Source organism: Nuphar pumila, chromosome 14 (assembly GCF_984573655.1).
Source record: "Nuphar pumila chromosome 14, dmNupPumi1.hap1.1, whole genome shotgun sequence".
Taxonomy (NCBI): Eukaryota; Viridiplantae; Streptophyta; class Magnoliopsida; order Nymphaeales; family Nymphaeaceae; genus Nuphar; species Nuphar pumila.
In genome coordinates, this window is record NC_143262.1 from 47,599,507 (window position 1) to 47,671,595 (window position 72,089).

Sequence of the window (72,089 nt, forward strand, 5' to 3'; positions counted from 1 at the left end):
TGCCCATTGGTCGCGTTATTCGATCTCTTAGGTGCAGTCTTCACGATGACCTTTCATCAGAATTCAAGTTCAATATTAATTATGTCAATTTCGACCTTCGAGTCATCCAATTTCTATCCCCGTTCAGGATAAGGGGATAATCCTGAAACCGTTCATAGAAGCAATCCAAGTCTATATAATAGTCCTCGTTCTTCATTGAACTGATAGTGTTCCAAGTGAACTGATAGTCGTTCTTCATCGAACTGATAGTGTTCCAAGCGAACTGATAGTCGTTCTTCATTGAACTGATAGTGTTCCAAATGAACCAATGTCGTTCGTAGGCTGAATACCTATCGAACCCATGTCGTTCCTAGTGAACCAATGTCGTTCTCAATTGAACCAATGTTGTTCGTAGGCTGAATACCTATCGAACCCATGTTGTTCCTAGTGAACCAATGTCGTTCTCAATTGAACCAATGTCGTTCGTAGGCTGAATACCTATCGAACCCATGTCGTTCCTAGTGAACCAATGTCGTTCTCAATTGAACCAATGTTGTTCGTAGGCTGAATACCTATCGAACCCATGTCGTTCCTAGTGAACCAATGTCGTTCTTAATTGAACCAATGTCGTTCGTAGGCTGAATACCTATCGAACGCATGCTGTTCCTAGTGAACCAATGTCGTTCTTAATTGAACCAATGTCGTTCTTAGGCTGAATCCCTATCGAACCCATGTCGTTCCTAGTGAACCAATGTCGTTCTCAATGGAACCAATGTCGTTCTTAGGCTGAATCCCTATTGAACCCAGGTCGAACCCCTGCGAAACCAATGCCGTTCTCAATAGAACCAATGTCGTTCTTAGGAGAAATCCCTATAGAACCCATGTCATTCTCAGTAAACCAATTCACAATTTTGACCTTTTTAGCCAATCAATTTCCAATTTCCAATTTCCAATTTCCAATTATCAATTTCCAATTTCCAATTTTCAATTTCAAATATCAAATTTCAAAATTCCAATTTCCAAAATTTGACCCTTTTGGTCATCCAATACCAATTCCAATAAATTTCTCTTGCAAGAGACCCTTTTTATAGGGAGAGTTCGAGGGAGCTCGTTCTTTTCGCATGCTATCCAATTCGTTCACTTAGCCCCTTTTCAGGGAGAGTTTGAAGGGACTCGTGTCTTTGTGAACCGTTTGCAAAACAAAATTCCAATTTCATACAAGGAACCCTTAGTTCAGGGAGAGCTTCGACGGAAGTTCGCTTTCCTTGTGACCATAATTTCGTACTAGGCCATTTCATCATGAAGGACCCTCTTTTCAAGGAGAGTGTGATGGACTCGTTCCTTCATGACCAATTCACTGACCTCATCATTACCGGCCCCCTTTCCATAAGAGAAGCCTAATGTTAGGAAGTTTTGACGAAAGCTTAATTTCTCTTTGAAAATTCGTTTTGCAAACACCTCCTCTTCAGGGAAGAGAGGAGTAATTCCTATTTCCAATTTCTGAATCTTCTCCTTTGGGGAAAGGAGAAGAAAATTTCTGTCATGGATGTGTTGCGTTGTGCTTCAGATGCTCGCTCTCACCAAGGATTTCAAGAAAATTTTGCCGATTTGTCATTAAATATTTGCTGATTTCAAAATCTTTATTGCACAAAAACATTACCTCAGAATACCTTCAGTATTACTTCCGAAAGGACAAAGCTTTCGCGAAAAAGGATTTAAAATTCAGAATCTTTCTATTGGCTGACCAAAAGGATGAAGAATAAATCCTCGATATGGCCAGCAAAAGGAAATTCAATGTTGTTGCAAAGCCATAAGTGATCGGTATTGATCGCAGTCAATGACACATTTTTAAAGATCACTCTTGGAAAATAAAGCAGTCGAAATATCCTGGGTGATACAGAAAAATCCATTCAATCCCTATATCTCCTCAATCACCTAAAGCTACAATTAAATATCTGCAAAAGGGATCTCTCAACTGTCGTCAAGATGAAGGCGAATTAGGCGAGCAGACCCTCGGGGCCAAAGAAGATTTGGATCATCTCCAAGATGAAGGAGTTTGTGACGGATCCTTCCAGGGAAAGTTCAGAGCACCGTCAAGATGAAGGCGACTGCGATGAGCCTCCCGACAAACCCTAAAGGATATTTAATTTCCGCTATCATCAAGAGATTTCCAACCAATGAACCAATAACTGTCGATATAATCCCTGAGAGAAAAAGAAGGATCAGAACATCTCCAAGATGAAGGAGTTTGTGACGTACCCTTCCAAAAAAAAAAGAGAGAGAAAAGTCAGGACATCTCCAAAATGAAGGATGATGTAATAAAATCCCCAAAAGCCCAAGAGAGCTCTAATTCTGCCAATAAAGAAAAAAAGTGGGCAGAAAGATCATCATGAGAAAAGAATCCCAGGATATCAGACTGCCAAATTTGCCAAAGAATCTTCTTTAATTTTGTGAAATTCTATTATCAATATTCTTTCACCAATTGCTCTCACAATATCAAGAATACTCTCTTTTCTGCTCATATCAAGGAAATTGATAGCTTCCTTGAAAGAAAGCCAATTGCAAGCAATTTGAATTCGAATCTTGATTCTACGGAGTTAAGCCCAGTCGGAGGTAATACTTCAGGTAGAAAAGAGGATAGATTTTCATACCAATATACATCAATTTCAAGCATTTTGAATCAACAAACAATTTTTAACATTTTGGCAATATTTTCTTACTATCTTGACATGAAGTGAAGAGCTCGATGTCCATCTTGACACATCCTGATATCACCTTTTACCTCCTTGAGAAAGTAACCTTTATCATCTTTCGCGTTGTCGAAAGAATTCATCTTTTGCGTTGTCAAAAGAGTCGCCTTACTCCTTTGGATCGCCTTGTCATCTTTCGCGTTGTTGAAAGAATCGCCTTGTTCCTTTGGATCGCCTTTCCCATCTTTCGCGTTGTCGAAAGAATCCATCTTTCGCGTTGTCGAAAGAATTCATCTTTTGCGTTGTCAAAAGAGTCGCCTTGCTCCTTAGGATTGCCTTGTCATCTTTCGCGTTGTTGAAAGAATCGCCTTGTTCCTTTGGATCGCCTTTACCATCTTTCGCGTTGTCGAAAGAATTCATCTTTTGCGTTGTCAAAAGAATCGCCTTACTCCTTTGGATCGCCTTGTTCCTTTGGATCGCCTTTACCATCTTTCGCGTTGTCGAAAGAATTCATCTTTTGCGTTGACAAAAGAATCGCCTTGCTCCTTTGGATCGCCTTGTCATCTTTCGCGTTGTCGAGAGAATTCATCTTTCGTGTTGTTGAAAGAGTCACCTTATTCCTCTTCTAGAAAATTGTCTTATTCACCATCCAACTTACCATTTTCATTTACCGGTCAGGTTAAGGGTTAAACCTGAGCCTCATTTTGATGAGGTATTTTATTTCCCGATCAGGATAAGGGTACAAACCTGAGCCTCCTTTGATGAGGTATTTCAGTTTTCGCCCAATCAGGATAAGGGTACAAACCTGAGCCTCATTTTGATGAGGTATTTTATTTCCCGATCAGGATAAGGGTACAAACCTAAGCCTCCTTTGATGAGGTATTTCATTTTCTGCCCAATCAGGATAAGGGTACAAACCTGAGCCTCCTTTGATGAGGTATTTCATTTTTCCTCCCAATCAGGATAAGGGTACAAACCTGAGCCTCCTTTGATGAGGTATTTCATTCCCTGATCAGGTTGAGGGTTAAACCTGAGCTTCGTTTCTACACGAGGTATTTCCTGTCCCATCCAGGTTAAGGGCAAAACCTGAATATCACTTCTTTTGAAGTAAATTCTTTCCTCTTCATTCTCCATTTCATATCTACCATTTTCATCAGGGCTAAATCTCTTCATATCCAGTCAGATCCTTCTAACTGGGGCATTTTTATAGCCAAAATTTGGTGTGTTTTTCTTTGCCACTAAGCTCGTCTTCAAGCCGGCTTAGTAGCAAAGAGGGGCATCTGTAAACACCCCAAATTTTCCACATCCATTCTCAAACAACCCTCCTCGTGTAGTGCCAACCCTGTTAGGTCAGTGTAGGAGTCAAACCCCGAGTCAGTTTTAGAAAATCACCATTTTACCCATTTTTATTAGGAAAATTACCATTTTACCCTTAGGTCATCCCGAACCCTAGTCAGTCGGAGTCAACCAAGCTCATTGGTCAGTTCAAGACATTTAGAATATCAGTCATCTCAAGCTCATCTGAGCTCACAATGAACAAACCATTTTCATTTCTGACCATTCCTGCCAAAATGGGATCATTTCTTCAGAAATGAATTCATTTCTCACTCAAATCCAAACCAATTGTCTCTGAGTCTGTCATTCCCAGTCAGTCATGTTTCCCAGAGTCTAACTTGAGCTCACCAGAAGTTCAAACACTCCAGTTTCAGTACAAAACCATTTCCAAGTGTCTAGGAGCCCATTTTAGTCCATTTTAGCTCTTTCAGCTGAAATTGAACTGAGTTCAGTCAATTGAGCTAGTGTTCAAGCTTTGATTTTAGTTCATGTAAGTATTACTGACCCTTGTTTTAGCTCAAACCCAGCTCAGGTTCGTAATTCACTTCGCTCCAGTGATCATTCCGTACCATTTCTCTAAAATTGGCCACTTTTCTTGAAAATTCAGTCGGAAAGGTCAGTTGAGTCAGTGCATGGTGAGTTCATTTGAGTTCTAAAACTCTAAAACTCATCTCAATCTAGCTCATTTCAGTTCAATCCAGCTCGAACCTCAATTTTCAGTGTCACTCTGACCCAATAGAGTCTCGAAAACCATTTCTTGAGCTATTTTGCAAATTTTATCAATTTTAATGCTTTTTAAACTGGTACAAGTGTCAATCGGGGTCTGACATCGAAAATTCTTTATTAAGGGTCTGCATTTCGCATGTCATTTCATGTCATTTCTCATCATTTCATATCATTTCTCAGCATTTCATAACATTTCATCACATTTCCTTTCATTTTTGAAGTCCAGAACTCCAGTTTTATAAATTTCAATCCAGATCGAGTTTTAAAAGCTTTCATAAATTAACTTCAGAACCTCGGGTTTCCAAAATTAACATTTTTACCACCGGGAGTCTAAATTTGGAAGTATTTTCTCGAGAAAAACAATATGGATTTCTCCCAAAATAAAATTTTCAAATTCTATACTGGATTTGCTTCGCAACGAGCTATTAAACTTCAAAATCGGAGCTCATTTCAAAAACTGCCAAAAATAGCTCGTTTCGTTTTGAAAATATTTTCTCAAGAAAAACAATCTGGATTTCTTTCAAAATCAAATTTTCAAATTCTACACTGGATTTGCTTCGCAATGAGGTATTGAACTTCAAAATCCGAGCTCGTTTCAAAAACTGCCAAAAATAGCTCGTTTCGTTTGGAAACTTTTTGAAAAGACTATTTTACCCCTCTAATCATCAAAATGAATTTCAAATGTGGAATTTGGACCCGCTCTGAGATGGCCCATTCATTTACTTTTCTATTTTATATAAAAAAAAATGCTTCTTTTTATTTGTTTATTTTTTTTTTATTGATTTTTATTTATTTATTATTATTATTATTAGTATTATTTTTTTTAGAGAGGTGGGACCCACAAGGTGGTTGCCCAAACCTCCAGCCCCACTTTCCGTTTTCTCATTTTTTTCTTTCCCTTTTCCTTTTTCCCTCCTTTTCTTTCTTTCCTTTCTTTTTCCCTTTTCTTTCTTTTCTTCTTCCCTTCCCTTCCTTCCTTTCCCTTCTCCAGCCCATTCACGTACACTCTTTCCCTCTCTTTTCATTAACCCCTAAAAACCCTAAGTTGAGGCTGAATAAAGACCTAAGTTAAAAGAGACCAAAAAAGAGAAGAAGAAAAAAAAAGCCATACGGCTGCCTCCTAACCCATCTCTCTCTCTCTCTCTCTCATTGCAGCAACACAGCCACCAGCTTTGACAGCCACCATCAACCTTCAACCTTTGTGCTCTCCAAGGCAGCTTCCCCTTTGAAGCCTCCATTCTTTCAAGCTCCAGCCGGCGGCCCTTTGAAGCCTCCATCCCTTCAAGCTCCAGCCCCATCGTTGCAGCCACTTCTTGGTCCAACCAGCAGCTTTGGTGAAGCTTTTCCTTTGGTGACAGTAGCAGCCACCTCCGAATCACCTACTTCAACTCCCCTAGCCATCTCCAAACACTGCAGCTAATCCAAGGTAAGTCTGCATCCCTCCTACTTTATTAATTTTTCTCTAAAAATCCCATTGAATTTCCTTTATAAGCATGTATATTATATATCAATGCTAGGTACGTGAGATGATCCATCCGGAAGATGGATCGGATCTCTCATGTTAGTAGCCAAAATATAGCATAGTTGATATCCCCTGATTATTTTTATTTTGTTAGAGTTTTTTTTTTTTATATATCTTACATTCACTTCATTTATCTAAGTTGGCTTTATCAATTTGTCAATAGTTATTTTGCAAGTTTAGTTCTAAGCATCCTTCACAATTGTTATTTCATGCATGATTTTTAACCTTTAAATTCCGAAATTTTTATGTTAAATAGAGATGCTAGTTACCAATCTTTTGCCAAAATTCTGAGTCAATTCGGGTTTTATAACCCCATAAAAAAAATAAAACACTGGATCGGGTTTTTGAACCCTCCCGAATTTCCAATTTCTGCTTTAGCAGAAAAGAACCTCCGACACCACCCTTGTGGGAGATTCGGATTGCTCTACAAAAATCACAGTGGATTAATGATTGAATCTACTAATGATCTGGAAATTTTGAGCTTTTTCCAATAAGTTTTGACCTCTGTCAAAAATCGGATTTCCCAGACCCCTGGGAAAATTTTGATTTTCCTGTGTCAGGGTACAGACATACCTTAATACATCGAGTCTGTTCAATCTATAGCCTGTCTGCAAAAACTTTCAACATAAAAGTTTTTCCTAACATAATGTTCTGCAATTTCCCTAAATTTGGGAATTTTTGGATTTGTTTCATTATTTTTCCCGGACTTTATTTTTCTGTCTAACAGATTCCAATGTCCAGAAATTCCAGAGATTTAGGTCTCTGATAACAGTGTGGCCTTTTCCAAACCGTAACCCGAATCCCAATGGTGTCAAAATATCAATTCTTTAACTATGTGTCAGGGACATTTTCCCACAATTTCAGCCATTTTCCCATCTGTCTACCATTTTTACCACATTTTCTACCGAAACCTGTCTGTTTCCTTCATTTACTAGAGTCGCCGGATTCCGATCCGACTTGCCGGAGTGGTACAGCTCCGACCATAGGTCAAAAACAGAAAGTGTAAAAGGAAAAAATCCTTTCCTTACTGTCCTCTGTCACTCCATAAAATTTGGGGAATTTTTATGGAAGTTTGATATCCTAAATCCCCTTTAGAATCAATATTTTAGGCAAAAATCATGAAATTTAGGGTTTTTATTTGAATTTCCATATTTAAAAATACAAAAAAATTATATTTTCGAGCTCCACTCTGTTTTTAGGGTTATTTTAGGTGTCCATGCCAAAATTGGTTTAATTCCAAGTTCATTTGCTCCATGTGTTAGTTTATCTTTAAATTCAGAAGCGAAAATCAGGTTAAATTCGATATTTTATGATATTTTCGCCATTTTAGGGTTTTTATCATGTACATAAGCATGTAGAATCATATTATGGTTAATTTTAATCTCCTTTGCATTTCATATTTTTCAATTTTGCAAAATTTATTTCAGAAAACCCTAGTTTCAAGGCCATAGTCTTGTTATTGGGGGTATTTTGGTCATTTTGACCTAAATTTCGAAATTTCAATTTCTAATTCTCCCAAAATTTCATGCATATCATCATATTTCATCATATTATGTTTGATTTATTTCATTTGATTTTCAAATTTCCAAAATTTACAAAAATTCTTTCAGAAAACCCTGATTTCAAGGTCATCAGGGGTATTTTGGTCATTTTGACCCCAATTTCGAATTTTCAAGTTTATTTTCGAAATGTATTCATTATTCATCATGTTTATATCAAAGGGGGTATGATTTTGGGTTTATATCTGAATAATATCCGATAATTTCCCATATTTTCGGATAAATTCAGAAAAACCTACATTTTTGTGCTAACCTTGTTTTCTAGTTTTGCAGGAACATTCAAGAAGAAGACTTAGATTTTATTTTCTTTATTTCAATTCAATGTAATCTCAAATGTAATAATTTGGAATAAGAGTTACTTTTCTGCTTAGAATAGGGCTGCATTGCATGTAGTTTAATTTATGCAAATTTCGATATTTGACGTATGATTCATGTGCATTTATTTCAAATCCACTATGGTTTACACGAATGGCACGTGCACAAGCTCTTATGGAGTTTATAAACTCGGTGGGATTTGTATTTATGGCCATAGTCAGAATACGAAGAAAACCAAGATTTATGATCTTCATATTAGCCACATTCAGCCTACACTCTTAGGTTAACTTCAAAAATGCACTGCATTTTTCAAAGTTTCAAAAGGATTTCCCAATTTCTCAATGAAATTCCCTTTTCAAATTCATACTCATTCATTCATATCATTCAAATTGCATTATTTTCAAACTCATTTTCCAATTTCAATTTCAGAAAATTCAATTTTCTCAAGAATTTCCAAGTCTTTCTCAGGATCTGATTTTCTCAAAATCCTAAGTTTTCAAATGACATTTCAAAGCATTTCCCAAGTTCAAATCAAGATTTTCCTATGTTTTCGAATTCTCAAATTTCAAAATCCCATGTTTTCAGAAATTCATTTTCTCATATTTTCTAGTTTTCTTGAGAATTCATTTTCCATTTCAAAAGTCATTTTCCAATAAATTTCTTAGATTTTCTCAAGATTCTCAAATCCATTTTCTCAGAAAAGCAATTCCAAATTTCAAAATTGATTTTCTAAAGTTCAAATTTTCCTGAGAAATCACTTTCCAATGCAAATTTCTGATTTCCAATAAAATTCAATGATTTTCCCAGGAATTCCATTTTCAAGCATTTTCCAGACCTTTTCTAAATGCATTTCAATTTTCCAAAGCAAACATCATATTTTCTCAAACTTGCATTATTTTCAAAATTCCATAGCACAAGCCTGATTCTCTGTGCATTCTAGGAAAAATAGAGCATAATTTAGATATTTGAGTCAAGTTAAAGCACATAATTGATCCTTGGTTCAATTACCCCTGGTAAAGGCGCCAGGAACGGTTGAACCTCGTATCGACAGGCGGATCCCATTCCACGGAATTTTCCCGCAAATTTTCAAAACGGAGGCGAGTAATTTTCAAAACCATTTTCAAAACTTTGGTCGAGTTTGACTCGCGAAATTCATTTCTCTCTCGCAAGGGAGGGGAAAAATTTTGCGATGATAACATGGGGCTCGACCTGTCGGTACGAGGTTCGACCGGTCCTGCCGCCTTTAACAGGGGTAATCGAACCAAGGACCAAAATTATGCTTAACTTAGTAAAATCATCGAAATTGTATTCTATCCTAAGTGCACAGAGAATTCAAGCATGTGCTATGGGAATTTTGGAAAATGTAAATTGGAAAATATGATGTATGTTTAGAAAACATTTGCAGTTGAAAAGCGTTTCTCAGGAAAAAGATGGAAATTAATCTCTCAGGAAACTCAGGCGAAGAAGGTTTGAAAATCTCAGGAAAGTTTATAAAGACTTAGAAAATCTTGAAGAGATGAGAATTTCAAGAAAAATCTTGAGAAAGTTAGATGAGAATCTCGGGAAAATCTTGAGAGAATTTATAAAGACTTAGAAAATCTTGAAGAAGTGAGGATCTCGAGAAAGTCTGGAGAAAGTTTATAAGGGCTTGGAAAATCATGAAGAAATGAGAATCTCGAGAAAATCTTGAGAAATTTTATAAAGATCTGGAAAATCATGAAGATATGAGAATCTTAGGAAAATTTTGAGAAAGCTTAGAAAGATTTAGAAAACCATGAGGAAATGAGAATCTCAGGAAAATTTTAAGAATTCTTGAGAAAATATGAACTTTTGAAAAGGAAGGCACTTATTGAGAAAATGCAGACTTTAAGAATTTTCTTAAGAAAATGTTAAGAAATTTATAGGAAGAATTCATTGGAGAAGGAAATTTAGAACTTAGGAAATTGAATTCCTGAGAATCTTGTCTTTTGAAATATCTGAAAATCAACTTGGATTTTTGAGAAAAATGAGAAATTCCTTTTGAAAAGAACCTTAAGAAAATAACATTCCAAGGAAAATCATAGGAAAAACTTTGATTTTGGAAAATCCAACTTCGAATATCATCATAGTTTCTTGAGAAAATCGATTCCATGAAGTGAAAATCTTTTGAGAAAAACAAATGATGCAGATGATATGATTGAATGAATGCACTTTTGAAAAGATTTCTGAAAATTTTATTGGAAAATGTGGATTAAGCCAAAGTAAATCCTTCATATATTCTGACTGTGGCCATGAATATATTCAGGGTTTATTTGAGTTAATTCACAATATTTTGAAAAACATTGGAAATATGAGGTGCATTTTCAAGATAGCCTAAGAGTGTAGGCTCAATGTGACTGGTAGAGAGATGATGGATCTGGGTCTCGTCCATATTCCGACTAGGGCCGTAAATATGAACTCCACCAAGTTCATCAACTCTCTAAGAGTTGGTGCACGTGCCATTCGTGTTCATCCACGGTGAATTTGGAAAATTGAGATAGATGCATCATAAAATCAGGATATTACTGAAATCAAACTATATGAGATGCGGCCTAATCTAAGCAGTAAAAGTAAATCTTATTCCAAGGTTTACATTGGATTATTACATTTCATAACATAAAAAAAAAAATTTGAAATGGAGCCAAAGAATCTGCATCTTCTAGCTTTTCCTGCAAAATGAGAGTTAGTACAAAATAAACAAAGAAATGGACATATATACTATATACAACAAAAATATATAGGTAAATATAGAAATACTCGAACTTATGATGGATGATATATGATAATGAAGATATATTTACAAAAGTAAGAGAAAATGAAAATATATGTAATAACAAGTACACATGAAGGGATATATATATATGTATATAAGTATGTATACATGTATATATATATAGACATATACATATACATATATACGTGTATATATAGGTAGATATACAATAAATATACATATACATAGATATATATATTTATAATGAGAAAATATATATACTAATGGAAATTAATATAATGGGTAAAACCAGAAATTACAGGTATATACAGTTTCTGTAGGCAATTTTACACAGCCGTAATTTCCAAACAATATCATATTTTTCGATAAAATTGGGTATAGAGCTTCTCTATATATCAATAATGAAACGTACAAAAGATGGTCAAGACATCTTGAACGGATATTAAAATATTCATCCATGGACGTGGCCAAATATCAAGACTGCGCTCCTGCAGAAAATTTAGTAGCTAAATGCATGATATCCAAAACGTGTATAACACATGATGCAAAGGTATTGTGGAATGATTTCAAAGGTGCAGGGGATGATTACAAGATGACTAACTACTAAATTTAAGTGAAAGAAGACAAAATATACCTAACTACTTATACTTACCTAAAGAAAATATGTTAGGCCCAATTGTCATTCTCTCATACTTCTTATATTCTCAAGTTATCCTTATAATCACAATCCTGCACTGATTTCAATACTCATACCCTATGTATGGCTATAATTACAGTCTACACAAGGGACTAATGTTGTCTTTTAGATATGTTGGAGATGCCTTGTCCAAAGAAATTATCGAGACATCCGGATCCCTTGAATGAAGGCAACTAAATACAAACATCTTTATAGCTATTCCAAACAGGAATTGTGGATGTTTCTTTATTGAGCATCCCGAATTCAAGAGAACCACGTGACATCAAATAGACAAAGGGAACAACAAATCAAATAGGCAATGGAATGAGACAATATGAAGATGCAAATGTAAAGAAATTATAGGTGCATTATCAAATCAAAACAGAACACAGCCAGTTTAGAGATCCTACAGGAATAGTGAACAACAAATTTACATTATATACCCTGACAGAATAAGCACCACAGTGTATAGAATGGATGAACTAATCTGGACTTTATCTTGTTCGGTCCAATGATCCTTCTGACATTGAATATTCTACATAGCATAACATAAAGAGGGCGACATATGAATACCAACTTGTTAAGCCATGCTTTTACCCTGAGTTCCTCTATGAGGTAATACCTTTCAGAACTGAGAGCCAAACGGATGTTATCCAGCCAAATCGATTGTTCATGCTCTCTTATGAAACAGTTTTCAACGTTATTACTTAGAAAGAAACACAAAAAAAAAAAAAAAAAAAATTTGAAGGTATTTTCCCCACAGAATTACAAAAAACTAAGTTGCAATTTCTTTCCATTTCATCGTCTGAATTTCTTAATAAGAATTAAGCCATAAATGCCATATCTCTGATCATAGCTGTTGTGGGCAAATCTGAACAGACATGAGTCTATTCATGCTGCTATAATCTCAAAGAACGACCTCCATATAAGAGATGTGAGACATAAAAATATAAGAGGCCGGAATCAAATGAAGCATCAGAACTTAAACAGATCCTCCTTACACTCATCAGCCTCAGATCTATGCTAACATTCAGAAATGCACAATGAATCATAAAATGCTCAGCTCTTTGTCATTTTGAGACATACAAACAAAAATTTCTAAAAAAAAAATGTAAAACCATGAAACAGAAGGCTATATGAAAAAAATGGCTGAAGCAGGGGAATATAAGAAATAATATACGAAGCTTAAATGTGGTGCTCTGGTTAAGAGCACCCTTTTTCTGTAGGATGAGCCTTATCGGCTATCACAGTGTCTTTCAATCTACAGATGTCTTCAGCAAAGGAAAAGAAAAAGATATCACATGACATGGAAAAGAGGTTTGTAACCAGATTTTAAGCTAGAAAAACCATAAGAAAAAAAAAATGGTCATAAGTAACACCTAAGTCTTCACACTTTGCAACGGACTGAAGGTAGTAATTTCTGATAAAACGACCCTTTTCAATGATAAAGTACAGGTGTATGAGAGTATGAATCAGATGAACATAAGAACATTATGACTTGAAGTAAAATTATTTGGAATTGTTCATAATGCTGGATCAAATCATATGAAAACTTTAGGGAAAGCACAAAAAAAAAAATGATGAAAGAATGCAGTCATCTGCTGAAAGTTAGGACTGAGTTGAGAACATCATTGAACGATATCCTCAACTCTTGCTACCTTAGACAACCAGAATGCAAAATACATCAATTGCTGAAACGAATTTGCAGGAAAACGTGACATAAATAGGATTTCTACTTTACATAAAACGGGTGTATAAAGTCTTTACCTTGGATTTAGCCGAGTCCACAAGGTCCTTTCCTGTTGAGGGTTCTGCAGAGGATCAATTATCTCGACTAAAGCTTCTGAAGGCCAGCTGATGGGCTGGATTGAACGTAGGGAAAACATCGGTGGCTCTCCTGCGGCTGGGCTGAAGTGGCTGAAGAGGGATCTGGATAGCAAGTGGCTGGGGCTGAATTGGGTTGGCTGGGCTGTGGCTGAAGATCTGCAACTATTGATGATGGTGGAAGACCCTCCGGCTAGGGCTGAAGAAGGTGAAAAACGACCCCTTTTCCAACTTGAGAGCCCCCTGCAAAGACCCAAAACGTCTCCGATTCTTCTAGGCCCCTCCTCACTTGCCAAAACCTTCTAAAACAATTTTCCTCCTCCTTTTCCTCGGCTACCTCCCCCTTTCTTAAAGAATTTTGAATCCCCTCTCCAAAAAGAAAACGCAGCCCCTCTCATTTATGAGGTTCCGTTACCTCATCTTAAAAAAAAATTTGAAATGGCTGTTTCAAGAGAGGCGCATTCCTTTTCTTTTTCAAATTTTGGTTTTTAATTCCCTAAGTTTTAGACAAAATCAAATCTATTGCTTTAGGAAAATTCGGCTGTGCCATTTAAGGCTGCCTCTTTCTAAAAAAAAAAAATTTTATTTAAACAAATAAAAAGAAATAAAAAAAAAAAAAAAAATGAGAGGCTTTTATGGAAATGCCACCTCAACTCACTTTTAAAATCCTTTTGAAAATAAAGTTTTGTTTTGTTTTTGAAAGTCTTTTATTTTCAATTGGGGTGCCACATGTGTGTGGGCCTACTAACTAAAGAAAAATAAAATAAAAAATAAATAAGAAGTGAAAAAGACAATTTTGCAAATTGGTACGAACTCCAGGTGGGTCCCATTTGAGAATAAGATACTTACCTGAGAGTCTGAGTATGATGCTAGTGCAAAGGCGGGTCCCGCTCCATTTATTTGAAAATACGAGATAAAACATTATTTGTTTTTCAAGAATTTGGAAAAATTGGGTTTTCAGGGCGAAAATATGGATAAATGTAGAAACAAAATTTGTAAAGAGATTTAAAATCTTTTGCAAAAAGTTTTGAGATAAAATCTTTAAAATCAATATCCAAACATCCAGATTGTTTTCTTGAGAAATTTTTTTGTAATTCAAAGTCCTGGGGGTAAAATGGGAAAGATTGGCAATTTTGAAATCTTAGGGTTTTAAAAAAAAAAAATCAATTTTGAAAAAGTTTAAAAATCAAATCTGGATGGACAATTTTGAAAATTAGGAGTTCTGGATCTCAAATTGATATGCTATGAAATGAAATGATGCAAAGTGTTCATGCAATGCGATGCAAAGACATGTTTCAGTGAAATGTCACTCTGAACCAGGAAGTGGAAATTCTACTTTCTTCTCCAGAAAAAGGATTTTGAAAATTTTCAATTTGAAGATGTCTCTGAACCTAAATATAGAAATTTTGAGGCTCAAGAATGAAATTTAGGACTTTCTGCAAGGTTCAATCTTGGAAAATGACTATTTTGCCCTTCATTGCTTCTGGAGAACTGAAATGTGCCGATTAAGGGCAATGTCAAGAATGTGAGTGAAAATTTGGGGTGTTTACAGGTCCCTCTTATTTGGGGCGATTTTCCTTTTTCTCTCTCTCTCCTCTCAAGCTTCCTCACTCCAGCCGTGTGCTTCCTCTTGGCGTGAAGAGCTGCAGCACCTTCCTCACTAGCTAAGGTGAAGAATCACCCTTCTTGTTTACGTTGTCGTATGAAAAGGAAGCCGGTGGGGCTTTGCATCATTACATGCAAGTCCATACGGTGAATTAGCTCCAAGATTTGTAGTTGCTATCTTGATTCACCATGGATTTACATTATCATTTTGTAGCATGAATTTACAGTCTTTGTGTTGCTCTTCCTTTTGATTTCATTTCAGTTTTAGCACCTTCTATGCTTGTTGTGGTCTTCCTTCTCAAAAGAAATGAAAAGAGGTTGTTAAGTTTTTTTTGTTGTTTTCCTTCTCGCTGGGTTCACAGCTATAGCATTATCTTCGGTTGTGCGGGACCGAGCTGGGCTTGTCCAGCCCACCCCCGTCCCGGTTGACGTGATTTCGGAATGCTGGAATGCAGGTTGGTGCATTTCGGCCACCAACCTTCTTTTATTCTCTTTTGGATGTTTCTTTCAGTGGTGTTTGGGCTCAATCCAGTCTCCATGCGTTGGGACTGGTATTGCAGCAGTGATCTGGGCTTGGGTCACAACGTGACCAGCCCTGTTTGAGCGTGGAGCCCTGGATCTTTCTTTTAGCAGCAAGGTAATGTTTGCTTGGTTTTATTATTCTTTTTCCTCATTTTCGACATGTTGGCTGCTCGACCACCCCCTTTTTAGCTCTTACTCATGCTGCTGGGAAGAGCATCCGACTTGGTCCAGTGGACCAGACCTCTTGACCATCCAGTTCTCGCCCTAACCGGAGCTGGACGCCATGCGGGTAGTCCGCGCGCCCAGTATAAGCCTCGTTGAGTTATCTTTTTTTTTTTATGTTGGAGGTAAGTGTGGTAGTATCATGTTCTTTTTCTTCCTTTTTGTCTTGGACCGTTGCCGGTCTGAACCATGGGTTTAGACCAGCACTACAGTCCGTCTTGTTTCGGTTGGGTGCAAGTTTGGGCCCAGCCCGAGTTACCCTCTTGGCCGGGGTTGGGTGCGCACCGTTTTGGGTGCTGTGCACCCATGGCTTTCGGTTAGCCCTGGGGGGAGGGGGAGTGCAAGTCTGAACCATGGTTTAGACCTGATGGATTGTCAGCCTGGGCGTGGCACAAGGTGCCAGCTGCCCAACCCCTTTTGTGGGAGCCGGATGGAGCCTAGTGGTGCCGAGCACCCAGGCCCTTTTTATTCGGTCATTTTTGGGTTGCATGTAGGTCCGAACCGAATGGTTCAGACCTGTGCATGTATGGGGAACCAGGCCGGCACCGGGTGCCAGCCATGGTTCTATTTTTGGACAGGTCGAGTGCCATCCGCATGGTGCTGGGCACCCGGGTCCCTCGAGCTGATCCCCTTCGGGTCCGGGTCAGAACCAGAGAGAGCAGGGTTCAGACCCACTGCTGGCCAACCACAGCCCGGTCTCATAGACCAGACCGACTGGGCCCAGTTTTTGGGCTCAACCCGTCGGCTTAGCCACGGTTGTCTTTGTCGGGGCTGGTAACAACCCAATCAAACCCCTTGACAGGTAGGGTCCGGTTCCTGAGTCGGTCCAGACCCCGATGGTAGGTCCGACAGTCTGGTCCGTAGGATCAGACCACCCTTAGCTAGACTTGTTGGCACGAGTGCGGGTGGACTTTCGTTTCACCACACTTGCGGCCCCGCTACACCATCATTTATGGCTGATAGTAGGTTACCCTATTAACACTAGTTCGCACCTACTTCGAGTCGAACCCGATTAGGTTCAAACCAGCCTTCGTATTGCCCTGCACCCTCCTCGCACTTCGGTTAGGTTCGGCATGAGTGCATGCCTTGGGATGCACCGGGTTCGAGTAAGCTTTTTTTTTATATATATATAAGTAAATGAGATTGTATATATATATATGTATATAGGTATACATATGGGTATGTGCCTCGCCAAGTACGTTTGAAAGGGTTGATATATATATGTAAGGGTATTAAAACTTATGACTCTCGTGTTCCGTTCAAGTATTTGCTCAGATGATTCCATACTCCGAGCGCAGTATGAATTCCTTAGCATTGTCCTACGTTCGTTTTTGGACAAACGGTTTGTTTAGGGTCCGCGGGCGCGGCACCCCGAACCGTGGTAATGCCAATGTTATTCCCATTAGATGGGTTAAGTTCAGAAATCATCTTCAACACGTAAGTGTGTCGTACTGCATAAGGAAAATCTTTATACCTTGATTTATGTGCAACTACTTAGTTAAGTATACAGACGAACACTATTGCAAATCCACGTACTTGGAAACTACGTTGAATTACAAGCATTGTTTCATTGTCTTTGTTTCGGGTCCGCGGGTGCGGCACCCCACACCGTGGGAATAACTGATGTTGCTCCCATGAGTCGGGTATATCCCAGATTTTCACCATAAACATGTAAGTGTGTCAACCACGTATGAAAGCATAGTTGAATGCATATTCACACTGAAGTATGCAAGTTAATCATTTCATATTATGCAACTGCCTCTGTTGTTTATGCTTGTGCAAAAGATAGAAACATACACTTCGCACTTGGCACATCCTGACACTGTTACTGAGTAGTGCGTACCTTGCAAAGGTACCTTGCTTGAGGCATTAGTAAGGGCACCATGTGCACTTACTACAAGAAAGAAAAGAATAAAGATAGGGTATGAATAATGAAATGACTTATTATGGGCTCAGTTGGAGTCCTTGGGCAATGACCCTTGCTTAAAGAGATGGACTCTTATGTGATATACCCTAAACAGAAATAAATTAATAAGGTGTTTCGACTGCTTTCACGAGCAGTGTGCTCTGTTGGCCGCGTGAGGCTGAGCACGTGAATGGGCAGGCCAAGTCCTCATTTTGCGTACCCTGCGGGGACCACGAGGCAAATTCCTCGTGAGAGGTGTGTTGAACATGAGCCGTAAGAAAGATAAACCTGCTTTGCCCCATTCACAAAATGGTTCACCTCGGGAGAGGGTGGATGGTACAACCCTGAGTGACTTGTCGTTACTACGACATGTGTTTGACAGGAGCTGTAGCGTCCTTTGGCCTCCAGTCACTCAGAGTCAGGGAGGTCGAGGTTGCCTTTTTAGGACCTCACTACTGCAGTAGTATGGATTGCAATCCTTGCCTATTTGAGTGTTTTCTCCTAGCTGTGTGCTGCTCGCATAAGGTCGACTCGGTCTGTAGCTTCCCCGGTTACCACACTAGAATTTAAATAACAGACATCGGGTGCATGTCTCACAGAATGCGAGGTTCCTTCGCGTACCCGAAGGAGTAATCAGAAGAACTTAAGAACTAACCAAACAGCTGACTTAAAGTAGTTGTTGCTTTACTTGTGTTGTAGATTTACTTTAGTTGCTACAGTCATTTCAGTTTGTTACCTTAGTTACTTGTTGCTCAGTTCGCTTATACTTCAGTTCGTTGCTTCAGCTACTTGTTTTCCTGTTGACTAGTACTTGTCACTTCACACTTACCAGACACAGGCACTTACACTTGTTAGCTTGTTTCTTGCTTTCATGTGTACTTGATATATATACACATTGCTTGTGGCTGTTTCTTCACCACCTTGAAAAATGATTGACCCCGTTTTATGGGGATGTAGGTAACGAACAGGCTTAGTGCGGATGCAATGATACACGATGGAGGCTCTGAGGACCCACACACTTGACTTGCAGATCTTGTACCTGGTGGTTTTGGGGTTTTGGTTGTTGTTGGGATGTATTCCCTATTTTGTATCTTTTGTACTTATAAGTTGTAAACTCTTTAAAACTGTTGGGGTGTTTCCCCTTTTTGCTTCATAGTTTCACTTTTGTGGCGGCCGCCCAGACTTGCGACTTGTTGTTTCCCCACGTTTGCTTCAGCTAGTTTCCTACTTAAACCTTTCAAAAAAAAAATTCCATAGAAATCCCAAGTTTTTCAAAGGTCGGAGTTTGGGGCGCCACAGAAAGGGATATATATATACAAGGCATTATGATGACAAGAAAATATATATACATATATATATTGGAGCATATGTGCAATGCACCAGACCACTAAGAAAATGACTGCTACCATATATACATAATATCCTAAATTGATGATGAACTGGGACATCAAAACATATGGATGATATGAAGGCATATTACATCTTGTAGGTAGGTAAAGGTGGAGATTGCAGCAAATGGTATTATAGATGGGCTTAGTAAATGAAGAAGACAGTAAGAGGTTGAGTAAAGGTGCAGCAGCCTAAATTGCTTGTGAAGGAAGTGCAGGGGGTGTGCTGCACCTATAGTAAGATGCTACTGTAGTTTTTGGTATTGGAAATGGTATGCTGCCATGACACATCAAGTGGAAGGAATTTAGGAAATATGTTGGGTAGGCTGATGTAAGAATGACATGGGTGCAGTTATATGGGAGGGCAGGCAAATGGACATAGCAATATTACTACAAATATTATTTCTATGAGTGTTGCTGTAAAAATCACAACTGGTAGAGGTTCTGTGGAGGCTGATGTGTAGTGTCCATAATGAATTTTGACGAAAGATGAGAAATGTTGGGACCTATGAATGGCAAGGTGAGATGAGATGAGATATTACGAGCTACAGGAGATAGGCTGATAGTAAGGGTACTACTTGTTGGAGGATAACAGATGAAGAGGTTATAAGCATGGTATGCAAGGTTACGACAATTGGCTGCTGCTATATAAAGGGGAGGTCAACAATACTATGACAATGTTGTCAGTGCTTGGAAGGAGGATTGCTAGGTTTAATGAAGCTGGAGATAGGTACATAAATGATGTTATTGCTGTAAGGATTACATCCAGTGGATATTGTGAAAGGGATGCAAATAAGTATGATGCACGATGGTGAATAGTGCGGAAATGCTGAAGATGAGCTCGCGATGGAATGTAAGGTGGTTTGGGACACCTATGCAGGCACTGGTGAAGATGTCACAAAAGGCTAATGAAAAGGATGTATTGATGAATCTCCTGTGAAGCTTAGTAACAGAACAAATCCAGGCCATACGGTTACTTGTAATCTACATTAATACAACAATCTTATTGATAGTGATATTCAATTTCTACCACTGACAGGAACTACAATCATATTTCCCAGCACCTCTGTGCCTTTTTCATCTTCTTAGTTTAACAGAAGGTGGTGGTAAATGACATGGTATGGCAAGAGATATACACAGTGGAGTGGATAATACACTGTGATGGAAACCTGTAATAGGTTGTAGGAACAGGATATGGTGAAAGTGGGGTTTTAGATGAGTGAAGGGTGTTGGGCGAGCCATTGTATACGTGAAGTGAGGTTGTCACGCAGGATGTACATATTACATAAACGATGATTGAGGCTAAAAATACAGAAATACAGAAATACAGAAGAAAAATTAATATAAAAGCATCACAAAATAAGAAGAATGTTAAGATGATCGTTTGAAACATAAGTACAAAAGGATAACCTTCATTATACTATATTTAATAAAACTAATTCCTAAGAACAGAAATAAAGCGAAACTCAAGTAAAGGTGAGGAAACTAAAAAAAAAAACAGATGAATCCAATCCATAAAAAAAAAGTACATGGAATGCTTTAGATGAGTTATTAACATGCCAGGATATTATATAATAATGATGAATTTGGTGCACCGACGAGTGCATCGGTAAAAGGATAGTGGGGGTTATCACAGCTGGAAAAGTGCCTCCAAAATTTAGGTCTCGGTTGCCTTCCTATTATCTCCAAGAAGGATTTTCATAAATTTGACAGAGTTGTCACATTCAAGTCTTGCTTCTCAAGCAGTTGTGTGGGGAAAAGAGTTACTAATTATCGCAAGGAGCTAAGCTTATCAGTGGTTGAGTAGATGATGATCCCATCTGTAGGCGCAGATCACAAGGCTCTTCCGCTAATCTCTCCCGAAGGTTACCGAGGGGTAACCAGATTGTTATTTGTTTTGTGGACTAATCACTGCTGCATCTATAAAAACATTGCATCAATCCGAGTCAAGTACATTTCTGAAGAATTCATGCTACTAGATTAACAAAAGAGGTGGTTACCCTGCTAACATCCCCAACCTTATTCATGATAATGATCTACTTCTATTGAATCAAGCTACACAAGTGATTTCTGCTATGAGTCGATCACACAGGGGTTTGGTACCCCAGATTCACATTCAAACTGTGTGAGTAATGCTGATAGGCTGCTTTAACCTTCCTGATTGAGATTTCAGCAAGGCATCTTTCTGCAGGTGATGGGGGATATACTATGACAGGTAATTAGATGGAAATGTAAACAGGCATGTGAAATAAACATGGGATTCCAACCACCTTGCAGATGTTAGAGGCAACAACATGCTTTTATTACCCTATATATTACAATGAAGATCCAATCAGGTATATGCATTTCAATTGTCATTACTAATTTCATCTGGCAAAACACGTATGCATCAAACATTATATCCACAATACATCCTTTTCAAGGTATCTTAGTATTTGTATTATCAGAAGGTATGCAGCTGATCAAAAGAAAAGATGGGGAATTATTAGTACAAAATGAAGTATTGAGGACAGAGTAGGTGTTCAACCCATGGTGAGGTACAAACTCAAATCGTAAAAAAAAAAGCAAACTTACATCATATTTAAATACAAACCGACACCATGGCAGGAGCTTGAGGAACCCAAGAGCTTGGGTTAATGTTATAATGAAACATAAATCTATACTGTAAAAATTTAATGGAAAGCTGAAATAAAAGGAGAAAACATGGATAATTTGAACCAACGCACAATCAGGATAGAACCTCTTTCTTTATCAGACTGGGCATTACACTAACTAGAGGAAATTATCATTCCAGACACTACCGTGAATTGGTCTTTATGATGGCTCTGTTCACATCAGAGATCAATGCCCAACTCTTGAGGTTTCTGTCTAAAAGGATAATGCGATAGAGAGAAACCAAAGAAACATTGGTGCTGACTCGGGGAAAAGAGAAAATAATTAAATAGAGTTACAATGATAATCATGAAAACAAAATAATCTGAGAAAAAAAAGAAAAGTATGGCACACGAACAGGGAACCCAAATTTAAAGGAAAATCGGTATATAAACAAAAGAAAACCATGAATCAAGAGGAAAATAAAATCAAATGGAATATATAAAGGTATTGAATCTGAATCATAAACAGGATTATAAAGCAAAAGGAAGTGGAAAGAAAAGGAAAAAAAAAAGTTGTTGGAATGAGACTCTGTTCCTCTTGATATTGCTTATCTGCAACCCGATTTGCTATATACAAATCGGGATTGCAGGGTATGCGTTAATGGATAAAACAAAACGAAACAAAAGAAAACAGGAAGAAAGAAAAAAATAGAGGGAAAGGGGAATATAATCAGAACAACAAGAAAAGAAACGTAAGGAATTCTGCAGTAAATAAAAACTCAAGAAAGATGAGAGATACACACTTACTTGGGATTCTGCTGATGTTCAATCAATCCTCCACTGGTTGAAGAGGAAGCACCAGAGGGGGTAAAGCACTGATGGATGTTGTTTGTAATGGATGAAAATCGATGTGGGAGAGTGGTGAGGGCCTCTTCTTAAAGGGGAAATAGAATGCTCGAGAAGGGAAATCCGTTGAGGATTGAGGGTGGAGAAGAGAGGGGATTGTTGGAGATTGAAGGTGGAGAACGAGAGAGGGAATGCGTGGGAGAGAAGTCATTGCATATTTCTGAATTTTCCAAAAAAGGATCCCTTTAAAGAAGACTTTTTTGTAAATTGGTTTTTTCAAAATGAGGTTTTTAGCAAAAACAATTTTAAAAAGCTTGAAACCATTCGTTTTCTGCATAGTTTTTTTCTGATTTTTTTTTGGGGGTTTTATGTTATTTTTCCATTTTTTTGTATTTTTAGAATAAAATCCTAAGATTTGCGAGGAAATAAAGATTTAAAACTAATTTTTTATATTTTTGCAAAATATTTACAAAAGAGTGTTCTTCTGAGAATTCAAAGCTATTTCTCTGAAAAATTCTTCAGAAAGCGAATTTGGACCCAGAATTTGAGGTGATATTCAAGGTTTGGACCTTGAATCGAGAAAATATAAAATAGTGGATCCAAATGGGTGTCGAATGAGCTATTTGATCCATTCAGAAAATGTTTTTGGTATTTTATAATTTCGATTTGTAAATTGAGTAATGAGGCTTAAATTTGGACTTTAAACACCGAGTTCAGCACCGAAATCGATTTTGAATGGAATTTGATCCAGAAAATCCGAAGAACAACTGAAAATTAGCTTTGATTTTCTCAGAAAATGGGGTCAGGGGCAAAAATGTCATTTTTACAGAACTTTGAAAAATTTGGGGTGTTCTCAGTACTTATCATTAATATTCCCTGGGATTATATCCCTTGATATTGGCTCATTGATAGCTCCTGTCACAGCCATCACTTTACTTTACCTCACAATCCACCCCCTGCTATCTGATAGCTCCTTCCTGCAAACTGCACTATTCCTCCACCTTCTCCATCACTTTGCTGCAACCATTGCAGCTATGTAATCCACACCACTGCATCATTCCACAGTCCATTACATCACTGCCAACGCACTTAGCAGCCCCTACAACTGCTATACCTACCCTATCCCCCTTCACAAAATACCAGTCCATAACCATTTTGCCTATTGTATGTTGTTATGGCATAGTATCACAACAGCTTTGTTGTTGCTGGGCAGTTTCTTCTTAACTTCTTTTATTTATGTGGGATGAGCACTTTCCTTGGAGTAGTTGTGTTCACAGTTTGAGGGCCTCACAATACCACTGTTTTCAAGGATACCGATGAGCCTCGACAAAGGATACACAGGTGGACAGGTGATCAATACAATGTTTGTCGTTTTGACTGGAGGAATATCCCTTGGCCAGGCTTCTCCCTCTGTGACTGCATTTGCAGCTGAGAAAGCAACAACTGACAAGATGTTTGAGACAATTGAAAGGAAGCCTAAGATAGATGCATATAACAAGAGCGGCATTGTACTAGAAGATATAAAAGGAGATATTGAACTGAAGAACATCCATTTCGGTTACCCAGCAAGGCCTGATGTGGTAATCATTTCTGGTTTTCCTTTATATGTGCCAAGTGGTATAACCACAACTCTGGTTGAAGAGAATGGTAGTGGGAAGTCAACAGTGGTCAGTCTGGTGGAAAGGTTCTATGATCCTCAAATTGGTGAGGTTCTAGTAGATGGAGTTAATTTGAAGAAACTTCAGCTCGGGTGGATCAAAAAAAAAATGGGCTTGCAAATCAAGAGCCTGTTCTGTTTGCGACAAGTATAAAAGAAAATATTGCATATAGAAAATCTGGTGCAACACTAGAAGAAATCAAGATGGCTGCCGAGCTTGCAAATATTTCAAATTTCATAGATAATTTACCTCAGGGTCTTCACACGATGGTTGGTGAACACGGAAGACTACTATCTGGTGGAAAAAAATAGAGGATAGTTATTGCAAGAGCAATCTTAAAGAACCCACAGATTCTTTTACTTGATGAAGCAACAGGTGCATTGGATGCAGAATCTGAACATATAGTACAAGATGCTTTGTCAAAGATCATGGTTAGCAATAATCGAGTGAGTTAGTGATTCCCAGTGCCTTCTTCTCTCATTAATTGTTGTCCTTCTTGGTAAGTGTTTTTTTGTTTCTTAATATTTTCTTAATGTTTTAGTAGTCTCAGCATTTTGTAGCATATACTATCATTGGTTTTAACATGTGTTTTCATTTACCTAGTATGCTTCAGCGCTGTCATATATATCACAACATACACTAGGTCAAATACATCACATACATATTTTAATACCCATTTCCTAACTAGCATTCGGATATCAATCATACATCCCAGTATTTATTTTTCACCATCAGTCTAGATATCTCAGGTGTACTTTGATATTCATTATTCATTAGCATAACACATCATTCTGTTTTGTCATTTGCATTGTATATTCTATAGATTTTCTTCTATATGCACCTTTTACCCTGTACTAACTTGTATTTTGCAGGAATTATGTTATTTTCCTTCTTGATTTAAGAATATAAATCTCAATTTCATTCAAGATTTGTAATAGCTAAATGTTAATAAGAACCTTACATTTCCAGTTTTAGATTAGTGTATGTGCATCTAGATCTCATAATTATCGATTTTATCTCATTTTTTTTTATTATTCCAAAATTTCACAAATGGGAAACACGAATGGCATGTGCACCATTCTCATAAGAGGTAATTAATCCTAAGCAAATGACTCACATTGATGGCCATAGTCAAAATGTGAACAATGCTTAGGATTTTCATCTTTTATGGAACAACATTGGATCCACACTGGATCTTTTTAAAAAATCATCATATTTTTCTAAATATTTTCTTCCTTTATCAGAGTTTAACTTAAAATTAACTCAAAATATATAGCAATGGCCATAGTCAAGATATATTGAGAGTTAATTTCATTTTAAACTCTATAAAGGCACAAAAATGTGTTTTATTCTTCACTTGAATTTAAATATGATTACTATATAATACATTCAATGACCATAGTCAGGGATGTATTCTACCTTTAATCTTATTCTAATTCACTTAAAAAATGAAATATGCTTTTCAAAATTCATTTTTAAAATTCTTTAATTCATTCACCATTTAGGATAGAATCACATCATATTTTCAAAATTCTTTTTCAAAACCCAAGTGATTTTGAGATATATTCATCAAATATATTCTTCACCTCTCAGATCAATCTTCAATTTTCATTTGTAAATTCAAAATCTCCTTTCTATTCTCAAATTCTATCTTTCTGCGAAAAATCAAAATTTTCAAAGTTCAATTTGACTTTGAAATTTCAGATTCATTTTATATTCAAAGTTCAAATTTAAAGTCCCATTTGACTTTGAAAATTCAAATCCACTTCTATATTCTGAATTTAATTTCCAATTTAAAATCCATTTCGAAGTTCAATTCAACTTTGAAATTTCCAGATTCATCTCCTAGTTTCAAAATTCAAGTTTGAAAATCAAGTTTCATTCTCTATCCTTCCTTTTCAAATTTCAAAAGTCGATTTAGGATCTCTCAGATCCAAATCCATATTTCATCTAGATTTCCAAAATCCAAATCCCATCTACATTTCCAAAGCCCAGACTCATCTTCGGATCTCATTTGGACTTCCAAATTTCCAGATCCATCTTCAAATCTCATCTGGATTTCCAAAATCGAGATCCATCTTCTAATTCCATACTGGATTCTAGACTTCGGATTCAACTCCATTTAGGATTCCAGATTCCGGATTCAACCCCATCTTGGATTTTAGACTTCGGATCCAATTCCATTCAGGAAACTAGATTCCAGATTCAACTCCATTTTAGATTCCAGACTTCGGATCCAATTCTATCTAGGATTCCTAATTGGATTCCAGATTTTTTTTCCAATTCTATCTTGGATTCAGATTTTCAGACCCAATTCCATTTTTCCAAATTGATTTCCAATTGCAAATTTGAATTCATTTTCATAATTCATCTATATCTCAAGATTCCAATTTTAATTCCTATTTCCAAAAACCATTTTTTTAAACCTGTTCCTTGAGTTTGAAATCAATTCAGTTCCTGTTTCAGGTTCTAAATTTAAACTCAAGATCAAAAAGATCATTTTTCAAAATCGATTTTTGAGAATCAAATTCAAATTCAAAATTCATTCTTACTTCAAATTCTATCTCAGTTCCAAATTCTCTTCTTTCTCTTCATTTCTTCAAATCCAAGAGCTATTTCCAAATCTTTGACTATTCTAGGGCTTAGAATTTCAAATCTTCCAGATCTATTCCAAGTCTTAAGTTAGATTCAAAAATCTAACTTCTCCAAGTCCATCTTCAACTTTCAAAAACCATTTCTTCACAAATATTTTCAAAATTCATTTTCAAAAACCACTTGGAACATCTCCAAAATTTCTGAATTATTTTCTCAAAAACATACATCCTTGCATTTGCATCACACAAGCATGATTTTTTGTGCATTTTCTAGACTTAGAATAAATTCTTAGATAATATTAAGGCAAAGCAAAAATGCATAAATTCGATCCTTGGTGCGATTACCCCTGGTAAAGGTGCCAGGAACGGTCAAACCTCATACCGACGAGCGAGCCCCGTCTCCCAATTTTCCCGCAAATATTTCAAACGGAGGCGAGTAATTTTCTAAATATTTTCAAAATTAAGGTCAAGTGAGACCTTTGCAAAAGAGATCATCTCTCTCTTTCCTTTCTTTTCTCTTCTTTTCTGTCTTTTATTTTGCCCCTTCAAAAAGGGAAAATAGAGGTTGGAAAGAAAAGGACAAGGAAGAGAGAGATCACAAAGAGAGGAAAAATTTTGCGATAATCACAATGGGTCAACCTATAAGTCCAAGGATCAGTCTGTTAATGACTCTGATCAGCTACAACTCAAAGACGTGGTCAAAATGGTCAAGGATCTGCAAGCTCGTGACATGGGCAAGAAGGTCTTTACAAGTGAAGATTTTTACAGTGGTTTAGATGGGGATGACAGTCTCGATAATCACCCTAAGAAATTCATCAAGTTTGATGGTTCTGGCGACCCTAAGGCACATCTCGAAATGTTCTTTGCAGAGTGTTGTAAGTTCAAAAGGGATAATCAAGCCCTATTTCTTTGTTTCCCTCGCAGTCTGGAGGGGACAGCTGCCAAGTGGTATTCAGAACATATCAATCCCATCAAGTTGAAGGAGTTCGACAAAGTGGTGAATTTGTTTATTGAGCGGTTTTTGTTTAACACTGAAGCCTTACCAACCCTCATTCATTTCTGCAGCCTCAAGCAGAAAGAGGACGAAAAGGCTGGAGACTTCATTCACAGATGGAAATCCACTTGTAATCGAATGAGGGATCTGATATCAGAAGAACATTCATTGTCAGTGATCCAATTCTCAACCTCTAAGGGGCTTGATATCTACCTCCTCGACACGATCCTTTGTCGAATTAATAGAACGAGCTGAATGGCTCGAGATGGGGATGAAAAACGGGGTCTATGAGGGCATTACCATCGGAAGAAGCATCCAAGATGCCAAGAAGAAGGCTCCCTTCACTCTTTCTGCCAACGATAACAAAGGCAACAAGAAAAATTGTGATAACGATTTGGAGGGATCCAAGGGCCAAAAAGGAAAGTTCTTCAACAATGATAAGCCTCTTCAATCTAGTCCTCAACATAAACAGAAAGATCAAGAAAAACCTAAGCGCAAAGATTGAAGTATTGATCAAAAGTTCACCCCTCTGGACCAGACACTCGAGAGTGTTTTGGAATGCATGCTCACAAGAGATATGATCCGTTTTCCTAAATCCGCTGATCCCCCAGCAATCATGGGTAGATTCAAAGAGCAGTTCTGCAAATTTCATCGAGCAGTAGGGCATGACACCAAGCATTGTTTCATTCTGAAGAACATCATCAAAGATTGCATCGACAAAAATCTCCTTGTTGAAGATGAGGAAGACACCAGTCGGCCATCCTGATTGAGTTTTTTCAAGAAATTGACAATGCCAAGGCAATGTCACTTCTTTCATTTTGCTTTTGTCATTTTAAAAACGACAATGTAGTCTCAGTTCTCTTACCAATTTGTTATTCTTATTCTCCATTGCATTAATAAAATTATCAAATTTTCCTCATAACTTGGCACCATATTCTTTATATATTGTTGCTTTGTCTCCTTCTTTGCAACATGTCTTTTTGCGAGGAGTAACCTCTTTTAGAGTGCCTCCCGAATCAATCAAGAAGCTCATTGTCAGTCTTTACCTTGTTACCTTTAGAGAGCGTTCTTTAAATATCAATTATTTATCCTTTCGTCCAACATCTTACTCCCCAGTTACACTAGGGCATTTTTGAAAATTTGTCTTTACTTCAAAACATCTTGTATGCAGGCAAGATCAAACAAAATCTTTCATTAATCATTTGCATCTATTTGCATCCATTTGCATTGAATTTATTTTTCATTCAAGATAAAGGGATATTTCTAAAAGCTGGCCACATACAGTTAACTATGATGGTCTATTGAAATTTAAAATCTTCATCAAGAATTTTTATTTTCCAAAATTCAGCCTGCAAGTTGAATCATTTGCAAAACACAGTCCTCGCACTAGTCACTCCTCAAAATTTTCAATCAAAGATCAAGTTCATTTGCAAAACTCAGTCTTTGCACTCGTTATTTCTCAAAAAATCTTAGATCAAGCCTAGTTCTTGAGGTTAGTCCTCGTACTGATCTCTTTTCTTCAAAATTGTTGTTCTTAGGTTGAACCCCTATTGAACCAATGTTGTTCCCAGTGAACCGATGTTGTTCTTATGTTGAATTCCTATTGAACCAATGTTGTTCCTACTGAACCGATGTTGTTCTTCATTGAACCAATGTTGTTCTTAAGTTGAACCCCAATTGAACCAGTGTTGTTCCTTGTGAACTAACGTTGTTCTTAATTGAACCGATATTGTTCTTAGGTTGAACCCCTATTGAACCAATGTTGTTCCTAGTGAACTGATGTTGTTCTTAATTGAACCGATGTTGTTCTTAGGTTGAATCCCTATTTAACCGATATTGTTCCTAGTGAACTAATGTTGTTCTTAATTGAATCGATGTTCTTAGGTTGAACCCCTATTGAACCAATGTTGTTCCCAGTGAACCAATGTTCTTAATTTAACCAATGTTGTTCTTAGGCTGAATCTCTATTGAACTGATGTTGTTCCTAGTGAACCGATGTTGTTCTTAATTGAACTGATATTTTTTTTAGGTTGAACCCCTATTGAACCAATGTTGTTCCTAGTGAACCAATGTTGTTCTTAGGCTGAATCCCTATGGAACCGATGTTGTTCATAGTGAACTGATGTTGTTCTTAATTGAACCAATGTTGTTCTTAGGTTGAGCCCCTATTGAACCAATGTTGTTCCCAGTGAACCAATATTGTTCTTAATTGAACCTATGTTGTTCTCAAGCAAACCTATGTTTTTCTTAGTCGAACATATGTTGTTCTTAGTCGAACCTATGTTGTTCTTAATTGAACCAATGTTATTCCAAGCGAACCTATGTTGTTCTTAGTCAAACCTATGTTGTTCTCAAGTGAACCTATGTTGTTCTTAATTGAACTGATGTCGTTCTTAATTGAACCTATGTTGTTCATAAGCGAACCGATGTTGTTCTCATTTTAACCGATGTTGTTCTTAGCCGAATTGATGTTGTTCCAAGTGAACCTATGTTGTTCTTAAACGAACTTGTGATTGTTCTTAAGTGAACCTATGTTGTTCTTAAGTGAACCAATGATGTTCTTAGTTGAACCGATTAAAGTTATGACTTGAACTTTCCAGTTCTCCTTTGGAGATCCAAGTTCTGACTCAGATTTTCTTTTCAAAACTCAACTTTTGAGTTGATCTTTTATCAAATACTGAGTCTTTTCAGTGCTCAATCTAGCCACAGATGTGTCAATTAGACCTCAAACTATTTCTTTCACCAAGAATTCCAATAATATTTTGCCAATTTGTTATGAAAAATAGTTGTTGATATCAAAACCTTTATTGCACAAAGAATTACCTCAAATTACTTTCAATATTCCCTAAAAAATGATAAAGTTTTTGCGAAGAAAGAACAAAATTCAAACTCTTTCTGTTGGTCAACCAAAAGAATGAAGAAAAATCCTCGATATGTTCAGCAAAGGAAAAATTCAATGATGTTGAAAAGCTATAAGTGAACTGATATTGATCATAACTATGGTGTATTTTTAAAGACTATTCTTCTAGTAATAAGGCAGTGAAAATATCTTGGGCGATATAAAAGAATTCACTCAATCTCAATTTTAATATCTCTCCAATTAGTCAAGCTACAATCAATTATCTACAAAAGGAACCTCTCAATCATTGTAAAGTTGAAGACTGATGGATGAGTTAGACCCCCAGGGACAAAGGAGACTCGAATCATTTCTAAGTTGAAAGAGTATGTGATGTGTCCTCCCAGAGAAAGTTTAAATCATCACTAAGTTGAAGGCAGATGTGATAAACCTCCCGTTAATCTCTAAATGATATTTGATCGATGTCATCATTAAGGGATTTCAATTAAAGAGATCATATTATAAATTCAATTTTTTGGACTAAAGAAGACTCATATCATCTCTGAGTTGAAAAAGTATGTGACATGTCCTTTCAGGAAATATCGGAACATCGCCAAGATAAAGGCTGATGTAATGAAATTCTAGGCAAATCTCAAGAGAACTTACTTTTCATGTCTCAAAAGAGTGCAAAAAGATCAGCATGGGTAAACCTCAGATATCATACTACCAAGAATCATCTTTGTTCATGCAAAATTCTTTTATCAATATCCTTATATAAATCGCTTTTATGAAATTGAGAGCAAGTTTCCTTTCTTTTCATATCAAGAAAATGGATAGCTTCCTTGAAGAAACTCAACAACAAATAATTTGATTTTGATTCTAGATTCTATGGAGTTAGCCTGATTGGAGGTAATACTCTAGGTAAAAGAAAGAATATATTTCAAACAAATGTGCTTATTTTCAATTATTTTGAATCAACTATAATTTTTATCTTATTGATAATATTTTTATGTTATTCTGACATGAAGTAAGAGCTTGATGTCTATTTTGATATATCCTGACATTGTTATTATCCCTCTTTAGGACTTTATGACAGGAGTTTTTAAGATCCTTCCCTTCTTGTTTTAACCAGAGCGCTTGGGCTCTCAGATTCACACACTTCCTTGTGTTCCCCACAGTCCCACCATAGACAGTTCCCGTTCAGGGTAAGGGTTTGAGAAAACAACCTAGAGTTTTGAGAAAAAATAGATAATTTAGGAAAATCGTTCAGGGTTTTGAGAAAAATGAAATATTTCATAAAAGATGAAAAATGAGGTATTTTAGAAAATTATCCAATATTTTAGAAAAATTGGAGAAAATAAGATAAAAAATTAATACAATACATTCAATCACAAACAATTATGCACATACAACATTTTCTAAGAAGCTGACTCTAAATGCATCAATTTTGAAAGAGTTGTAGGACCCTAATCCTGACTCTAGGCTCAGATCAGCTGTGTCCTACCATGTTATGCCTATATACTCGAGCTGAGGCTCGATGTATATGGCATAAAAATTCATCTCCGGTTCTAGGCTTGTGTTTTCCCAACATCCTTGAGCGTCTGCCGATATACGTTGAACTATGGCCCTTGGTACGTGGCAGGGGGGCGTCAACCCAAATAGGTGGCCCAGTTGTGTGGCTTTGTCCTGAACTATGGTTCTAGAAGAAGGCCCAGCAACGTGAAGACCGGGTAGACATAGGTAGGGTGGTGTTATCATCGCAAAATTTTTACTTTTGCAAGTCAAACTGACCTTTGAAAAGATTTTGAAAATAACTCGCCTCCGTTTTTAAAATGCGGGAAAATTCCGTAGAATGGGACTCGCCTGTCGGTACGAGGTTCAACCGTTCCTGCCACCTTTAACAGGGGTAATTGAACCAAAGATCAATCTTATGCTCTGCTCTATTCAACTTATCTAAATCATATTCTAATTTCTAAATGCACATAGAATCAGGCATGTGCTATGAATTTTCTGAAAATGCATATTTGAAAACATGATGTTTGCTTTGAATAACTGAAACACTTAGAATAGATATCACATGGAAAATCGTGAATTGGGATTTGAAATGTACTTCTGAGAAAAGTAAAAATCGATTTATGAAGAAATGTAAGGATTTTGTGAAAATCGATTTTGAGAAATATGAAATAACTTTGAAAAACTTGATTTCTTTGAATTCAAACTTTGAAATTGAAATTCTAACTTAGAAAATTTGAATTTGGAACTTGGGAAATACTTGAAATATTCTTTGAAATTCAATGCTTTTGGGAAAATCGATTTTGCTATAAGACTTAGGAGATTTTGAGGAATTCAATTTCCTTGACTTAGAATTTGAATTGGAATGGGTAAATGCATGAAATGAATGAATATGAATTTGAGGAATTGATAAATACTTTTTGTATTTTTGAGAAATGCAGTGCATTTTGAAGTTAGCCTAAGAGTGTAGGCTGAATGTGGCTAATGTGAAGATCATAAATCTGAGTATCATTCGTATTCTGACTATGGCCATAAATACAAATTCCACCAAGTTTATAAACTTCATAAAAGCTAGTGCATGTGCCATTCGTGCAGACCATGGTGAGTTTGAATATGCATGAATCATCATCCATCACACATTGACATTATAAAAAAAATAAACTATATGCAATGCAACCTAAGCTAAGCAGGAAATGTAAATTCTTATTCCAAAGTTTAATTACAAATTACATCACTCTTGAAATTTAAATACATGAAATTAAAGAAACTAAAGTCTTCAATGTACCTGCAAAACTAGAAAACTTGTTAGTGAATATATGTTGGCTTTTCTAGATTTATCCAGCAATATCAGGAAATTGTTGGATTTTGCTAGATATAAGCCTTTTTGCCATGATTCCCTTAAATCAAAATTGATAAAATATGAAATAAAATTGAATAAATATGAAAGAAAAAATATGAAATTTCGAAATTGGGGTCAAAATGACCAAAATACCCCTAATAACAAGACTGTGGCCTTGAAATTAGGGTTTTTATAAAGATATTTTGATAAAATGCAAGTTTTGAAATTTGAATGGAATAAACTAAGCTAAATATGATGTGACATGCTTAAATATGTGAAAATTAGGGTTAGGGATTTCGAAATTGAGGTCAAATGACCAAATTACCCCTGTTAGCAAGACTATGGCCTTGAAATCAGGGTTTTCTGAAATAGATTTTGGTAAATATTTGGGTTTTATGACCTAAATGAAATCAAATAACTACAAAATTAAACCTTAAGTATCCTAAGATGCTTATGAACATAATAAAACCCTAAAACTACATGCTTATGCACGAAAATCCAATAATATCACAAAAGATATGATTTTAACAGTGTTTTTGGAATTCTTCGGGTACCCTGTTTTGCAATTTTATTAATTCAGAAATCAAATGGATTCCAAAATTCATCAAATTCGGTACCTGCACTTGTTATAACCCTAATGTCGAATTGGAAATATAAAAATATTTTTTTTGACATTAAATTAATCCGAAAATTGCATTAAACCCTAAAAATATGCTATTTTTGACCTAGTTCACCAACCAGTCTCAGTCCAAGACCCGAACTAGGGGTCAAATCTCCATGAAAATTTATGAAATTTTACAGAGGCTAACTAAGAAGAAAAACAGAGATTTTCCAATTTACAGATTGGAAAAAGCATCTCCGGTTAAGGAGAAACTTTTCCGGCCATCTGAGCTAAAATATATCACTTTTAACAGGGATTAAAACAGTTGTTTCAGATTGAAAATACAAACATAAATTGCAAACATAAACAAAAATCTCTGAAATTTTAATAGTAAATAGTAGATAGAAAAATAATAATACTCACTTTTTACAGATCATGAATCGGATCTGTGGTTTGGGATTTATGACTAACACAAGTCTGATTAGGGTTTTGGTAAACCTTAATGAGTTTTAAATTTAAAAAAACAGATTCTCTAAAAAGAGAAAAATACTAAACAGTGATAAAAAAATCCTAAAATTTCACAGCAGACAGATCTACTCAATGTGAATCCATAGCACTTTGCAGATCTAAAATCGGATATAAGATGAGAGAAATATCATAACAGCAAGTTACCTTCTTGATTTTAACCATGATTTTAAAGCTTTAAAAACCCGTTTTGATGTCTGATTTTTTTGACAGGGTTCTCGAGATCCAAAACCTTTGATTTTTATACAGTAACTCAATAACTCATACATGCATCACATATAAAAAAATCAGAAATAAACAATGAGTACTTCAATCCGAAATAACATTATCTTTACTGTTCTAAACCTAAAACACACAGAAGTTTAAGAAACTTGGAAAACCATGCATTAACTAATGTAAATCAATAAAATAAACCATAAAACAGTAAATAAAAATTATTTTTATGCGATAGAACGTAAAACAAATATGAATAAACCATGAAAATAAAATAAAAACAGGGAATCAATGGCTGAAATTTGATATCACCTTTAAAACATAGATTTAACCCATTAAAAGGGTAAATCATATATTTTATTGGTTAATAATGTAAAGAATCATATTAAAATCAATTCTAATGGATTAAAATCCCTGTAAATCACCCAAAACAGGGTTAGATCACCTTCTTGGATCGTTCTTGCTGATTCTTGATGGTTCTTGAGGTGAAACCATGGTTGAATCCATGAAATAGGAGGTATTAATGGCTAAAATTGATTTAAAACTATTAAAAACATGAAATAAAAGCTAAAAATTAAACAAAATAATTACCTTGAGGTGGCTGCAATGGAGGAAGGGATGGAGAGGAGAGAGAAGCTCCAAGAATCCCAAGGAGAGCAAGTTGGAAAAATCGACCCCCCTATGGAGACTATTTATAGAATTTTTTTTAGGTTTAAAAATTGGGAATTTTGAATTTTTTTGGACTCTAACAAGGGGGGGCGATTTTTGGGTGAAAAGACCTAACTACCCCTAGCCTAAATTATCTAAACTAGTGCCTAATTAACCCTTAGACTTTCCTAAAAAATCCCCAAATGTGATGCCACTTGGCATTTTCTACATTTGGCTTTTTAAAACACCTTTAAAAACCTTTAAAAACACTAGTTTTAAAAACTAACTTTCAAAAAATGAGTTTTTCAAAATGGTTTTGACTCTTCTAAACCTCTAACACTAACCAAGACATCAACTAACCCTAGTCTAGCCCTGACTGACTCGAATATGGCACCACCCCGAGTGGGCCCTACTTGAGTTTTTTTCAAAAAACGATTTTAAAACTTGAAATTGAAGGAGTTTTCAAAAGGATTTTCAAAGACAAACTTCAAAGTTATAATTTTTGAAATGGCATAGGGTCCTAACTAGGTTAGAACTCCTCTAGATATGGTGCCAACTGAGTGGGCCCACATCGAATTTTGAAGAATTTTGAAATAAACACTGAAAATGGCTTTTAAAAAGGGTTAAAATCGACATTTGAAATTCAAGATCTTTGAAAATAGGGTCTCAAGCGAACTGGAACTCCGAGTTAGAGTCCTGAACTCTTAGGACTCTGAGATTTTAGATTTTAAAAGCCAAATGAAAGAATTTTCGAAAGATTTTATCAAGAAATGATGAAATAAGTCAGAAAACACAGTCAGGGTTAGAATCCTAACTCGACCGAACTCTACAATAGAGTTTTGAACTAACTAGACTCTGTAAAATGACCTAAATTTTGACAATAATCGAAAAAGACTGAAAATGGAAGTAAAACAGATTTCAAAACAGACTTCTGACTGGATTAGGACTCTGGGACAGAGTCCTGATCGGACTGAAACTTTCAAAACTTTGAGAAATTTGATGAATAGAGGAATTCATAAGCGACACCACCTCAATGGGTCTCATCTGTGAATTGAAATCGATTAAAATTTGAATTTGAAATGAATCCAGATTGTTTCCTTGAGAAAATATTTCGAAATATAAAATCCTGGGGTTGGAAAATGACAGAGTATTGAATAAAAACCCAGGTTTTAAAATTGATTTTGAAATAAAAGCTTTAAAATTCAAATCTGGATTGAATGTTTTGAAATAGGAGTGCTGGATCTCGAAAATGAGATGCAATGACATGCAATGCTATGCAATGCGATGGAATGATATGCAGAATACATGCAATGATATGCAATGATCTGTAATGACCTATGAAATGGACAAACACTGAATGAGGGTGAAAATTTGGGGTGTTTACAGATGCCCCTCTTTGCTGCTAAGCCGGTTAGAAGCCGAGCTTAGTGGCACAGAAAACACACCAAATTTGGATTATAAAAATGCCCTAGTTAGATGAATCTGACTGGGTATGAAAGAATTAGTTCAAGTGATGATGGTACATATGAAATGGAGAATAAGGAGAAAATTTTATTTTAAAAGAAGTGAGATTCAGGTTTTGCCCTTAACCTGGATGAGACGAAAAATACCTCGTATGGAACGAAGCTCAGGCTTAACCTTTAACTTGATTGGGAAATGAAATACCTCATCACGTGAGGCTCAGGTTTGTACCCTTGACCTGATTGGGCAATGAAATACCTCATCACGTGAGGCTCAGGTTTGTACCCTTGACCTGATTGGGCAATGAAATACATCATCACGTGAGGCTCAGGTTTGTACCCTTGACCTGATTGGGCAGAAAATGGACGGAATCCTCGAAAGAAGAGACCGTGATGGAACCTTCGGATTTCCGCACAATGAATCCGATAGGGTTTTTGCAAAAGGAAGGAAATTGGGGTCCCTAAAGTTTGAAAAGGGATTGATTTTGGGCGTCTCATTGCTGAGACTAATTAACTTTTGAAATTGCCTTTTGCTGGAATTGGTGGCTTAACCTCAAGCCGAAATTGGACTGTCTATGGTGGGACAGTGGGGACATAGGGAAGTGTGCGAATCTGAGAGCCTGTGCGCTCAGATTATACCAAAGAAGGGAAGGAATCTTGAAAACTCTCGTTATCAAGTCCTTAAAAGGGATAACAACTGATGTCAGGATGCACCAAAGATGAACCTCAAGTTCTCGTTTCATGCCAGGATAGCTAGAAAATATTGTCAAAATGTTGAAAATTGTTGTTGATTCAAAATAATTGAAAATGATGCACATTGTTTTGAAAGTATTCCCTCTTTTCTACCTGAAGTATTACCTCCGATTGGGCTTAACTCCGTAGAATCAAGATTCGAATTCAAATTGCTTGCGATTGACTTTCTTTCAAGGAAGCTATCAATTTCCTTGATATGGACAAAAAAGAAGATATTCTTGATATTACGAGAGCAATTGGTGAAAGAATATTGATAAAAGAATTTCACAAAATTAAAGAAGATTCTTGATAGATTTGGCAGTCTGATATCCTGGGATTCTTTTCTCATGATGATCTTTCTGCCCTCTCTTTTTAGCAGATTGGAGCTCTCTTGGATTTTTCAGGAATTACATCATCCTTCATTTTGGAGATGTCCTGACTTTTCTCTTTTTTTTTTCTTGGGAAGGGTATGTCACAAACTCCTTCATCTCAGAGATGTTTCGATCCTTCTTTTCTCTCAGGGATTATCTTGATAGTTATTGGCTCATTGGTAGGAAATCTCTTGATGATAGCTGGAATTAAATATCTTTTAGGGTTTGTCGGTAGGCTCATCACACTCGCCTTCATCTCGACGGTGATCTGAACTTTCCCTAGAAGGATCCGTCACAAACGTCGTCATCTTGGAGTTGATCCAAATCTTCTTTGGCCCCGGGGGTTGACTCGCTTAATTCGCCTTCATCTTGACGACAATTGAGAGATCCCTTTTGCAGATATTTAATTGCAGCTTAGGTGATTGAGGAGATATGGAATTTAAGTGGATTTTTTTCTGTATCACCCAGGATATTTCGACTGCTTTATTTTTCAAGAATGGTCTTTAAAAATGTGCCATTGACTGCGATCAATATCAATCACTCATGGCTTTGCAACAACATTGAATTCTCTTTGCTGGCCATATCGCGGATTTATTCTTCATCCTTTTGGTTGGCCAATAAAAAGATTTTGAATTTGGATTCCTTTTTCGCGAAAGCTTTGTCCTTTCGGAAGTAATAGTGGAGGTATTCTGAAGTAATAATTTTGTGTAATAAAGATTTTTGAAATCAACAAATATTTAATGACAAATTGGCAAAATTTTCTTGAAATCTTTTTGTGAAAGCGAGCATTTGAAGCACAACGCAACATATCCATGACAAAAATTCTCTTCTCCTTTCCCCAAAGGAGAAGATTCAGAAATTGGAATTTGGGAATTACTCCTCTCTTCCCTGAAGAGGAGGTGTTTGCAAAACGAACTTTCGAAGAGAAATTAAGCTTTCGTCAAAAATTCCTAACATTAGGATTCTCTTATGGAAAGGGGGCCGAAATTGGTGAGGTTGGTAAATTGGTCATGAAGGAACGAGTTCATCACACTCTCCCTGAAAAGAGGGTCCTTCATGATGAAATGGCCTAGTCTGAAATTATGGTTACAAGAAAAACGAACTTCCGTCGAAGCTCTCCCTGACCTAAGGGTTCCTTGTATGAAATTGGAATTTTGTTTTGCAAACGGTTCACAAAGGCACGAGTCCCTTCAAACTCTCCCTAAAAAGGGGCTAAGTGAACGAATTGGATAGCATGCGAAAAGAGCGAGCTCCCTCGAACTCTCCCTATAAAAAGGGTCTCTCGCAAGAGAAATTTTTGGAATTGGTATTGAGTGACCAAAAGGTCAAAATTTGGAATTTGGAATTTTGAATTTTTGAAATTGGAATTTTGATATTTGAAATTAGAAATTGGAAGTTTGGAATTTGATATTCGGAAATTGGAAATTATAAATTGGGGATTTTGGAATTTGGAAATTGATATTTGGAAATTGGAAATTAGAAATTGGGAATTTTGGAAATTGATATTTGGAAATTGGAAATTAGAATTTTTGGAATTTGGAAATTGATATTTGGACTTTGGAAATTAGAATTTTGGAATTTTGGAAATTGATATTTGGAAATTGGAAATTAGAATTTTGGAATTTTGGAAATTGGAAATTGATATTTGGAAATTGGAAATTAGAAATTGGGAATTTGATGAGTGATCGGCACGAAGACTGAACTCAAGGGGTCGACTGACATGACCTTTCAGTGGAACACTAACACGAGTGCTCGATTTTGAAAGGATACTGGTATGCATACCGGTTTAAAAATGTACCAGTTTGGATACTGGATTTTGGTTCAGTTCTGGTGATTGTCTTTCAATCTTGAATCTTTAGGAATTGTGATGGGATTGATAGTTGAAATCTCAATACTACCAGATCGTTATTAATGCGATTGTATGCAAATGAATGCAAATTGATGCACATGAATGCACAAGTGCATGAAATGAGAGATTTGTTTATCCTGCCTACATACAGGGTATTTGTAAATAAAAACAAAATTTTAAAATGCCCCAGTGTAACTGGGAAAAAGAATTTTGATCATTATTGAAGAAAATTTGGAAGAATTATAAAGAATAGGAAATTGTTCAAGTATAGAATTTTTTCAAATGTCGAGCATTGATGGGATCTGGTAATTCTATTCCATCAGCATTGATGAGCCGATATGAATTGCGAGGTAGTGCCTCTTTGACAACATAAGGACCTTCCCAATTTGGCGACCATTTGCCACCCGGGCGGTGCCTGAGATAAGCTGTTGATCTGAGCACTAGATCATTGACCCGAAATTTTCTCTCAATGACAGATTTTGCATATTGTCGGGCTATCCTCTAGCGATAGGATTGAGCATGCTCTGCTGCTCTGAGCCTTCTTTCATCGAGCAAATCAAGTTGTACCAGTCGCTGTTGCTGATACTGATCAAGAGGTAATTCTAGAAGTGATGCAAATTTCAGAGAAGGTTTCTGAACATATAGAGGCAGTACTACTTCAGTTCCGTAGACAAGTTCTGACAGAGTAGCATTCGTTGGAGTTCGAATGGTGGTTCTGTATGCCCATAATGCATCATGAATCTTTTCATGTCAGTCACGGCCCGTTTCTAAAGTTCGCTCCAGGATTCGGATCAGAATCTTGTTGGTGGCTTCTGCCTGACCATTCCCTTGAGAATAATAAGGAGTGGAAAAATGATGATGAATTTTGAACTTTGAGCAGAATGTCCTCATTCTCTCATTCTTGAAATGACTGCCATTATCCGACACAATATCATGCGGTATACTGAAACGGCAAAGGATATTCTTATGGATGAAAGAAGCCACGTGTCGACCTTCTACTGTGCGTAGAGTGACTGCTTCTACCCATTTAGTAAAATATTCTGTTGCGGCAAGAAAATATTTATGACCATTGGAGGCTGAAGGAGTGATGGGGCCTACAACATCGAAAGCCCACATGGAAAATGGCCATGGCGAGACGACAGATTGCAAGTATGTCGCCGGCGCATGTATGGAAGGCGCATGCATCTGACATTGAACGCACTTCTTCACAAAACGATAGCAATCTTGTTGCATAGTTCTCCAATAATATCCTGCTCAGATGATTTGTTTGACGAGAGTCTGATAGCCAACATGACCACCGCAAATGCCTTCATGTGCTTCTTGCACAACTTCTTTGGCTTCTTCTTCGTCCAAACATCTGGAATACTCAAAACTGAATCCACGACGATAAAGGACATCGGCAAGAATAAAATATCGAGCAGACATGCGTTGAATTGCTCGCTGCTCTCTCTTTGATAATTCTGGAGGAAATTCGCCAGTTTTAATGAAATTCTTGATATCATGATACCAGGGCTTCTTCTTTTGCTCAGCCTGGTTTATCTGCTCTACTGGGATAAAAGCGGGTTGATCGAGTCTGCCAATTTCAAATGAGCGACAAGATTCTCCACTCCTGAAAGACATGATGGATCCCAGATTAGCTAAACTGTCTGCAACTTGATTCAATCTCTCTTGATATGAAAAAGTTGGAATTCTTCGAATTTGTTGGCAAGAGCTGAGACAATCTTCTGGTAAGGAAGTAATTTCTGATCTTTTACTTGCCATTCGACTAGGACTTGATTGACGACGAGCAAGGAGTCGCCATAAGCATGCACTCTTTTGACATTGAAGTCCTGTAGAATTTTCATACCTTGTATCAAGGCTTCATACTCGGCCATATTGTGAGTGCACTGAAAATCCAGTTTGAGAGAAAAGTGAATCATCTCTTTCTCTGGTGTGATTAGCAGAATTCCGATTCCTATGCCTGCCATATTCTTGGAACCGTCGAAGAATAAATTCCAAATTGGGGATTGTTGAATATTGCAGATCCGCTCATCGGGGAAATCATCCTCAGCTTTAACATCCTCTGCTAGAGGAAAATCTGCTAATTGGTCTGCAATTGCTTGGCCTTTGATAGATTGCTGAGAGACATATTCCAAGTCGTATTGCATTAATAGGACTTGCCATTTGGCGATCCGTCCGCTGAGAAATGGTTGTTCAAGAACGTACTTGAGAGGATTTAATTTAGATAGAATCTTGACTTCAGACGCCAATAGATAATGTCTCAATTTCTGACACATCCATACCAGAGCTAAACACGTCTTCTCTATCTGAGAGTATTTCTTCTCGTAATCAATAAAGGTCTTGCTCACATAGTAAATGGCATGTTCTATCAAGCTGCCTTCTTCGTATTCGCCAAGAATCCGCCGCAAGCAACTTGATTAACTGAAATGTATAGCAATAGGGGTTTCCCTAATTCTGGCGGCTTTAAAACAGGAGGATTGAGAAGATATTTCTTGATGCCTTCGAACGACTGCTGACACTCTGGTCCCCATTCGAACCTCACTCCTTTTCTGAGCAAATGATTGAAAGGCTCACATCTCATGGCCAAATTAGAAATGAATCGCCGAATTGATTGCATGCGTCCTTGAAGGCTACGCAATTCTTTGAGATTAGTCGGGGGCGGCATGACAATGATAGCTTTGGCCTTAGCGGGATCCATTTCTATCCCCTTCTTGCTGACCAAGAAGCCTAGCAGCTTGCCTGATTCGACTCCAAAGACACATTTTTGTGGATTGAGTCTTAGCTTGTAAAGAATGAGTCGCTTGAAGACTTGATTAAGAGCTTCGATGTGATTTTCCTCTTCTTTGGATTTCACCAGAATATCATCGACATATGCATCCATAGTCTTGTGCATCTGATCATGGAAAATAACGGCCATAGCACGCTGATAAGTGGCTCCAGCATTCTTAAGCCCAAAAGGCATAACCGTGTAACAGAAAGTACCCCATGGCGTGGTAAAGGATGTTTTGGATTGGTCGCGAGCGGCCAACTTGATTTGATTATATCCGGAGTATCCGTCCATAAAGGAAAACATAGCATGCCCGGCTGTGCTATCGACTAAGAGATCAATGTTTGGGAGCGGATAGTCATCCTTCGGAGTGGCTTTATTGAGATCACGGAAGTCGATACAGATTCGCACTTTACCATTCTTCTTAGGAACTGCTACGATATTCGCCAACCAATCCGGGTAATCAATTGCTCGAATGAATCCTGCTTTAAGCAGATCCTCAAGTCCTTCCTTGACCTGTTGCTCGATTCGAGGATCCATTTTTCTCAACTTTTGCTTGACTGGTTTCGCCTCAAGCATCAGAACGAGGCGATGTTCCACCAATTTCGGATCTAAACCTGGCATATCCTCATAAGTCCATGTGAATACTTCTTCATGCTGCTTGAGGAAATTAGTGAGCCTTTCTTTTTCTCCTGGACTCAAACCACTGCCAATCTTGAGAACCTTAGGATCGTCTTCTGATCCGATATTGATATCCTCAGTCGGATCTTGAACTAAGGATGATGGCTCATCTTGCTTCTGAACCGATGCAAATTCTGGGAGTTCTTGAAGAGCTGAATCGAACTCTGCGAATTCTTCTGACTGCTTTGCAGTCTGACTACATTCTGTTCTTATTCTGACCTGATGAATTATTGCTGATTTCGAACAGGCTTTTGGATTAAAGACGAGCTTCTTGATAGATCGGGAAGACATTCTGAAAATTGGAGGATAAATTGATTTAGGGAAATTGCTCATCATGAAATAAATTGCTTTTATTGAAAATAATTGGAAAGATAAAAGAGCAGAATGATTTCAATTTTGTGAAGATTTAATATTGAGGAGTAAAGAGACAAATGGCACCAAGATAGACAAAGGAAACTTGCAACTTTATTGAAAGATAGAATTAATCAAAATGACAATGATGAGAATGAAATGGGATATCATCCCGACAAAAGAATAGAAAAGGAAAGACAAATAAATTCTTCTAATGTGTTCCCTTAATGAAAATAGTCCCTTTCTGAGATCTTCGGCCATTAAAGCCCAATCCGGCCCTTTTAGGGCAGTGCTGAGGAATCACTGGTTCAAGACGACCATCTTCATTTTTGCCTAGGCCTTGAAAAGGCTGATATCCGTGCTTCACTAGTAAATCAAATCCCCTTTTAGCCTTCATAAATTGGGAGAATAGAGGATGACCCTTAAGTGCGCTATAATCAATTCGTCCTCCAATCTTGAAGAACTGTGGACCTCCCCATCGGGTCGTAGCCATCGTATGCTCGGGTTGCTCTGTCATCTGTATTATTCCCGAATTCTCTTCAAAGCTGACCTCTTCAATACCCCTAATGCTAGGGATATCAGTAGTGAAAGAGGGCCTGGGAACCATGGGCTGTGCCAGCCTCTGCTCAGGATCCTCGCCCAAGACTGTCGTGATCATACCACCTTTTGACCACTTGATGCACTGATGCAGAGTAGATGGTACTGCGTTTGCGTTGTGGATCCATGGTCTCCCGAGAAGCAGATTATAAGTGGGCGGCACATTGACCACGTGAAAGAGAATGAAATGGACCGAGTAGTCAATGAAGATCTCTAGGAAGATTTTTCCTTTCGTTGTTTGGCCATGATTGTCGAACCCATAAATGGTGATTGGATCTGAAATGTATTCTTCTTCTTTAATGCCCAAAGCTTTGGCGGTCATTTCCGGACATATATTGAGGTTGTTGCCTCCATCGATCAGCACATGAGGAACTGTCATCCCTCTGGTTCGAACCACAACATTGTGATCATCGCAAAAAAATTTCCTCTTTGTGACTTCTCTCTCTTCCTTCTCTTTTCCTTTTTTAACCTCTATTCTCCTCCTTTTTTAAGGAAAGAAAATAAAAGAAAGAAAAGAGAAGAGAAAAGAAAGAAAGAAAGAGAAAAGGGGAACTGTTTTGCGCGGTCTAACTTGACCTTAATTTGAAAACATTTAGAAATTTAACTCGCCTCCGTTTTGAAAATTTGCGGAAAAAATGGGGAGACGGGATTCGCTCGTCGGTACGAGGTTCGACCGTTCTTGGCGCCTTTACCAGAGGTAATCGAACCAAGGATCGAGTCTATGCCTTTTGCTTTGCCTAAACATAATCTAAGAATTTATTCTAACTCTAAATGCACAAAGAATCATGCTTGTGCAATACAAGAATGTTATGCTCTTTTGAAAAGAAGGTTTTGGAAATTTCCAAGTATTCTGAGATAAACTTGGTACGGGAGTGAAGAAATGTTTAAATCTCACTTAGAACTTAAGATAGATCAGAGAAGTAGATCGGAATTTTTGGAAAAAATAAATGAGGAGGAAATGACTTGAAGCTTTGAAAATACAAGGAGATGAAGTTTCAAAGTTTAAGAAAAATGGATTTTGAATTTGAATTTAAATTTTAAGAAAGGAAATGAAATAAAATGCTTGAGATGAATTTAAATTTAGATTTTGAAGTTTGAAATTTAGAATAGATCTGAGGGATCCAAATGGTATTTAAGAATAGAAATTGATTTAGGGAGTTCAGATGAGATCTGAAAATGGAATTGGATTTGAAATCTAGAATTGGGAATGGAGATTGGGTTTTGGATCCTAAAATAGATTCGGATCTGAAGTCTAAGATCCAAAGTGAAATTGGAGTCTGGATCCTAAAGGAGAATTGGATCTGAAATCTGAGATCCAAAGTGTGATTGAATTCTGGATCCTAAGATGGATTTTTGGATCTAAAAGCTTGAGATCCAAAGTAAAATTGGATTCTGGATCCTAATTGGGAATTGGATCTGGAGTCTGAGATCCAAAAGTGAAATTGGACTCTGGATCCTAAAGAGGAATTGGATCTGGAGTCTAAGATCCAAAAGTGAAATTGGACTCTGGATCCTAAAGAGGAATTGGATCCGAAGTCTAAGATCCAACATGAGTGTTGAATTCTGGATCCTAAAGAGGAATTGGATCTGAAGTCTGAGATCCAATATGAGTGCTGAATTTTAGAAAAAATAGACTTGGAGTTAATTCAAGAATTTCTAAGTCTGATTTGAGTTTGGGAAAAGGGAATTTTTAGAAGTTGAATGTTGAATATACAGATGAATCCTAAGTCAATTTAGTCCTGGGATTTGAAATGAATCAAGAATCTCAAAGTTAAGATTGAACCTTTTGATTGGAGCTTTTGAAAATGAATTTGAATTTTCGAAGTAAAATTGAACTTTGAAAATGATTAGGGATTTTTGAATATGGAATGAAATTGAAATCTCAAAGTTAAATTGGACTCTGAGATGGAAAATGAAATAGAATTTGAAAAAGATGAACAGGATTTGAAGATTTGATTGAAGAAGATATTTACATCACTTGGAGTTTTGAAAAAGTAATTTTGAAATATGATGCAGTTCTATCCTAAATGATGAATGATTTAAAAAGAATTTTGAAATTGGATTTTGAAAAGCTATTTCATTCTTTGGATGAATTAAAATAAAATTGAGGATATAATACATCCTTGACTATGGTCATTGAATGTATTATATAATAATCTATATTTAAATTCAGGTGAAGAATAAAATATATTTTGGTGCTTTTATAGAGTTTAAAATGAAATTAACTCTCAATATACCCTGACTATGGCCATTGGTATATATATTGAATTAATTCTAAGTTAAACTCTAATAAAAGAAGAAAATATTTGAGTAAATATGATGAATTTTGAAAATGAATCCAGTATGGGTCCAGTGTTATTTCGTAAAAGATAGAAATCCTAAGTTTTGTCCATACCCTGACTATGGCCATTGATATGGAGCATCAACTTAGGATTAATTTACCTCTTACAAAATGGTGCACGTGCCATTCGTGTTTCATCATTGTGAGATTTTGAGAAATAGAGGAAAAATGCATGAAGAACAAGTAATTCATGATATCTACAATGCTCATTCATTCTATCTAAAGCAGGAATGTAAATTTCTCATTGATATCTAATTATTACAATGTTTTGAGTTTAACTCAAGATTATAAGAGTTATTGATTCTAAGCAAAGAGAATAGCAATTCTTATAAATTTCCTACAAAGAAAATGGATTAGCATGATATGATGGAAATACAATGGGATATGTATATATGCTTAGGGGAATGGAATATATGCGAGATCATGATAAGGTCTAACATGTCAGCGATGGGAGAAATCTATCATTGTTATGCACAGACTAATCATCTGGTATGTGTTATGAATGAGAAGTCATTGGACATGAGGAAAATGTGACCTAGCAAACCAAACGAATGCTTATGATAGCTGATATGTTAGAAAAAAAAATGTGATGAAGTGAAGACACTGCTGAAGGCATGTCACTGTACAAGTAACATTGAACCAAATCACCATTTACTACAAAACGCATATATAGAGTAGAATATAACATGATGATGACATGCAAATGATTTGAGAGTTAGAGTGATTTAATGTAGCAAAAAGGTATATGGGTATTTGTACAGCGAAATGTTTTTTTTTTTTTTTTAATGCACAAATGGTGAAAATGAGAGAATTTGTGGGAGATACATAAGGGAAGATGGGAGAACCATGACAGTGTGTGGACACTGGTATAGTTATATGCCAATCACAGCAGTGCCGAACACTGTGAAAAATAAAATAATAAAAAAAAAGGGCTTACAACAGTGTCGGGCACTGCTGCCAATATGCAAAGACTTACAGCAGTGCCAGGCACTGTTGTATACATGCAAACAGCTTACAGCAGTGCTAGGCACTGCTGTGTACATGCGAATAACTTACAGCAGTGCTAGGCACTGCTGTGTACATGCAAACAGCTTACAGCAGTGCTAGGCACTGCTGTATACCTGCAAACAACTTACAGCAGTGCCTAGCACTGCTGTGTACATTACGATTTTTTTTTTTATTGCTACAATGCTGTAATGACAACATACTAGAGATGAAGTGTAACGGTGGTGGGAGGTGTTATACCTGCTGAAGGCGCAAAACGACATACTGCGGAATGGTGAATTTACATGCTGCTGGACCTATGCAGGCCTAGCAGAGTTATAATGGATAGGGGTATGGGGCATGTGTGTAGAGGTGGATATGTGCAGCTTGATATAGGAGATGGCCGAGAATCAGACAGATAGCGAATGAGTCAGTGAATTAGATAAGCAATGAATGTGCTGGGTGGATAATAAATGAGCTAGATAACCTAGTTAAATAAACAACCAATGAGCCAATGGGAGTCGTAGATGCAGCAAATAACAGTGAAAGATAATAACATACCGGAAGTGAAATAATCAAGCAACAATGTGCACAGATGCATAAACCGAGATTCAAGCTCTCTCAAAATTTATTAAACCTTATTGATTTTCCAGATCTGCATCTTGGCAAGTCTTGAAGTCATCTCCCAACACGTTACAGTTATCGGACACACTTTCTTTTCCACAGAGATCATGGATAAGCAGAGATTACAAATGCTACCTAGAGGGCATTATGTACTGATTATGCAGGAAAGATCATGTGAATCATACAGATACATCTACTTACGCTTTAAAACCACTGGTTGTTTGAGACCTAAGCCCAAAATGATAATCTCCACTATACAGTACCCAACATTCATTTTTCTGATAAAACTAATTCCTAAAGACAGAGATAAAACAAAACTTGGGTAAAATATGAAGAAACACACAAAAAAAAAACGTGAAAGATTGAACTAATTCAACTTCTAAAACAAACTCAATCAACGTTATCATCTATTGGTAAACTTTCGCAGAAACACAAGAGAGAGCAATAACTTCAGTTCATCTCAACCTAATATTCTTCACAAAAATTGCTGTCATATTGCCACAATATTTTGGGAGATGATCATAACAAACCCATTGTCTAAACAGATGATAGATTTATCGGCAAAAGGCATTGACTTATAGTCAGACTAATACCTCCCCTAACACTAACACATCCCATCAAATACTTACTTGAATCTGTTGCAGAACAACGAATGCAGTGCCCGGTGTTCCTTGGACCCACCGAACTAGAACATTTCAGGTGGATGTGATGCGAATCTTATGGAGAGGTTGTGCCATAAGCCTCTCTTCTTTTTTTTTTTTTTAGCAACCAACAGACTCGGCTACAGCTTTTGAAGATGTAATCACTTACTTCGTACCTGCATCCAGAGGAATCAGAAACGAAACAAAAAAAAGAAAAAGGAAATACAAAACAAACAATCAAAAGAACTGTGGTGATTTTTTATGATGGGTCGTGGCTGAGTCCTCATTATGATAACACGCGACCTCAGCGAGGAAACATTTTGCTCCTCTCCCAACTATCAAATAGATCTTCCAGCCAGTTTGATTAATCTCATCAGGCCTCTGCGATTAATTACCCCTTTGAAGGCAGGTAATCGATGTCATCCATCTGACCACTACTCACAACACCTAGGTGTTTTAGTTCAAGCTCGACACCAGCGCCAGCCCCAGAAATCTAATAACCAGGGTGGTGCGATTTAATCAAGGAAAGGTGGGATCCGTGGACAGTATATCATAAATCATATGTCAAAACATGTGGGATTTTAGCTCAAGACAAGCGTTATCATCATCAGTAGACAAAGCATACACCCCTGCGATTCAGCTTGCAACCGTCAGTTAATAAGTTAATGATTTCAACTTATCTGATGCAACGTAGATCTAAGCCAGATTGGATCATATAGATGGACATGCGGAACATGATTCTAAATCCCAGCCGCAATGAGATCATTCAGAACCACTGAGGCAGAACGCAGAGATTATCAACAAACGACTATATTCAACATAAATGAGAAATGGAATAAGGTGGAGTAAAATGGTCATCCGATTGAAATGACATAATAACAAGGAAATCCAACAAAATCAATTGATGACATGGCTTTAGATGCTAAAGATTGGTAAATAATCATGAATACAATGCAAAGGATAATCAGGAAAGGAATAGAATTAAAAGATCAACCAAATATACATATTAAAGTAAGTAAAAGAAAAAATCTAATATAAACAGGAGATCAACTCGTAACCAGTCATCCAACGATCCAGAATAAAATGCAAAGCTTAAGGAATTAGAATTTAGAGTCGCGAAAATCAATTATACATCATGGAACATGCCTGCTATATTGATCCTGGATGTAGATTCCTCAGCAAAATGTAATGAAACAGGGGTCCTATTTATATGAAGAAAACGAGAAAAACACCAGGAAACATAGCTTTTGTGCAGGTCTGAAGCTAGGAAGCTTGCAGACCTGTGGTTTAACCAGATGATAATGAAGATTTAATCGAAAGCGAATGACCCGATGCTTGAAATCATAATGCCAATAGGAATCAAAACAAAACAACTTATATATGAAAGAGAAAAATTAAACGGAACACCCAGGATCCTCAAAAAAAGAAAACTAATCCGAAAGTAAAGTCGGGAATTAGTGAGAAGATCGTATTGAGATCCCAACAAACCATGAGGGTCTATTGAATTTGGCAACCGTAAACCAAAAAAAAAAAGAGCGAAATAGCAGAACAACAAAAGGAAAAATAGAAAGAAAGAAAGAAAAAAAAAATGTTGGAATTGGGACTTCCATTTGCTGTTGCGCGAGATGGTTTGGAGTTGCAATAAGCAATCCAATACCACCCAAGGTGCGTGAATAGAGATTTGATATAGGAGAAAAGAGAGATTCGAAAGAAAACCAAAGAAAAAAAAAAGGAATCAGCTTATTGGATTAAGCAGAGAACCTGGATAAGGGAGCCAAATTCTTCCCTTCCACTGTAGATGCCTTTTGTCTCTTGCCGCAGGGATTTTTCGTTGCTGAGATTCCATTGAGGAAGGCCGGAACATGGAAGGATCTCTTCTCGTTGTTGGGTGGCCTTCCGAATCCGAAATGAAGAAAAGGAAGATGGAATAAAGGGGAACAATGGACGAAAAAAAAATCCTCCCCCGATGGATGGTGGATTCCTCCTTTTAAAGAAGAAGGGGAAAACTCTAGAAGAGCTTCCGTTAGAGATGAAGGGCAGGTGAAGATGGTTGCCATGGATCAATGGTCACAGATGGGGGCTGGGGTTCCGTTGGCGATGAAGGGTTTAGGGAGGAGGAGATGGAGATGGTGGATGGTTGGGCGATCGTGGAGCTCAGGCGAGAGGGGGTGGAAGGCCAGCGAGTTCGTTCGTGATGAACGAAGGAGGAAGAAGTTGTTGGAGATCGGGTGGCTGAAGGATGTAGGATGCACATGGGGGGGGTCGGCCATGGTAGGCGAGAGGCGAAAGTGAGGGGGGCGAGAGAGGAAGGCGAGTTAGGGTTTTTGAAAAACCCTAACTCGACCTTTAAACCTTAAAAAGTTAGTTTTTCCAAAAGAAAGCCTTCTTTTCAAGTTTTTGTAAAAAGATGGTTAAAGATGAGTTTTTCGACAAAAATCTTTGAAAACCGCGCAGTCTTTCCTAATTTTTTTTTTGATGATTTTTCCATTTTTTTTGTATTTTTGGAACAGAATCTAAGTTTTTTACACGAAAACAAAGATTAAATACTAATTTTTTGTATTTTTCTGAGAAATATATACAAGAGTATTTTTTTGAGAATTTCAGACCATTTTGGGAAAATTTCTTCAGAAGAATGGGTTTGGATCCAAGTTTTTAGAAAACATTCGAGTTTTAAGCCTCGAATTGAGGAAATTTAATTCAATGGATCCAAACGGATACCGGACGAACTGTCTGAGCTTTTCAAAAGTTATTTTTGATAATTTTGAGAGTTTGATTTAAAATCGGATAATGAAGCTCAGATTTGGATTTTGATGTAGATCCGGATCCGAAGTTGAGTCAGGTATGTAAAATGAGTTTAATTTCAACAAAATTTGAGAAACGAAAATGGAATTTGGATTTAAAGCCGACTCAATTACCCAAAAGATGGGGGAAAAGGGCAAAAAGGGGATATTTACAATATTTTGAAAAATTTGGGGTGTTCACAAACATACAAGGCATTGTTGTGAAATACATGAGGTTTAGGGAGATCCTCATCGGAGAAAGTAACTGGAGCATTAGTCATGGCCTGATTGACTATGTGGGCCATGTCTTCCGGAGTTATGCTTGGTTTCACCTTGATTTTCTGCAACAGATTATTTAATACTTGCTGATGTTTAGCGGAAGCTTGGGTTAAGTCCAAAATTGAGACATTGGATAATGCTGTAATAGGCTTTAGAGTGGATGTCCCGCTTTTCTTTGGGGTGGACTTAATGAGATGCTTAGGGAGCCATGGCATACTTCTGGCTACCTCGGGAGATACCCCAACGGGTTTGTCAAATACTTTCATTTTGCCGAAAGCTGAAATAAGGTCCATCTTCTGGGCCTTGGACTGAGCCTGTTGCAATACCAGGACCCGATGCTGAGCTTACATATCATTTTCAGAGCATGGCCTGATATGCTCCTGTGGTTGAAACGACTGTTCGGTAATGACTATTGTAGAATGACGAGGAAATGGCTCTTTTAGAATATCTTCATTTTCATCTTCCGCACCTTCTACCAGAAGTTTTTTATCAATAAGGTCCTGAACAATGTTCTTCAGAACGAAGCAATTCTCAGTGTTGTGCCCCACTGTTCGATGTAATTTGCAGAATTGGTGTTTGAATTTTCCCATAGGAGCGGAAGGATTGACCAGCCTGGGCAATTTGACCATCTCCTTGGTCAACAGGTACTCGAGTACAGTCTCGAGTGATTGATCTAATGGAGTGAACTTCCTCTCATAGCTCCATCCTTCGTGCTTCACTTTCTCTTGGGGTTTTGGTCCCTGCTCCAGTTGAAGCGGCTTGCTGAATTGCGGGATCGACTTTCCTTTCTTGGTCATTCTTGTTTGAACCTCCTGCCCCATAACAGAAGTCTCTATTCTGCCCCTTGCGATGATTTCGTTTATTACTGACAGAATTAGTGAAATGAGTCTTCTTTTTCGACTCATTCTGACTGCTGTTCTTGGTGAAAGTGAAACCTTCGTAGAAACCATTCTCCATACTCAATTCGAGCCATTCGGCTCGCTCTGTTAACTCTATAAAGGTTCTGGATGGTGCGGTGGAGATGAGGCCTTTTAGAGGCTGCGAGAAATTGCTTAGAATCAAGGACAAAGCATGCCCTTCTGATATGGGGTCTCTCATCTTATTGCAAGCTGACCTCCAGCGGTGGATAAAATCTCAGGCCTTTTCATTTTCTCTCTGTTTCAGGCCACAGAGATGGCTGAGGGTCGGGAGCGCCTCAGCGTTGAACAAAAAGCGCTCAATGAACATATTCACCACCTTATCAAATTCTTTCAGCTCTATGGGGTTGATGTGCTCTGAGTACCATTTAGCTGTCGTTCCCTCCAGACTGCGAGGGAAGCAAAGGAAGAGTGCCCGATTGTCACGCTTGAATCGTGAACATTCAGCGAAAAACATGGCGAGGTGAGCTTTAGGGTCGCCAGAACCATCAAACTTGATAAATTTTTTGGGGAGATTATCCAGATTGTCGTCCCCATCTAAACCATCATAGAAGTCTTCGCTGGTGAAGACTTTCTTGCCCTTGTCGCAGGCCTGCAGATCTTTGACCATTTTTATCATATCTTTTAGTTGCGACTGAGTAGGGTCATCAACAGATTGATTTTTGGATTTGTAAGCCGACCCCTGGCCCTGAGTCGACCTTTTGAATTCATGTTTATTTTCACATTCCTTGTCAGCATCCTCTGCCGATTCTGATTCATCAGACATTTCCTCGTGACGACTCTGCTTTTTGCTGATATTCTTGACGGTATGACCCTTATCTTTCTGTTTGGTCTTAATTTGCTCAGTACTGGCCTCAGCTTGCTCTGCCAGCATCTTGGTCATCATTTTCTTGAACATGATGTACATTTGAGGATCAATGTCATCCTCAACCTGCTGTCCCTGATTTTTAGCTGATCGGGGGGAATCCATTTCCTCTTCTGAAGCGATCGAGTATGCCACACCTTCGATTGATGAGGTTTTCTTTCCGGATCTTGTATGAACCATCGGGTATCATAAATGTTCTCTTGGATATTGCTGATGCTCTCTACAAGGTAGGATTGATGGTTAGGTTCTTGAAGGAAATTTGGTTGGAGGAAAATATTTGTTGAGAATTTTGGTAGACAATTGAAATAATATCCCATTACTAGAGATTGAGTCGTCGCTGGAGTTACGAAAATTGCGCTGCTATTCTTTGCAAAATAAACAACTGGAAGTATGCCTTGTTACCTAGGCGAGGTCGTCAAACCAAAGTGAAATGTAAAATAAAGGAATTTTATTGAGGGGAAAAACATGATTTTATCAATAATACACTTGACAGAGGGGAGGGGGACAGACAATTTTCCACCACTCCGGATAATCGGAAGATACACGAGGACCAGGAAAAATAGTAAGACTGACAAAGGAATCCCAGCCATGTCTGGCAGAATGGTATGCTCCGGACCACTGATCTGATGCGAGATCGAACTCTGGTAAGACCCCCGATAGTGGACAAATCTCTACACGTTTTTGCCTCTGAGAGAACTGCCTGACACACCGCTCTGGATAGTAGTATGCGCAGAAGAATGGATCAAGTAGCCTGAACCGCTTGCCACATGCATAAGTATATCTGGGAAGTGATTCCTGACGATCAAAGTAGTCCCATACGATTTCTTCCTCCTAAAGGTTGTCGATCAAGAATCGGTATCGCGCAACTGGCAGAAGCTTTTCACCATTGTATCTGAAGGAACTGGCTCGAGCTGGCACATGCCGGAGGAACCAGGATTGCAATGCGTAGGTGCACCCTTCGACTAAAATTGATTCTCCGAGTGCGAAACGAGTCAACCCTCGGTATAGAAAGGCGAGTGCGGCCATGGCAATCGAGAGGCGGCTGGTCTGTCGACTTCCCCATCTCCTTAGAAGCTGAACTATTCTGATATCCATGTAATTCCGTCCATCGGAAAAGAAAGCTAATCCCACCGTGCACAGAACCATCGCGTGCTGGATTCTCTCTCGAGTTGTCCTGGACAATAAGCTGACCTCTGCAAATGTTCCATACTGTCTGTAGATTTCGAGCAGGTCCACGTATTCATTTCCATCTTCTTCGATCAATGGCCAAGACTTGCGTCCTGTCATGCGAGCTAAGGCATCCTTAGGGTCCAGACCCTTAATATTAATCAGAAACTGTTTCTCCAATGGATCTCCAGGCTGACCGGCTGGCTCGGGCAATCCCATAATCTCTGAAAATTCATCCATCAGTACTGTCATCTCGCCCCACGGGAACTAGAAGGTAGAAGTGCTCGGATTCCACCGTTCTGCTAGTGCATGGATCAAGTTGCCGTTGACTGTCTGCTTTCCCACTGCGGACGCCAGTTCTAACCCACAATCGTCCAAGTGGTCTGGAAACATACGAGAGAAATTCTTGAACCATAAATAGTACCACCGGGGAAAGAAGGATCCGGTGCTGAGGACTCGATGTTCGGGAAGACTTTGTCGCACCTCGTAGGAGATGTGACCCTCAGGGAAGACTGAATCAAGCTGACTGGATGCCATCAGACTGGAAAACATGGAAAATTGGAATAAGACTTGGGAAAATACAGGAAATTTGGGGAAAATGCAGGCATGATAAAAAATAAAGTAGAAAATTCGAGATATAGAAGATAGGAAAGATGGGAAATCACCTAGAGTTTTGAAGAAAATAGAGGAATTTCATGAAAATCGTTCAGGGTTTAATGAAATATAAGGAAGTAAATGGAAAATAAAGTATTTGGAAAATCGTCCAAGGTTTAAAACATGGACAGTACATGGACATAGATTGGGGAATTTTGAGAAAATCGTCCAGTATTTTAGAAAATTGGGAAAATATGGAAAATAAAAAGGAAATAACACATTCAATCACATTCTGCATAAACAAGTGTGCACATACAGCATTCCCTAAAAGTTGACTCTAGATGCACAAATTTTGAAATAGCTGTAGGACCTTAATTCTAACTCTAGGGTTCAGATCATCTGTGTCCAATCATGCTATGCCTATATACTCCAACCAAGGCTCGATGTACGTGGCATAAAATCAATTCCTCCGATTCTAGGTTCAAGTTTTCCAACATCCTTGAGCACCTGCCGATATACGTTGGACTATGACCCTTGGTACGTGGCAGGGGGGTTTTCACCCAAATAGGTGGCCCAGTTGTGAGGCTCTGTCCCGAACTATGGTTCTGGAAGAGAGCCCAGCAACGTGAAGACCGGGACAATATAGGTGGGGGTGGTTTTTGAAAACATGAGCACATGCAATCGAACAGAAGGCTCTAAGTCCTAAAGAGATAGAATTTTGAAATATTTGAAGAAGCAAACATTGTTTTCATACAATTCCTAAATTGAGGAGTGTTGTATTAGACCTAAGTCTATGTGAGCATGAATAATTCTCCTCAATGTGGTCCTACAAAACCATACCTAGTCTATATGCATTCCATGTCAGCTGGGTTCAAGTCTAGGCTCCTAGGTTCACATGATATCATAAAGCAAAGCTGACATTCCATGGAAATCGATTTTGACAATTTGAACTAAGTAGAGCATTAGATTGATCAGGCAAAGACAGGTCCCATCACGGTCGCCAAACCTGTTATCATCGCAAAATTTTTACTTTTGCAAGTCAAACTGACCTTTGAAAAGATTTTGAAAATAACTCGCCTCCGTTTTTAAAATGCGGGAAAATTCCGTAGAATGGGACTCGCCTGTCGGTACGAGGTTCAACCGTTCCTGCCACCTTTAACAGGGGTAATTGAACCAAGGATCAATCTTATGCTCTGCTCTATTCAACTTATCTAAATCATATTCTAATTTCTAAATGCACATAGAATCAGGCATGTGCTATGAATTTTCTGAAAATGCACATTTGAAAACATGATGTTTGCTTTGAATAACTAAAACACTTAGAATAGATATCACATGGAAAATCGTGAATTGGGATTTGAAATGTACTTCTGAGAAAAGTAAAAATCGATTTCTGAAGAAATGTAAGGATTTTGTGAAAATCGATTTTGAGAATTATGAAATAACTTTGAAAAACTTGATTTTTTTGAATTCAAACTTTGAAATTGAAATTCTAACTTAGAAAATTTGAATTTGGAACTTGAGAAATACTTGAAATATTCTTTGAAATTCAATGCTTTTGGGAAAATCGATTTTGCTATAAGACTTAGGAGATTTTGAGGAATTCAATTTCCTTGACTTAGAATTTGAATTGGAATGGGTAAATGCATGAAATGAATGAATATGAATTTGAGGAATTGATAAATACTTTTTGTATTTTTGAGAAATGCAGTGCATTTTGAAGTTAGCCTAAGAGTGTAGGCTGAATGTGGCTAATGTGAAGATCATAAATCTGAGTATCATTCGTATTCTGACTATGGCCATAAATACAAATTCCACCAAGTTTATAAACTTCATAAAAGCTAGTGCATGTGCCATTCGTGCAGACCATGGTGAGTTTGAATATGCATGAATCATCATCCATCACACATTGACATTATAAAAAAAATAAACTATATGCAATGCAACCTAAGCTAAGCAGGAAATGTAAATTCTTATTCCAAAGTTTAATTACAAATTACATCACTCTTGAAATTTAAATACATGAAATTAAAGAAACTAAAGTCTTCAATGTACCTGCAAAACTAGAAAACTTGTTAGTGAATATATGTTGGCTTTTCTAGATTTATCCAGCAATATCAGGAAATTGTTGGATTTTGCTAGATATAAGCCTTTTTGCCATGATTCCCTTAAATCAAAATTGATAAAATATGAAATAAAATTGAATAAATATGAAAGAGAAGATATGAAATTTCGAAATTGGGGTCAAAATGACCAAAATACCCCTAATAACAAGACTGTGGCCTTGAAATTAGGGTTTTTATAAAGATATTTTGATAAAATGCAAGTTTTGAAATTTGAATGGAATAAACTAAGCTAAATATGATGTGACATGCTTAAATATGTGAAAATTAGGGTTAGGGATTTCGAAATTGAGGTCAAATGACCAAATTACCCCTGTTAGCAAGACTATGGCCTTGAAATCAGGGTTTTCTGAAATAGATTTTGGTAAAAATTTGGGTTTTATGACCTAAATGAAATCAAATAACTACAAAATTAAACCTAAAGTATCCTAAGATGCTTATGAACATAATAAAACCCTAAAACTACATGCTTATGCACGAAAATCCAATAATATCACAAAAGATATGATTTTAACAGTGTTTTTGGAATTCTTCGGGTACCCTGTTTTGCAATTTTATTAATTCAGACATTAAATGGATTCCAAAATTCATCAAATTCGGTACCTGCACTTGTTATAACCCTAATGTCGAATTGGAATTATAAAAATAATTTTTTTGACATTAAATTAATCCGAAAATTGCATTAAACCCTAAAAATATGCTATTTTTGACCTAGTTCACCAACCAGTCTCAGTCCAAGACCCGAACTAGGGGTCAAATCTCCATGAAAATTTATGAAATTTTACAGAGGCTAACTAAGAAGAAAAACAGAGATTTTCCAATTTACAGATTGGAAAAAGCATCTCCGGTTAGGGAGAAACTCTTCCGGCCATCTGAGCTAAAATATATCACTTTTAACAGGGATTAAAACAGCTGTTTCAGATTGCAAATACAAACATAAATAGCAAACGTAAACAAAAATCTCTGAAATTTTAATAGTAAATAGTAGATAGAAAAATAATAATACTCACTTTTTACAGAGTATGAATCGGATCTGTGGTTTGGGATTTATGACTAACACAAGTCTGATTAGGGTTTTGGTAAACCCTAATGAGTTTTAAATTTAAAAAAACAGATTCTCTAAAAGAGGAAAAATACTAAACACTGATCAAAAAAATCCTAAACTTTTACAGCAGACAGATCTACTCAATGTGAATCCATATCACTTTACAGATCTAAAATCAGATATAAGATGAGAGAAATATCATAACAGCAAGTTACCATCTTGATTTTAACCACGATTTTAAAGCTTTAAAAACCCGATTTGATGTCTGATTTTTTTGACAGGGTTCCCGAGATCCAAAACCTCTGATTTTTCTACAGTAACTCAATAACTCATACATGCATCACATATAAAAAAATCAGAAATAAACAATGAGTACTTCAATCCGAAATAACATTATCTTTACTGTTCTAAACCTAAAACACACAGAAATTTAAGAAACTTGGAAAACCATGCATTAACTAATGTAAATCAATAAAATAAACCATAAAACGGTAAATAAAAATTATTTCTATGCTATAGAACATAAAAAAAACATGAATAAACCATGAAAATAAAATAAAAACCGGGAATTAATGGCTGGAATTTGATATCACCTTTAAAACATAGATTTAACCCATTAAAAGAGTAAATCATATATTTTATTGGTTAATAATGTAAAGAATCATATTAAAATCAATTCTAATGGATTAAAATCCCTGTAAATCACCCAAAACAGGGTTAGATCACCTTATTGGATCGTTCTTGCTGATTCTTGATGGTTCTTGAGGTGAAACCATGGTTGAATCCATGAAATAGGAGGTATTAATGGCTCAAATTGATTTAAAACTATTAAAAACATGAAATAAAAGCTAAAAATTAAACAAAATAATTACCTTGAGGTGGCTGCAATGGAGGAAGGGCTGGAGAGGAGAGAGAAGATCCAAGAATCCCAAGGAGAGCAAGTTGGAAAAATCGACCCCCCTATGGAGACTATTTATAGAATTTTTTTAGGTTTAAAAATTGGGAATTTTGAATTTTTTTGGACTCTAACAAGGGGGGGCGATTTTTGGGTGAAAAGACCTAACTACCCCTAGCCTAAATTATCTAAACTAGTGCCTAATTAACCCTTAGACTTTCCTAAAAAATCCCCAAATGTGATGCCACTTGGCATTCTCTACATTTGGCTTTTTAAAACACCTTTAAAAACCTTTAAAAACACTAGTTTTAAAAACTAACTTTCAAAAAATGAATTTTTCAAAATGGTTTTGACTCTTCTAAACCTCTAACACTAACCAAGACATCAACTAACCCTAGTCTAGCCCTGACTGACTCGAATATGGCACCACCCCGAGTGGGCCCTACTTGAGTTTTTTTCAAAAAACGATTTTAAAACTTGAAATTGAAGGAGTTTTCAAAAGGATTTTCAAAGACAAACTTCAAAGTTATAATTTTTGAAATGGCATAGGGTCCTAACTAGGTTAGAACTCCTCTGGATATGGTGCCAATTGAGTGGGCCCACATCAAATTTTGAAGAATTTTGAAATAAACACTGAAAATGGCTTTGAAAAGGGGTTAAAATCGACATTTGAAATTCAAGATCTTTGAAAATAGGGTCTCAAGCGAACTGGAACTCCGAGTTAGAGTCCTGAACTCTTAGGACTCTGAGATTTTAGATTTTAAAAGTCAAATGAAAGAATTTTTGAAAGATTTTATCAAAAAATGATGAAATAAGTCAGAAAACACAGTCAGGGTTAGACTCCTAACTCGACCGAACTCTAAAATAGAGTTTTGAACTAGCTAGACTCTGTAAAATGGCCTAAATTTTGACAATAATCGAAAAAGACTGAAAATGGAAGTAAAACAGATTTCAAAACAGACTCCTGACTGGATTAGGACTCTGGGACAGAGTCTTGATCGGACTGAAACTTTCAAAACTTTGAGAAATTTGATGAATAGAGGAATTCAGAAGCGACACCACCTCATTGGGTCTCATCTGTGAATTGAAATCGATTAAAATTTGAATTTGAAATGAATCCAGATTGTTTCCTTGAGAAAATATTTCGAAATATAAAGTCCTGGGGTTGGAAAATGACAGAGTATTGAATAAAAATCCAGGTTTTAAAATTGATTTTGAAATAAAAGCTTTAAAATTCAAATCTGGATTGAATGTTTTGAAATAGGAGTGCTGGATCTCGAAAATGAGATGCAATGACATGCAATGCGATGGAATGATATGCAGAATACATGCAATGATATGCAATGATCTGTAATGACCTATGAAATGGACAAACACTGGATGAGGGTGAAAATTTGGGGTGTTTACAGGTGGTTTGTGAAATATGAGCACATGCAAGCAAATAGAGGCCTCTAAAACCTAAAGAGATAGATTTTTTTGAAAATTTCGAAGAAACAAACATTGTTTACATATAAATCCTAGATTGAAGAGGATTATATTAGACCTAGGTCTGTGTGAGCATGAAAATTTCCTCCTCAATATGGTCCTAGCAAATCATGCCTAGTCTACATGCAATTCATGTCAGTTGGGTCCAAATCTAGTTTCCTAGGTTCACATGATATCAGAAAGTAAAAACTGGCATTTCATAGAACACAATTTTGATAATTGAGCTAAGTCAAAGCACACAGTTGATCAGACGAATACAGGTCCCATCACAGTTGCCAAACCTCTTATCATCCAAAATTGTTCCCCTCCCTCTGCGAGAGAGAAACGATTCTGCGAGTCAAACTCGACCAAAGTTTTTTAAAATGGTTTTGAAAATTACTCACCTTCTTTTTTTAAAAATTGCTGGAAAATTCGATGGAATGGGATCCGCCTGTCGGTACGAGGTTCAACCGTTCCTAGCCCCTTTACCAGGGATAATTGAACCAAGGATCAAATGTGTGCTTTTACTAAGTTTAATTATCTAAATCATGCTCTATTTTCCTAAAATTCATAGAGAATCAGGAATGTGCTATGAGATTTTGAAAGAATGCTCATTTTGAGAAATATGATGTTTGCTTATGATATTTGAAAAAAACTTGAAAAAGGGGTTCCTGGGAAAATCATTGAATTTTATTGGAAAATGATCTTTGAAATGGAAAATGGATTCTCAGGAAAATTGCAACTTTGAAAAATCAATTTTTGAGATTTGGATTGCTTTTGAAATGAAAATCGATTTCCAAAAGAAATTTGAGAATTATGAGAAAACCAATTTCAGAAATAATTCAAGGATTTTGAGAAAGTCGATTTTAGAACTTTGAAACTTGAAGTTGAAAATGTTAAAACATTGGAAAATTATGATTTGAACTTGGGAAATACTTGAAATATCATTTGAAAACTAAGAGTTTTGAGAAAATCATTTTTTGTGAAAGGCTTAGAAAATTTTGAGAAAATCAATTTTTCTGAAATGGAATTGGAATTTGCAAATTAAATGAAATGAATGAATATGGATTTGAAAGACATTGTTTTGAGGAATTGAGAAAATCCTTTTGTATTTTTGAGAAATGCAGTGCATTTTTGAAGTTAGCCTAAAAGTGTAGGCTGAATGTGGCTAATACAAAGATCACAAATATGGGTTTCATTCGTATTCTAACTATGGCCATAAATATGAATTCCACCGAGTTTGTTAACTCTCTAAGAGCTTGTGCACGTGTCATTCATGTCAACCATAGTGGATTTCAGAAAAACATATGCATGAATGATATATTCATCAGATATTGAAATTGCAAAATCAAACTATATGCAATGCATCCTATTCTAAGCAAAAATGTAACTCTTATTCCAAATTTATTACATCTAATATTATATTGAATTGAATAAAAGAATATAAATAAAAGAGCTAAGTCCTTCACTTGAATAATCCTGCAAAACTAGAAAACATGTTAGCATAGAAATGTAGGTTTATCTGGATTTATCCGAAAATATTGGGAAACTATCAGATATTATCCAAATGTAAACCCAATTCATACCTCCTTGATATAAACATAAATGATAAAATTGAATTGAAAATATAAAAATGAGCTTTGGAAATTCGAAATTCGAAATTTGGGTCAAAATGACCAAAATACCCCTGATAACAAGACTATGGCCTTGAAACCAGGGTTTTTCAGAAAAATATCTTGTAAAATGAGATTTTGAAATTCAAATGATAATAAATCAAACACAAGATGATATGATATGATTGGAAATATGAAATCAAAGTTTAGAAAATCGAAATTGAGGTCAAATGACCAAAATGCCTCTGATAGCAAGACTATGGCCTTGAAATCAGGGTTTTCTAAAATAAATTTTATAAAAATGCAAACTTTGAAATTCCAATGAATGAAAATGATATGAACATCAACTATAATATGATATGAGATGATGATATGCATATTAAAACTCTAAAAATGCAAAAATATCACAAAATAATGAATTTCGCCTTAGTTTCGCTTTTGATTTTAAAAATTAACTAACACACAAGGTAAATGAGCTTGGAATTAACTCAAATTTGGTATGGACACCTAGACTAACCCTAGAACAGAATAGAATCCTAAAATTAATATTTTTGGTATTTTTTAATATGGAAATTCAAATAAAAAACCTAAATTATATGATTTTTGCCTCAAAATCTAGATTTGTCCTAATGAAAACTGAATTTGGAGTAATAACCTACCATAGAAATTCCCCAAATTTTATGGGGTGACATAGGACAGTTAAGAAAAGATTTTTTCTTTTTACAGATTTTGGTTTTAGCCTATGGTCGGAGCTTTACAGCTTCGGCAAGTCGGATCAAAATCCGACGACTCTGGAATTTATGGCAGACTGACAGGTTTTCACAAAAATTTTGGGGAAAATGGTAAACAGAGGCCAAAACCTCTACAATTTTTGAAGAATTACCCTGACACAAAGAGGAACAATTCCTCTTTTGACTGTTTCTGCAATGGACCTACGGATTGGATGAACACAGAGGTTTATCAGACCTCTAATTCTGATAAAATCTAACTAACAGAGAATTCAATAGTAAGTATGTAAAATCTAGAAAAATAAAAATCTGAACTCTAAAAATTTTACAATTCTGGGAAATGGTAGAGGAGTTCATTAGGAACAACTCTTGTTTTGATGGTTTTGGCATTGGACCCATAGATTGGGGTACCACAGAGGATTAGATTCGGTCTAAGCCTTGACAAAGATATCACCAGATTTTCACAGGGGGATGAAAAATCTAATTTTTGGAAGAGACTGAATCTTTGTAGAAAAATCCAGAAAAATACTGAAAAATAATAGGTTTTATTAGAGATTTACAGTATTTTTTTTAGAATGAATCGGATCTCACATGGGGAAGATCTAGGGTCTTCAAGTCTGCTAAATGAAGATATGGATTTTTCATAGGGTTCAAAACCTGATGTTGCATCTAATTTTTTTAATGGGTTACAAAACCCAAATCAATACAAAATTTTGACAGGATATCACATAAAAGATAATATAACTATCATGAATTTTGCAAGATTTTTGAACAAAAATATATACATGAAATAACTGTTGCACTTTGCATATAAGTGAAAATTTATAAGTTCTAAACTAAACATTAATGAAAACCATATAAAATGAATGAAAATAACCTAGATGCAACATTCAAATATGAAACTACATGAAATATGTGAGAAAAATAAAAAACAACAGGGACATAATCTACTTTGGTATTGGCTCTCAAAGTGGGAGATCCAATCCATCGAATGGATGGATCTCACCATTTACTTATCCCACACCTGAATTATTTTTGCGAAAGGTCATCTGTTTTAAAAGTCATTCAGTCTCAACAATGAAACGCCCAAGATCAATCTCTTTTTAAGCTTTAGGGAACCCCATTTTCTTCGTTTTGCAAACCCCTCTTGGATTTATTGTGCAAAATCCGAAGGTTCCATCATGGTTTCTTCTTTTGAGGATACCTATTTTCCATTCAGGATAAGTGTTAAACCTGAAGTGTTTCTATAAAAGGTCATTTGTTTTAAAAGCCATTCAGCCTCAGCAATGAGACACCCAAGATCAATCCCTTTTCAAACTTTAGGGAACCCTATTTTCTTCCTTTTGCAAACCCCTCTCGGATTTACTGTGCAAAATCCGAAGGTCCCATCATGGTTTCTCCTTTTGAGAATTCCATTTTTTTCTGTTCAGGTCAAGGGATAAGCCTGAACCTCGTTCTTCCACGAGGTATTTTTCGTCCCATCTAGCTTAAGGGCTAAGCCTGAGCCTCATTCTAATGAGATAATTTTTCTTCTTCATTCTTCATCCCATATTTACCACTATCATCGGATCTAAATTCTTTCATAGCCAGTCAGATCCTTCTAACTGAGGCATTTTTATAGTCTAAATTTGGTGTATTTTTCTTTGCCACTAAGCTCGACTTTCAACCAACTTAGTAGCAAAGAGGGGTATCTATAAACACCCCAAATTTTCCTCGTTCACTTTCAGACACCCCCTGCCATAGATGTCAAACTTGTAGGCCAATATAGGAGTCTAACCCTAGGTCGGTCTCCTTTTTAGGTATCATTTTACTCCCATTCCGTCAATAAAATTCTCATTTTACCCCTAGGTTATCTTAGATCCTTGTGAGTCAGAGTCGACCAAGCTCATTTTAAGCTCAGAACAGTTAGAATGTCAGCCATTTCTAGTTCACGATGAGCAGATCATGTTCATTTCTGACCATTCCTGCAAAAATGGAATCATTTCCTTAAAAAATGAGCTTATTTTTAACCAGAATCCCAGTCAATTGTTCCCGGGTCAGTCAAATCCAGACCACCCTATTCCTCTGAGTCTAACTTGAGCTCACCAGGAGTTCAAGTAGCGCGGTTCTAGTTCAAATCCATTTCCCATAGTCTAGGAGTCCATTTTAGCCTATTTCAGCTGAAATTGAGCTAGGTCCAGTCAGTTGAGCTAGTGTTTGAGCTTCAGTTTTAGTTCATCTCAGTATTACTGATCTTTGTTCTAGCTCAAACCCAATTCTTGTTCGTAACTCACTTCACTCCAGTGAACATTTCTCTAAGAAATTATGTCATTCCTCGATCATTCAGTCTAGGAGTTTAGTTGAGCCAGTGTCTTGTTAGTTCATTTGAGTTCTAATACCCTAGAACTCAGTTCATTCTAGTTCAAACCAGTTAAAACCTCAGTTGTCAGTGTCACTCTTGGCCCTGCAAGGACAAAAACCGTTTCTTAAATCATTTTGTTCATTTTTATCAATTTTATCACTTTTTAAACTGGTACAACTGTCGATCGGGGTCTAATGCCTGAATTCTTTTATCCAGAGTTTGCGTTTCAAATGACATTTCTTATCATTTCTGATCATTTCATATCATTTCATTGCATTTTATCTCATTTTCGAGATCCAGCACTCTAGTTTTTCTAAACATCTAATCTAGATTCGATTTTAAAACCTTTCTTTCAAAAGAAATTTAAAAAACCTGGGTTTTTAAATTGACATTTACCATTTGGCTAACCCTCAGAGCTTCATTTCAAAAGCATTTCTTTAGAAAAATGTCTAGATTCATTTTAACTGATCTCAATTCTCGGATGAGACCCATCTAGGTGGTGTCGCTTCCGGATCGCCTCTTTCATCTGATTTCTCAAATTTTCAGAGTCTTAGTAGGACCATGGCTCTATCTTTTTACCTTTTCGAACATTTTCAAAATTCTATTTTGATTTTAAAACCAGAATAAGTCTTATCCCTTGTCCATTCCTTTCACTTTGTCCAAAATCCCAGAGACCTAGTGGGATTAGGACTCTTTTTCAGAGTTTCAATCAGATCAGATGTCTGTCTTTCATTGCTATTTTCACTACAAAAAAATAGGCTATTAGCGACGAAAAGTAGAGATGGAATAATTCTGTCGCTAGTTAGCGACAGATTAACGAGCAAAATACATTCATCGCTATAATCAATGAAATTTACGAAAATAGCGACGGAAGATATCCCGTCGCAAAATCCATCCCTAATTAGCGACGACTTTTGCGACAGACTATTTTGTCATAACGGCTGCAACATTTAGCGACGATGTTTGCGATGGCCAATTTTCTATCACTAATTAGCGACGAAATGGGCGACGGAATATATTCTGTCGCTATTCTCGTAAATTTGATTTACGGCGGCTTAGCGACAGAATTAATCCATCGCTAAGCCGTCGCAAATTGTCGTGTAACCCTAATCCTAGCCCTCTTTTTCTTTTCTTCTTTCGCTGCTCCCGCTTCCGCCAGTCGTTCGCCTGCCGCCGTTTGCATTTCGCTAGCCCCACCATCTACTGGCCCCACCGTCTGTCGGCCCTACAGTTCGTCGTTCGCCGCTGCCCGGAGACAGGTATTAATCTAAAAGGGGGTCGCCCCCCCCCCCCCCCACGTTTTTCGGCAGGGGGTCGACGCTCTGCTTTTTTCAGGCAGGGGGTCGACCCCCTGTTGTTCCGGCAGGGGGTCAACCCCCTGCCAGAAACGCAGGGGGTTAACTCACTTGCCGAAAAGGCAGGGGGTTGAACCCCCTGCCTGTTCAGGCAAGGGGTCTGTTCCGGAAGGGGGTCGACCCCATGCGATTTTCGGCAGGGGGTCGACCCCTTGTGTTCTTGCAGGGGGTTGACCCCCTGCGGTTTCGGTAGGTCATTAGGTATTGGGCTTCTCAAGGCCAATGCAAGATGTTTTCATTTGCCTCATTTTTTTTTATGGTGACTTTATTTTAAAATAGTTGTTTTTGCAGATTTCTCAACGAAACCCGCTTGTGCTCAGCCACCTGTGATCACCCCAAATTTTTCAAAACCTTATAAATATTCCCTTTTTGCCCCTGGCCCCATCTTATGAGAAAATCAAAACAATTTCAAAACCAATTTTTAGTCATTATTCAGACTTTCTGGATTAAATACCATGTTGATATATCCAACTCAGTTTCGGATCTGGACCTAGTGTTTAATATCCAAATTTGAGCCTCATTATTCAATTTACAAATCAAAATTATAAAAATGCCAAAAATATCTTCTAAAAGGCTCAGACAGTTCATCTGGTATCCTGCTAGATCCACAACTCTGTATTTCTTGATTTGAGGTTTTAAACCTCAAATATTTCCTCAAGTTCCGGATATAAATTCGCTTTCTGAAGAATATTTCAAAAGAATAGCCTCAGATTCTTAGAAAAACCCTCTTTTATAAATATTTCTCAAAAATACAAAAAATTAGTTTTAAATCTTTGTTTTCTTGTAAATTTTAGGGTTTTATTCCAAAAATATGGAAGAACAACACACACAAAAAAAAAACGGAAAAACTATGCGAGGAACGAGTGGTTTTAAACCTTTTTAAAATTGGGTTTTTCTAAAAAAATCCTTTTAAAACCCCTTTTTAAAAAATTATTTTAAAGGGACCTCCTTTTTGAAAAAGGGGAAAAATTGCAACGGCTGCAGGCTCGCGGGCTTCTCCTCTCCACCTTCGATCATCCTGGATCTCCCTCTCCCATTCATCTTCAACGAACTTCCCCTCTTCCAGAATTTTCTTTTCTCTCTTTAAAAAGGCACACAAGAGAAGCCCTCATCATCGGTGGTTCACCTCCTTTGCCCCCATCACATTTTACCTCTCATTCATTTCCCCATTCTCCTCTTCTTCTCTATCGTTGAAGAAAGATTCAACGAGAAGACAAAAAAGGGGGCTCCCTACATCAGAATTTCTGTAAGACCCGCAATTTTTCAGAAAATATCTGAATAAAATTCATGAGGCATTTACCGGTAAAAATAGCATTTTTTCTCAGAATGCAAAACGAATCAATTCCTGCGAGCCAGTTATACTTAGGATATTCGTCGAATCGCGAATATATGCTCAAACACTCTGGAAGCCATAACTTCCTACCTGAATGAAATCAAAGGATTCCTGCGAGCCAACTTTCTTAGTTACGTCAATACGAAGAAAATGGCGTACTTAGAATTTTTCGGAAAAAAATCGCCGGAAACCCGAAATTCTTGCGGGACCCACGGAAATATTGGTGGGACCCACAGAAATATTCCTCAGAAAATATCTGGTGGGACCCACAAAAATATCCAATGGAATATCCAAGTGGGCCCCACACCAAGGAACCTCTTGGAATTAAAAAGAAGCCAAGGGGGTAGAAGGGGCATGAGAAAACCCAAGAGGAGGTGGGCTTGGGCTATAAATAGCCCTCCCCACTCTCTCTCTTCTCATAATTTCGACCCCCCCCTCTCTCTCTTGCCTTCTCTCTCTCTCCTAAACCTCCCCTACCTAGCCTAGCCCACCTGAGCCCACCTGACCTGGTCTGAGCCTGCCTGACTTAGCCTGAGCCTGCCTGACCTGGTCCTAACCCACCTGACCTGGGTCTGAACCCACTTGACCTGGTCCAAACCTAGTTGACTTGACTTGACTTGAACCTAGTTGGGTTTAAAGTCAAAGTCAAAGTCCTTTTTGGTCCAGATTCCGGTTTGGATTTCTGAACCCAGACTTAGCCTACTTGAGCTGAGTTCGAACCTGCTGAACCCAGTTGACTTGGATCGAACCCTGTTTGGTTCAAACCACTTAGGTTGAGTAGCTTGACCTACTCTACCTCTTTCTCAACTAAGTCAGCTTCATCTGACTTAGTCTGACCTCTCGAAGGAAGGCTCGAAGCCAAAGAAGCAACCCGGAGCCATTTCTTCCACGATTTAAAGTAAGTTCGCTTCGTTGATCCATCTCTCTCAAGTATTTGATTGTTTGTATATAGAATATACTTTCTGAAGTAGTATCTTGCTTTAGTTCTTGGTTGAGCCCTCTAGGACGCTTCGGTGTTCACGCGCTCGCCTCGTAACTATCGTCAGATATATATGTTCGAATGCGCAGTATATGCGTTCTTCAAAAATAGTATCTCACCCTAGTTCTTGGTTGAGCCCTCTAGGACACTTCGGTGTTCACTCGCTCGCCTCGTAACTATCGTCGGATACAGATCTAGTTGTATATCTGCTGATTCTGCCGACGCGTCTTATATCGCACAGGCTATGTAATTTACCTTTGCCGTCGCGTCGTATGATGCCAAGGCTCCCTGTTTTCTGCACTTCCGATTACTGCACTTCCGATTATGCATTTACTTACGCCGTCGCGTCGAACGATGCCAAGGCTCCTGCTTTCTGCAATGTATTTACTTACGCCGTCACGTCGAACGATGCCAAGGCTTCTGCTTTGGTATATATGTAGAATATTTCGTTCAGTTACACACCCTGAACAATAGTATATGCATTTCTTTACGCCGCCGCTGTATAAAGCACAGGCTTCTGCTTATACTACATATATAGCGCATAAATGAGCGTTCAAATGGAGATCAACTCCAAATCGCCCATGCGATTCCTTGACCGCTCCTCGTTCAAGATTCTGCTTGACGAATGAAGCCCCTATTGGAAAGGCTTCGGTTTTTGGCAAAATGCTCTTTACGTAATGACTAAGTCAATTTCGTATGGCCTGGCTATGGCCAAGGGTTTCTGCAACCTTGATGGATGCAAAGTACGCACAACGGTGCGCATCCATTTCCCGAATTAAGCGTGGCGATTTCCTACCAAAGAGGGGAGATGCCGCTGAAATGGATAAAAGAAACGCACGCTTTCTCCGTAAAAGAGAGGAAGTGCTGCTAAAATTTCTGAAGAAGCTAAGAATAGCTCAGAAAGAATGTAGCAGGATACTCTGACATATAGCAGAGTGCTACCCAGTTCATGGTTTGCCCTCTACAACGTAGAAGTGTTCGTCGCACCACTGCCGGTAGAGCAGGGGAGGTGCTGACGAAATGGTTGGCAGAAGAGCTGCCGGAACCAATGGAACGGCATAATGATGTCCGTTGATGGAACGATGCCAGATCGGCTCGTATCCTTGTGCCTGCAAGGGCACCTTGCTCGTAAGGGCCGCTGAGCCGGAGTAGAGGTTGCGCCTTGGCTAGGTTTGGACTCGTTGCGTAAAAATACGCCGAGTAGCCGATCTATTTAGATCGAGTCATATGCATGCTCATTGAGAACGGTTACACAACCAGACTCGTAAGGGCTGAAGAGCCAGAGTGTGTTGTTTCCACCCAAAGAGGTGTGATGCTCGTGGTGGCCGAAGTGCCAAAGAGCGGTGTTCTGCATGCATATGAATAAGACTTAAGGTCGCACATACCCCGCGGTTGAAGATCGTGTTAGGGGTACCCCCTCAGTAATGACTGTGTTGGGGAAGACTGAATGGGGTCGGGTACATACTCCCGTAGTGCTGAAAGCACGGGCTGCCTAAATGGCATGCAGATTCTGTCCAAATAATTGTAAGACTGGCAGACCCCTTCAGGAATTATGCTCACTGTGGAATGACAGTGATGGTACAGCCTTGAGTGACATGTATTTTACTTTGGACCTGATAGAGTCCACGATGGCCTCAGTCACTCATGGGTTTTGGGGTCGTGGTTATCCTTAAGATCTAAGGATTGAACCCAACTACTGCAAGTAGAGGATGCATCCGAATAAGGGCCTAGTAGGATTCTCCCAGTTGAAACACACTGCCCTACTATGGATAGGGTGAACAGGCCTCTGGGGTATCTAAAATACATAGAATAATCAACCCCCAGAACGTCGCGTTGATGCCCGGACTATAGCTCTACCTGCGTACCAAAGGCGGGAGCGGTTAATTATCAAACAATGCATTAGTTCTAGGTACAGCGATGCTTTGAATGTATGAGTGGATGACGTGTTGAGTCAGTCCTGCATAACCTTTGTGAAGGTGTCATGTTCGGTATACTACTGGACCGACTGGGCAAAGACCCGCGTTGTATCCGCACGACTAAGCGAAGCTCGAGGAGTTGTCCTTAGATGCGTGGGATACGGATGTGCCAAGTATGAAGACTTGAGCTAGACATCACTTTGAGACCCGGAAGAGGTCATGGCTAAGTCGTGGAGACTTAAGCGGCTATTCAAATCACAGCCCTGAAAAGGCTTGCTCTAAGTCATGAAGACTTGAGCGGATGTTCAACTCATAGCCTTGAGGAGGCTCCTGCGATATACGCTAAGTCTTGGAGGCTTGAGCGTCGTTATTGCGCATTGCGACCCTGAGTGGTCATTATTGTATTTGAGTTGAATGGATGTATGACTGCATGCTTACCAGACCATCAGTGGTTCTGACCCCGTTTCATGGGGATTTCAGGTGTTGTACCTGCGTGGCGATATGCGGAGCAAGGCGGCATCGAGTTCCAGGGTTTCTCTAGACAGAGTTGTACTGCTTCCTTTTTATTGAACCTACACTGCTCTCCTAAGCAGTAGTGTTGTAATAAACATATGTTTTCGATAAAATGGAACACTTTGGTGGTCAATGAGTTGCTTGGCCACATACCTGCAACGTGCTCGGAGTTTTCTAAAACTGACGACTCATTATCGTCTGATTCCGCTGCTAAAAGCTTTTCTAAGTTCCGCTGCAAAGAAAAAAAAAAAAAAAGAAATTCATGAAAATTTTAACTTAGCTTTGTTTTGGAAATCCGGGGCGTTACAGAATTGGTATCAGAGCATGAGTCTGAGAAACCTGGTTCAAGATCCGTCATGGTCCCGATATCGCACTGTAAGTATATGTTTTTATACTTTTGTTC